This window comes from Salvia splendens, chromosome 11 (assembly GCF_004379255.2).
Source record: "Salvia splendens isolate huo1 chromosome 11, SspV2, whole genome shotgun sequence".
NCBI classification, from domain to species: Eukaryota; Viridiplantae; Streptophyta; class Magnoliopsida; order Lamiales; family Lamiaceae; genus Salvia; species Salvia splendens.
The window spans coordinates 21,947,342-22,019,430 of record NC_056042.1 but is presented as its reverse complement, the minus strand read 5'-3'; the positions used below and the strand labels follow the sequence as shown (position 1 = coordinate 22,019,430).

At 39.7% G+C, this 72,089-nt stretch overlaps 3 protein-coding genes and 1 long non-coding RNA gene across 16 annotated transcripts; all 4 read left to right on the top strand.

Moving 5' to 3' along the window:
- Positions 1-38,475: 38,475 nt before the first annotated feature.
- On the top strand, positions 38,476-47,407 carry LOC121755614. Its single transcript, XR_006040836.1, has 2 exons — positions 38,476-39,196; positions 46,356-47,407. It is a non-coding gene; the product is annotated as an uncharacterized LOC121755614 (long non-coding RNA).
- A 10,575-nt stretch (positions 47,408-57,982) lies between these two features.
- On the top strand, positions 57,983-62,768 carry LOC121754195 (transcription factor MYB56-like). 11 transcript variants are annotated; one of them, XM_042149562.1, is made up of 6 exons: positions 57,983-58,376; positions 58,673-58,768; positions 58,853-59,649; positions 60,068-60,217; positions 60,542-61,916; positions 62,017-62,768. In XM_042149562.1, exons 5-6 carry the CDS (start codon positions 61,757-61,759, stop codon positions 62,571-62,573), a joined length of 717 nt encoding a protein of 238 aa, XP_042005496.1. In that variant the 5' UTR covers positions 57,983-58,376; positions 58,673-58,768; positions 58,853-59,649; positions 60,068-60,217; positions 60,542-61,756; the 3' UTR covers positions 62,574-62,768. The 11 variants fall into 11 exon arrangements, with proteins under 11 accessions (XP_042005496.1, XP_042005493.1, XP_042005492.1 ...); XM_042149559.1 differs by having other exon boundaries at positions 59,786-60,217; XM_042149558.1 differs by having other exon boundaries at positions 58,853-59,919.
- A 1,473-nt stretch (positions 62,769-64,241) lies between these two features.
- LOC121755902 lies at positions 64,242-69,419 on the top strand. 3 transcript variants are annotated; one of them, XM_042151346.1, is made up of 7 exons: positions 64,242-64,371; positions 64,968-65,305; positions 66,527-67,178; positions 67,272-67,471; positions 67,559-67,803; positions 67,904-68,039; positions 68,128-68,360. In XM_042151346.1, exons 2-7 carry the CDS (start codon positions 65,037-65,039, stop codon positions 68,225-68,227), a joined length of 1,602 nt encoding a protein of 533 aa, XP_042007280.1. In that variant the 5' UTR covers positions 64,242-64,371; positions 64,968-65,036; the 3' UTR covers positions 68,228-68,360. The 3 variants fall into 3 exon arrangements, with proteins under 3 accessions (XP_042007280.1, XP_042007277.1, XP_042007279.1); XM_042151343.1 differs by having other exon boundaries at positions 67,904-69,419; XM_042151345.1 differs by lacking the exon at positions 64,242-64,371 and having other exon boundaries at positions 65,201-65,305; positions 66,511-67,178; positions 67,904-69,419.
- A 127-nt stretch (positions 69,420-69,546) lies between these two features.
- LOC121755903 (photosystem I reaction center subunit N, chloroplastic-like) lies at positions 69,547-70,390 on the top strand. Its single transcript, XM_042151347.1, has 3 exons — positions 69,547-69,679; positions 69,832-69,957; positions 70,045-70,390. Exons 1-3 carry the CDS (start codon positions 69,659-69,661, stop codon positions 70,132-70,134), a joined length of 237 nt encoding a protein of 78 aa, XP_042007281.1. The 5' UTR covers positions 69,547-69,658; the 3' UTR covers positions 70,135-70,390.
- Positions 70,391-72,089: the final 1,699 nt, after the last annotated feature.

The window sequence follows — 72,089 nt, the reverse complement described above, 5'->3', positions numbered from 1 at the left end:
ACTTTGCAAGTTCATATTCTCCTCCATTATTGGATCTTAGACACTTCACCTTCAGCCTGGTTTCAGTTTCAACAAGGGCTTTCCACTTCCTAAAAGCGTCAAACGCATCGGATTTACTCTTCAGAAAATAAACCCATAGCTTTCGAGTAGAGTCGTCGATGAAAGTCATATAATATTCAGAGCCTCCTAGGGACTTCACAGGTTCTGGTCCCCATAGATCCGTGTAGACCATCTCCAATTTCTGTGTCTTCAATTTTCTGCCTCCTCTTGAGAAACTCACCCTTCTCTGTTTCCCAAACACGCAATCCTCGCACAGGCCAACTTCAACAGTTTTCAGGCCAGACAGTAAACCTCTTGAGCACATTATCTTCATCCCTTTCTCGCTCATGTGGCCAAGACGACAGTGCCACAAATCTGCATTATTTACCTCAATTGCAATATCAATGCAATCTTTGGAGTTAGTTGTGGTATACAACGTACCCTCCTTCTTACCTCGAGCTACTATCATAGCTCCCTTGGTAATCTTTCAATTTTTGCAGCCAAACGTCACGGTGTACCCTTCTGCATCAAGCTGCCCAATCGAAATCAAACTTCTCTGCAATCCAGGAATGTGTCTGACTCCATTCAGTTTTATCACGGATCCATTGGACGTCACTACCTTCACGTTTCCCTTTCCTACAATATCTAAGGGCTCATCATCAGCCAGATGTACCTTCCCAAAATCGCCAGAAACGTAGTCTTCCATTATCTCCACATTGCTGCAGGAGTGGAACGACGCTCCAGAATCCAATACCCACGATTCCATCGGACTACTGACACTCAAGACCAACGCCTCGCCATCGTCATCAGACATGGTAGCGTTTGCTGTCTTCTTGTTCTTCTGATCCTTATTCTTATACTTCTTCGGTGCCTCACACTGATTTCTAAAATGCTCAAACTCATAACAATTCCAGCATTTAACTTTATCCAAATCCTTCTTGGATTGGCTCCTTCCTCTGGAATTTGATCTTCCACGATTTTGCTTTCCCTTCGATCTGCCTCTCTATTCTGTATTCAGTGCTGATCCCGAAGTAGAAGATTCTGATTCTCTTCGGCAAACTTCCTCACCAATCATCAGATCTCTTACTCTGTCAACTGTTAGGTTTGTCTCTGTAGCAGTAACTGCTGTCACTGTGCCAGCCCAACTCTCAGGCAGAGATGATAGAAAAATCATGGCACGAATTTCATCATCGAATTTTATATCAACCGAGTTCAGTTGCGAAGTAATCATGTTGAACTCGTTGAGATGTTGTTGCACCAGCTTTCCCTCTTGCATTCTAAAATTAAACAATCGTCTAATCAGATGTACCTTGTTTGCCGTTGATGGTTTATGATACATGTCATCCAAGATCTTCATCATCTCCTTTGTCGACTTTGCTGTAGTCGTGTGATAAGCCACATCCTTGGACAACGATAGCCTAATCGCGCTCATCGCTTTTCTATCCAGCAGCTCCCACTCCTCCTGTTCCATCTTTTCGGGTTTGGTTTTTAAAGGCTTCCAGAGATCTTTACCGTACAGGTAATCCTCAATCTGCATCTTCCAAAATCCGAAATCAGATATGTCGAACTTCTCTACAGCAATTTTCTCGTCGATCCCCATCGTGATTTCTGCCTCTTAAACCCTAGGCTCTTGATACCAGTTGTTGGGAAATAAACACAGGCAATCACGAATATGAAAGAGAATGAACACAAGAAATTGTTTACCCAGTTCGATACAATGTGTATCTACGTCTGGGGGCGATGCCAAGCTAGGGATTTCACTATATAATTTCAGAATAAGCATAATTTAACAATGAGGGAGCACCTCTATTTATAAGCAACTAGAGAGCCCTAATTCTAGTCAAACTAGGAAACATATATCACAAGGAAAAAATACTTCAAGGAAACAAATCCTAAACATGGTAGGAGATAAATTAGGCTCCATAATTAACAAGCCTAACTCTCTCCAGTAGACAGGTAAAAAGGGTTGAATGGGCACTTATGGGAAGTCTGCTTGATCAAGCGACAAAGACTTAATCAAGTGACACCCTAAGAGAGCCGGTCAACTTCTTAAGTAGCTAGTGTAAATAGTTTTTATCATGTTAATTTATTTTCTTAGTTAAAAATTAAAAGCCGGAAGTAAGGAAAGAAACTGATCAAGCGAAACTGTTGGAGTTTTTCATAAAAAATTATTGTCTACTTGATCAGTACAATTCGAATTTAATTAGTGGTACAGTGATTGAGTTGATCAGGGCAGGTGATGAAAGGGAATGCGCAGTCACTTAAGAGGTGCCAGGAAGCGCCAACTGCTGCATTGAAAGGACGAAACATAAGCTTTACCAGCTAGCACTCTGAAAAGGCGCACCCGTACGTGAAGAGTTGCAAAGATCTGAACAGCCAAAAGGATCTCAACAGTAGAAGATCCCAACAGCCGCGATTTCATTATAAAAAACTGATTTCAGATTCGTATATCACTTTTACCCAAGCCGCCTACATATAATTCCTTTTGCTCTCATCAAGAATTCTCCCCAATTTTAAAATCCCTTTTTCAAGAACATCATCTTCTCTACCAAGACCTACCCACATTACCAGTGACAAAGTTGCTTAAACAACTCTCGACTTCATCCTCCTCTTCCAGTACCCGTGCTGATAGTGATAACCAAAAAACCTCATCATAAGCCCATATAGAAAACCCTAGCCCACCTACATCAACCACCGCTCCACCCCAAACAAGCGCCGCCACTCCATTACCCGAGGTGGACGAAGAAGCTCAATGGCGCTTGACAAGAATCCTCCAGAGTTTTCCCTTCGACGTGGATGTTGTGACGGTTTACGCAGCTGTAAAAGCCCAAATGGGAGTGATCCTGTCAAAGGACAAGGTCGTTGCCTCCATATCCCGAAACCCTACATCTACCACCCAAACACAAGCCCCACTTCGCACCACAGAACCTACACCCGTCGCTCCCTTAGTACAATACAGTGAGGATGACTCTGAGGAAGAGGGAGCGCAACCCGCCGCCATCCCGACCAGAGAAGCAGAATCCGTACCGCCACCACATGCAGAGGGCACAACTACTCCCGACACTCCGATACCACCAAGTGGCGGAGGCTCTAACCCCCTACCCTCCTAGGACCGACACAACCAATCGAGGTTGTGAATGTTGACGACGATTCTACGGAGGACCTTCCGTCTCCTCCCAACGAAATACTGCAACAAAGAGAGGCGGAATGGAACTTCATTGCACATGCAGAGGATGAGTCGGTCCCGGATAGAGAGGATGAGCCCCTGCGCCGCCGGACGCACAGAATAGAGGTCATCCGGGTGGTGGCGGAGGTGGGGGCTATGGTGGCCAGCACGCAAGGGGCGAAGCAAGTGGAGAGACCTCACGTAGTGAGGTCAATTTTGGATGAACCAGATGCACCGGGAAACCAAGGAGCCGTTGGGGCGATAAACCAAGGGGCCAGTGAGGCCGTTGAAAAGCCAGGGGCTGTCAAGGACAGCCGTCAGAGGACTGAACGTAAAAGAAAGAGGAAGGGAAAGGAAAGTGTTCCTCCTCCTCCGAAGAAAATCCGCCCCGCATCCCGGGGCATCATTATTACTGATGCAGAACAACCAACCCCTCCACAAAAAGGAATTGAGGGCAGCGACACAGAGGGAAGAGAACTCCGGTGGGCCCGTACATCCCGCAGGCGACAAGGAAGACCTGCAACACCCCCTGCTGCCGAATATGGCAAACAAACTGTGGTGTTGACCACGGACCTCCTCCGGCAGATGCTTGTATTTGAAAACCCCAAGTGGAACGAGGAGGTCCACCATAGGGTGACGGCTACAAAGCAGATGAAGGCAGGCAGGAGACTCCACCAGCCAGCCCTGGAGACGATCCGGGTTGAGGATAGATTTACCCAGTACATTACTAGGATTAGTTTTGACTGGCTGCTGGTGATCGAGGATACCTTCGTGCCCACAGCCTGGCCAAAGAATTCTTCACTTCCTTCCGGTTTACCGGAAGTACTAATTTGGAGGCTAGAAGTGTCTCCTTCCGGGTGTTCGGGCATAAACAAAAGATGAGCCTGAACGAGTTCTCAGTGAGGATGGGACTCCATACCGAGGCCCAGGTAGCCAATGGAGAGTGGTTCGCGTGCGACATTGGCCTTCCTCAGAGGAGGCCAGATTTTGATCAGCAGGTACCCTGGCAAAGCCTGTGCAATGGACGTGCCTCCGAGTTTAAAGCTTCTGAGTCCAGAGGGGACCATATTGCTGATCCGGCCCTCCGCCTTGCCCAAGCCTACCTAGCCTGCAATCTCCTTGGCCAGGCCAATACATTGGCAATCCTTACTCTGGTCGAGCTCTACTTTATGTGATGCATGAAGGAGCAAAGAAGGGTGCACCTGGGCTATTGGATTGCCTACTCGATAAGTCAGATTGCCAGTCACCCTGCCCGCCGCCTCAACGTCTGCCACCTTCTCGGAGCATATCTAAGGCGAAATTGGACCCTGGAATTCCAGGAGGGTGTGGAGCTTCCCAATCGCTGCCTAAAACCTGAATTGTTTAACATTGATTTCTTTGTAAGAATTCAGGTGCTTGAACGACTGCGCGACGGGAGACTTCGCTTCATCTCGAAGGCTCGGAAGGAGAAGCAGGCAGAGCAACAAGAGATCAGGCAGGCGGAGACAGAGGAGGCCGGACGCGAGAACAGGAGGATAACGACGGACCAACCGGCAAGCCCCGACAGACAACCACGGCAGAGGTTGGAGCTAACAACCATAGTAGAACCAGAGGCGGCTGCACGCGCTATCAACGAATGGAGGCTCCGCGTGGAGCAGTTGCTAACGTAGCTGGTGGTGAATTCGAATGCCCAGCTGGTCGCTCAATCCAGGGTCTTGCAAGCTATTCAGCAATTGACCCTCGCTATGCAACCACCCCCCTCTACAAGCTCTCCTCCACTTCGACACCCGATGTCCTCCAGGCCACCTTCAGCGTCTCCGAGTCAACCCCCCAGGAAACTTTGAAGTACCCCCCATATCTCCGCTCGTTTTAAGTTTACAAACAATTTTTAGTTTTATTTGTTGGTCTGTATATACTCATGCTCTGTTGTTCTCTTACACTTAGCCCAATGTCTGGTCTAAGTGTGAGAAGTATGCATGATATTTTTGCTATCTCTGTTTGCCTGCGTTTACCTATTTAAGTTCTGTTTTTCTGTTTTGATTAGCAAGTTTTTGATTGCTAGCAGTGCCTCACACTTAGCCCAGTGTCTGGTCTAAGTGTGAAAAGTTTTTCTTGTTTTCATCGTGTCGTTGCCTGTGCCTAACCCCTTCTTTCCACTGCATCCAGTCCCTCGAGGACGAGTTCATATGTAGTGGGGAGGGGGACGGGTTAGTTACAGTAAAATCATACATGCTAAAATTTTTCTCAAAAATAACAAATTCCAGGTAGTAATAAAATATGCAATATGCATGAAATTGGATAAATGGAAGACTTGATTACTTTTTGGAAGAGTTAGAAAAAGGATTCAGTATGCTCACACGTAAAACTTGATTGCAAAAACTTCACCAATTTGAACGACGCAAGTATGATGGAAACGCTCAATTTCTAAACCAACTATCGCCATCTGCTCTGTGGGGACAATAATCCTAAGAAACTACGAGATTCAGAAGTTCACACAGAATTTATGAGATAGCTTGATCTTGTTAGTAGCACATAAGCATTGTTATGGGAGTGTGTTGTAGAAATAAGACTCTGTAATGCTAAAGAGGTGGTCTTGCTTAGGCAACATTAGGCGGCCATGCGACTCTGTGGTCTCTGGACTATTCGTCGGTGTTGTGACCAGTAAAAATGTAAGATATTAATGCGTATTAACTTCCTCTGGAGGGTACAAAATTTTAATTTTACAGTTGTAAGATTTTGAAAAGTTTTATGTTTAATCTAATCAAACATCTTACATAAGATTATGACAAATAGTAAATACTCTGTTTTGCAGTGCAAATCAAATCGTCAAGATGTCATTCAATCCTCTATCTGCAATTCTAAAAGAAAATAAACTCGAAGGCCAAAATTACATAGAATGGAAATAAAATTTGGACATCGTTCTTACAGCTGAAGAGTACAGCTTTGTACTCACAACCCCGCGACCTCCAGTGCCACCAGCTAACGCTGCGGCAGGAGTCAGAGATGCACACAGACGTTGGCATAAGGCGAATGAGATGGCTAAGTGCTACATGTTGGCATCTCTGTCATCAGTACTCAAGCATCAGCATTCTGCCATGGATACTGCCGTCGAGATTATGAAGAATCTGAAGAATCTTATTGGTACTCAGAATCGAACGGCTAAGTCTCAAGCCTTTCGGAGTATCATGTCGAAGACTATGAAGGAGGGCTCGTCTGTGAGGGATTATGTCCTCGAGATGATGAGCCACCTCAACCAGATTGAGGTCTTAGGAGGGACGATCGATCCCGAGTCTCAAGTGACCATTATCCTTCTAGTCTTCCCCCTAGCTTCCAGCAGTTCAAGCTCAACTTCGAGATGAACAAAAGGAACTACACCTTGGCGGAACTGTTGACTGAACTTCAGTCGGCGAAGGATCTTATGATCCAGGCTAAGGCGGCCATGATGATTTCGGCGCCTCGTTCCTCTGGCTCCAAGCCTAGCGCAGGAAAAAGGCAGGCACCGAACTCAGGACCGACCAAGATAGCTAAGGGAAAGAAGAAGAAGAAGAGGACAAACAAGAAGCCCACGGGGAAGTGTTTCAAGTGCGGAGAGAAGGGGCATTGGAAGCCAGATTGTCCTAAATGGGGCAAGGCTACAGGTATGCATCAAGCTCTAGTAGTCGAGTCTTGTTTGACTTCGACATCAACTTGCACTTGGGTTATTGACACTGGAGCTACTGATCATATTTGTTTTGATCCTGACTTAATGCAGGTGACAAGACGGTTACATGATCGAGAGATTGAAGTCCAGCAGGGCGTGTGGCGGCCGTTGCAGTGGGAGACATTTATTTGCATTTTAGTAGTGATAGATTTTTTATTTTGAAGAACGTTTTGTTGATACCTTCTTTTAGAAGAAATTTAATTTCAGTTTCTAAATTGGTTTTTGATGGATATTCGATTTCTTTTAATGGCGATTGTGTTATTAAGAAAGATGGTTCTTATATCTGTCGTGGTATCATGGAAAACGATCTGTACACAATCACATCTACACAGTTTAACAATCGCAAATTAGAACTCAATACAACATCGAAAATTTCAAAGAAACGACAGGAACCTTCAAGTTCAATGAACGAAACGTACTTATGGCACCTTAGACTTGGTCATGCCAATGAAAGGAGGATCCATTCTCTTGTTCAACAAGATCTTATTAAAGATCTAGAGGAGGAACCTTTTCATAAGTGTGAGTCGTGCTTAGAAGGCAAGATGACCAAGAGGCCTTTTCAGGCTAAGGGCAATAGGGCCAAGGAAGTACTTGAGCTCGTTCATTCCGATGTATGTGGACCAATGTCTACTGAGGTAAGAGGTGGTTTTCGATACTTCATCACATTTATTGATGACTTCTCGAAAATTGGATACGTCAATTTGATGCGCCACAAGTCAGAGTCTTTTGATAAGTTCAAGGACTTTAAGACTCTTGTGGAGAAGTATCATGGTAAGAGTATCAAAAGCCGACGATCTGATCGTGGAGGCGAGTACCTCAGTGCTGAGTTTTTGGACTACTTGTCGGAGTTGGGAATTGAATCCCAACTGACTGCGCCGGGCACGCCCCAGCTGAACGGTGTGGCTGAAAGAAGGAATAGGACCTTGTTGAACATGGTCCGGTCGATGATTAGTTATGCACGGTTACCTACTTCTTTTTGGGGACATGCCTTGCTTTCTGCAAGTCACATTTTAGACAATTTACCGTCAAAATCCGTACCTACTACTCCTTATGAGTTGTGGACTGGGCGTAAGCCCAATCTAACACATCTCAATATTTGGGGTTGTCCGGCTCATGTATTGGAAAATGATCCAACTAAGCTAGGATCAAGGACAGAGGTATGTTTGTTTATAGGGTACCCTAGAGGAACGAAAACATATGAATTATTTAGTCTCCAAGATAAGAAAGTCATTGTGAGTACTCACGCGACATTCTTAGAGGAAGACTATGTAATGAATCAAAAACCCAGCAGTGAAGTGGCTCTTGATGAGCTAATTTCTGTCACAAGTTCCATTAACCAAGAACAAGTACCAAGTGTACAAATAATTCCAGAAACTTCAACTTCTACTCCAAGTATTGTAGTGTCGCGCCGCAGTGGGAGGGTCTCTTACGAGCCCGATAGATACGTTGGTTTGGGGGAATCTATCGATCACTCCACGGGCAGCAATGTACTGGATCCCTGGAACTTTGCGAATGGGTGAAAGCAATGGATTTGGAACTACAATCTATGATAGACAAAGACGTCTACGATTTATCCGTCCTACCCGAAGGTTGTACTGCCATTGGGAGCAAGTGGATATATAAACGTAAACTTGGACCCGATGGACGAGTTAAAGTCTTCAATGCAAGACTAGTGGCCAAGGTGTATACCCAAAAGGAAGGTGTCGAATATGACGAGACTTTCTACCCAGTGGCCATGCTCAAATCGATCCGGATACTGTTGTCTATAGCAGCTTATATGGATTGGGATGTATGGCAGATGGACGTTAAGACTGCATTTCTAAACGGCGGTCTTTAGGAGACCATCTACATGGAACAACCCGAGGAATATGCCATAAAGGGCAAAGAACACATGGTTTGGAAGCTTAAGAAGGCCATTTATGGCCTTAAGCAAGCATCTAGATTGTGGAACCAGTGTTTCGATCAAATTGTTCGCATGTTTGGATTCGAAAAATGCCCAAATAAAAGTTGCGTGTATAAGAACGTTGAAAAGGGAAATGTTGTGTTCTTATCTCAAGAATCTTACATCGACACAGTACATAGCCATTTTAGCATGCAGGACGCCAAGAAAGGTTTCTTACCTTTCAGACATGGCATCCATCTATCTCAAGAGATGTGCCCCAAAACGCCGTCTGAGATACAAGTTATGAGAATGATTCCATATGCTTCGGCAATTGGAAGTCTCATGTATGCTATGCTTTGTACAAAATATCAGTCGAATACAGGCCAAGGACATTGGACTGTCGTAAAGAACATACTCAAGTACCTTAAACGGACTAAGGACTATGTTCTAGTTTACAATGCAGCCGAGCTCTGTCCTTTGGGATTTACTGACTCAGACTTTCAGGCTGATCAGGACTCGAGAAAATCTACTTCAGGATATGTGTTTACCTTAGGAGATGGAGTCGTAATTGGAAAGAGCGTGAAGCAGAAATGCATCGCGGACTCGATCATGGAAGCCGAGGATGTAGCTGCTTCGGAGGCTGCAAAAGAGGCAGTCTGCCCAAGAGCATCACTGTTTATTGTGACAACTCTGGTGCCGTGGCAAACTCGAAAGAACCAAGAGCTCACAAAGCGAGCAAACACATAGAACAGAAGTATCATATCATTAGAGATATAGTGCAGAGAGGAGATATACAAGTGGTCAAGATTGCGTCAGAGAACAACCTGGCAGATCCTTTTACAAAGGCATTGGCGGTGAAACCGTTCGAATACCACATTGAAGGGATGGGGGTTCGACTCATTCAAGACCTCAACTCGCTTTCAGTATAAGTGGGAGAAATACATGACGTGTGAACTAAATACTACTTTTTGTATACTCGAAAGCTGTTTTGAGTATAAGTGGGAGATTGTTAGAGTTTGTATACTAGAAATCACCTTTCGAGTGATTAAATACTCTAAAACTCTATAAGCTATTTTCCAATAAATAAAAAAAGATTATTTTTGTCACAATGTTGTTATGTTTTACATTTAATGGTTGTTTATTACATATTTAAATGTATAAGAACGTAACAAAGTCTAAGTCTTTGATTAGTAGACCGGTTGTGGGCGTCGTCCAATTTAAGGTAACACGGTCAATTCTGAACAAAGAAAAAGCATAATTTCACAACCCAGATAGGCCTAGACTACCTATCGTGAAAGGTTGCAATGTCAGTCCGATTATTTCTAAGCCTTATTGAAATAAGATGACGTTGGTGTGGTATAGCACAGAATGGATCTAACAACAAGACTTGTCTTTATGCTATCTACTGAAAGACGAGGTCTTGATAATTAATTTCTTAATCAATGTACGTTAGCATTGAGCATACGATATTGAGTATCTACTACTTTGACTTACCAAAGGTGCGGGTTTTTCGTCACCCAACAATCCAGGTATATTGGGTAGTGGTGATCATTATCTAGCGGTGCTAGGATTGCTATTACGTTGAATCGTGCGCGAGGAGAGTCTCGTTTGATAACATCCACAAGAGGAGGTCGAAACAAGGTTTTATTACTCGGAACCTAGCTAGTTGGAGTTTAATTACTCTATGAATAATAAATAAGAGTTTCTTGCTGAAACCACTCTTGGAGATTAAAATATGTTAATTAATTAAGTCCATAGCAGACATTAATTAATTAATGGATGTTTCCATCTTAAGCACGGGAAATATATTACTTACTTAAAAAGGAAACCCGGAATACTCGTAATTTTGGATTTGGAGAGGCAGTGCAATATTACTTCTGTAGTGGTTGCTTGTAATATTCCAATATAAGCTTATATTAAATTGTGGGTTCAATTTAATTAGTAAAAAGCTAATTGGGTGAGGCCTGATCTAAATTCTTCCTTAGATCCCTGAATGGGCCCAATATGTGACTTAATATAAATAGGAGAATAAAGAAAAAAAACAATAATTATTATTGCTAGAAATTTTCGTCCCCCCCTCTAGAGAGAGAGAGTTCGAAAATTGCTTCCTCCGTCAGCAGAGTTCTGCCTTCGTTATTCAAGTCCTAGAACGTTGGTGAGATTTGCCCACACAAATATCAGTGTATAGTCCGGGACACCAGTTAGAAGATCCGAGGTCGAGTACTAAAGATCTTCATGTGGAGACGGAGCAAGCCATCATCGATTCTTGATTGAATCAACGAGGTAAATTAGCTAATTCCGTAGTAAGCATGTTTTAGGGATTTTATATGCTAAAGCATGTTTTAATTCAAGTTATGAGCATGATACATGTGATAATTATGCAAATATAATTTGTCTAAATAATCTGCTAAATAGATCAAATTTATGTGATCGGATTTTACGCACGCTTCCGCTGCCAACCCCTTCAAAGCCATCATCACAGTAACACTCTGGGGTGTTATTTGCAAAGGCCCGAGCTTACTAAAAATATTCACATTGGGCTGCAGTCCATTTTTTCTGTACTTTAGCCATATCTGATCACATTGTGCCGTTGATATGGTGTTCTCACACGGTCACCTTTTCTGCCCATCATGTCAGAGGTATCCTTGTGCCGGGAAGGTGGCCACCTTCCAGAGTCACCTTCTTTGTCGTTCACGGTCAGAGGTATCCCGTGTACACTAGTCCGAGCGGGGACACCACCCTCACTGGGACCCGAATTCGACTTATATATCATCATTCATAATTCACTTGTCCTTAGCCAAACAGATAGGCATCATACAAAAATATTTATGGCAAGACAACATCTTTAAAAATCACGAACAATGTGTCCGTGTTTTCATAAAATACGATTTGTATTTTTAGTATAGGAAAGCTCACCTTGATCGCTTAGTTTCTTTAACTTGAATCTTTCGTTCCGACTTTACTTGTGAACGTACCCTTTTGAAAATAACACAATAAGAAAATACTAATTTAGTTTTTCTTTAAATCTAATTAATTTAGAGAGAAAATCTCAAGCCTAGTCCCTACTACTACTATTATTATTATTATTATTATTATTATTATTATTATTATTATTATTATTATTATTATTATTAGGCTCATACTAATTGAAATTCAAATTTGGGCCCTTCTCAAATTATTTCAGCCTACTGTAATTTCCACAACCTAGCCCACTATTCCTTCACCAAAATAAATAAAAGAACCTACCTCTAGTTAATTTAAAGGCCCAACAACTAATTAGAAAAAGATATCAGCCCATTTCACTAACTAAATTAGTCCATATACTCCCCCTTCTACCACACGCATCATCTACTCTCTCACCTAATCACTATTCACCTTCTCCCTCAATTGCACACAAAACTTCCCCCAAATCAGAACTTCTGCCGCCTCACCCAGCTTCACACCTCGCGACGTCGATCAGCTATCCCTCCGGCGCTACCATCGCACCGCCGTCGGCTTGTTTTCCTCCACGTCGTCTCTCTCCCTCCCTCTCTCTCTCCTCTCCCTTTTTTCTCCCCTTCTCATCTCCCTCTCTCCCCACTACGCTGCCGCCGCTGCCACTAATCCGTCGTCGCGGATCCCCTGCTGTCGGCTCCTCCCTCCATCATCTTCTCCCCTCCATTCCTCTCCTTTAATCTTTATTCATAAAGATTATATTTTATTTTTATCATATTCCCCCTTTGTTATATTTTCTAAAGATTAAATCCTGGATTTAAAAGTTTGGTGTTTTTAATTGTAGATTCGTCAAGGCTGCGATTTTAGTGATGGATTTGGGTAGAGGATACGTACGTAATGTTTCAATATGTGGGAAAAGTGAGATGTGGGTACTCACCTTTGTGTGATTGTGAAAAAGACTTGTTGGATTTGTCTTCTTTATGATATGCAAAAGTCTCGATGGATTGCTTCCTTCCCCTGCTCCGATTTTGTTGGTAGGATGTGGTGGAATTAAATGTTGTTGGGATTGCTTCCTTCCCCTGCTCCGATTTTTGTTGGTAGGATGTGGTGGAAGATTTGTATATGTATATATATAAAACAAGGATACAAGGATGCAAGTGGAGATACCTTTCAAAATCTTCTGTCAGAGAATAATCATTCCTTCTGCTATGCAATTACTACAGGCATTAAATGCTACGGATTCACTTATTCTTTCATAATTTGCCTCCCTTTTTTTTCTCCTTTTTTTAATATAGATATTTATATTTTTATATTATTTAATTAAATGCTTAGTTAAGTAATTATTTGAGTATTTATTTACTTCCCTATCGTCAAACAAACAAACAACAATCTAACATAGCTCGGATTTAATTGCATAAAAGTTACTTATATAGATAATCAGGCTAATAATATTGTTTCTAATAATATCGTCTTAGCGGGTCGTTACATACTATCCCTCTTAAAAGAAATTTCATCCCGAAATTTAGGAAGTATTTAGACAAAAAGATCGGGATATTTATCATTCATTTTCTTCCTCTAGCTCTCATGTTGCCTCTTCTTGTCCGTGGTTTTTGCACAAAATCTTTAGTGTAGTAATCGACTTGTCCCGAAGCTGCTGCACCTTTCGGTCTAGTATTTCTACCGGCTTTTCTTCGTAACTCAGGTTAGGCTCTAGGGTGATTTCTTCGTGGCGAATCACATGTTTAGGGTCGAACACGTACCTTCGAAGTTGGGAGACGTGGAATACGTTGTGTACGTTCCCAGAGTTGGGTGGTAATGCCAAGCGATATGCTACTCGGCCCACTTCCTCTAGAATTTCATAGGGTCCAATAAATCGTGGTTTTAGCTTACCTTTGAGTCTAAATCTGGTTATTCCTTTGGAAGGGGATACTTTCAATAAGACCTTCTCTCCGATGTTAAATTTCAATCCGGTTCGACGTTCATCGGCGTAAGACTTTTGCCGGTCTTGCGCTTCCTTGATCCGACTCCGGATTTGTCTCACGAAGTCGTATTGTGTTGTATCGCAGTTGACATCAATATCACTTTTGGCATTGTTACTCTAATTCCAAAGTTCTATCGCAAATCTTTGCTTGTTCTTTCCTCGCTTCTATGTCATTTCCCGTTTGTTCTCGGTTGTCAAACCTTCTTTCATGTCATCTTGGCGTTAGGTTGAAAATAATTAGGGTACTCACACTTTTATTTCTTAGTCATCATTGTAGTATAGATCTTAATTAGTTCACTTTTAAACTCAACTTAGTCTTAATCGTATCGATTGATCACCTAATTGTATACATAGAGATCTTGCGCACTATGAAGGGACTAATAGGGTGGAAATAAAAATTTGAATGAATATCGCCATCGCTCTTTTTTCCAAATTTTAATGTATAAGTACGTAACGTTCGATCACCTTGTAGCTCATCGCATGCAGTGTTTAGTCATAGCATAAATATAACGACTTGTCGTTCTAGTCTTGACACTTTTGGTCGGCGCATTATTTTTATGGATGTCCACTTCAGATTATTTACTTCTTGTCTTTTTTTTTGGTGTTTTCTGCAGTGGTCAATGCCTTGCCTCTCATAAGGGTCTCACGCGAGGAAATATAGAGTTGATCTAACCGTTTTAACTTTGATAGGAACTGAATTTGGGATTCCAAGAGAAATATTCGAATCGTTCTTGCTTTGTGTAGGCTCCAACGTAGCCATGAAAATAAAATGATTATAATTATTTCAATGACGTGAGTGTTTGGTTCACCACAAACTTTCACCAGTAGCTTGCAACAAAGGTTTTCATGAAGTACAAAGAATAGGCTCAATTGGGCTCATTATGTTCACTCCTAGAAAAGAAAAGATACAACTTCAAAGGGCTTGAGCTATACCCATAGAGCTTGGAAATTTTATTGTGGAAAGAGCTTGCCAGATCGAATAAATTGCGAAAGTGAGGGTATGATGAATAGAATGTAGAGGTCAACAATAGGTTGCCAATAATATAATAAAAATGAACAGTGAAGTAAAAAAAGTTTCAAGTATCTCCAGATGATAACAGGAAGACCTGAGATGGTTGGTTACAAATGGATTTGAAAAGAATAGGAAAAATAAACAATTGCAATTTGCTCAACAACACTGTGATAGAAGATCATATCAACGAATTTTTTAGAGTTTATAAGCAGTTCAGTGAAATTAACTAATATTAGGGCAACAAGAGGAACTAGCCAAGGGAGAAGCAATATGCCAGCTTTAAATATGGAGCTCCAGAAAAGCTCAAATCAAGAGACTTTGAATTCAGAAGATGAGAGTACTCATACAAAACAAAGAGCTTGTCAATATGTCTGAAAACACAAATGGTCAAATTAAAAGGTTTAAGGTCTCACCAGATGGCTGCTCCAATATAGTAAGACTGAAAATGATTGGTCCCAAGTGGATTTGAGAAAGAAGAATAACAAGGAACTACCCTTTTGGGTCAACAACATCGTGATATTATATCACGTTAATGAATTCACAAAGTTTATAACCAAATCACGAAATTAACTAGTAGAGGACAACCAGAGCAAACAAGTTTGGGAAGAGAGCAAATTACTTTAGACTTGGAGTTGCTAAAGAGCTCAAAGCAAGATGGAATAATTATAGTGGGATTAAGAAGAGATGACTATCCTTTATAAATTAATGAGTGTCTGCAAGCACATCTGAAAACACTAAAGGTCTACTAATGATCTTTGAAGAATATTATCATTGAAGAGGCAATAGTTTAGGGAAACATGTTCATTCTGAAGGATATAAATAAAGCAGCTCCTAGTATAGGAGTTTGGTGTCAAGAATTCAGAGAGTGATAGTATTGCTTTTATACAGAACGAGTAACGAAGGACCGTAGTCACTGGAAGTTATCAGAAAATATGAGGGAGTAAGCTCAAAATTGAAAGTGATTCACAACCTTGACATAGAAGAGGGAAAATGATGGCATATTACCTTGCAAAATGAGTCATTTAAGTTCTTAATTCAACAAAAGTATTTTGATCAAGGGGGATGCGAGAAAATGGAATTCATGGGAATCCAAGTAAGCGTTGCTGATGAATCTTCTTGGTTAACTACAATGGTGATACTCCCTTGTTTAATTCTTCATTGAGAATGGTAACTGAGTTATGAGAAACTTTGGTCACAAGCTATTTTCACTTTACGATCACGTCAGATGACCATATGTGGGGATTACGACACTTTGATACTCTTGGTTCGTCATAACGCTCATCCTCGTAACACGTCGTTTCTGCTTACTTATATTGTATAGCTAGGTTCTTTGTTTACATTGTAATCATATTCTCTTGCTATGTATGTGTACATCGCTTAGTTAGATCAAAGGTATGATCCTTTGAAGTGATTGGATTGTCAAGAAAGACAATGGCTAACCCAGATTATTCATGTCGTTGGGACATAGAAAATGGCATCTAACCCCTTCCATCTCTCTAGAAACATCGTTTTGTTCTATGTTCGATTGTTTTTCTCGTGACGAAGTTTCTTTCTTATCGCGTCCTTTTCTTTTCGTCGCTCGGGAAAGCGAGAAATGTTCATACTGTACTTCTAAGTTCGAGTTCATATTGTGTTCTAGAAGGAATGCATAACTAAGTATTCTAAGTCTTGGAAATTTTGATTTCCCCATTCTAGCAACATGATTCAATGACTACTCAAAAAGAGGTATCATTTCACAAACTCAAAAAGAGACATCATTTCAACAATTGGTACCAGACTCATATACTTTATACTTTCATATTTCAGTATCTTTTTCCATTCAGGAAAGTTACTTGTCTTTAGCCAAGAAAAGACATACTAACTCTTTCTTTAAGCACGCTACCAAATCTAGAAATATCAACTCTTTTTTTAAACTTAGCGTTTTTATCTGTTGACTCAAATTAACTGCATGAGTTATTTCTCCATTTCAAACTTTCAAACATCTTGACTTTCTTTTGAAAAAGAACAAGTTACCTTTTTCCTCATTGAGCGCGATTGGTGGGAGTGCTAAGAACATTTTCATCGATTAGACAGTCTAGTGGAACAAGGCTAGACCAAGGATTTTCAAAGAAGACTCTCAGGTTCAGAGCGAGAAAGAATGCTCTGATACCACTCTGTCACGACCGCACTTGCTAAGGATAGCATAGTCGGGGAAACGTGACTAGGGGCTGGGGTATAAGAAGCGGGAAAAGAATTTAAGGGAAAATAAAATCAAGCATTGGTTGCGAGACATGACTAATCAAGTGCTGATACATAGAAGAAAAGATACTCGATCATGAAAACTCGTTAATTGTTTGTAAAAATTTCAAAATATCAGAGTTTTGAACAAAATAGACTTGAGTCTTTTATGATGCACAATGGAAGAAAATGAACGCGGTTCCATGTACGAAGACATGAACCTCCGAGAGTCAAAATCTGACTGAATTAAATGTCTTGTCTCAATAGAACTTCCTCCACCACTTCGCTACTCAACCTGCACATTTAGAAATATATGCAGGGCTGAGTACAAAAGTACTCAGTGAACACATTCCCGAAAAATACAAATATACATTTGAAAATGTTGTCAAGCCATCATCACAGTAACACTTAAGGGTGTTATTTGAAAAGGCTCGAGATTACTAAAAATATTCACATTGGGCTGCAGCCCCTTTTTCCTGTACTTTAGCCATATCTGATCACATTGTGCCGTTGAGATGCTATTCTCACACGGTCACCATCTCTGCCCATCATGTCAGAGATATCCTTGTGCCGGGAAGGTGGCCACCTTCTACAGTCACCTTCTCTGCCATTCACGGTCAGAGGTATCCCGTGTACACTAGTCCGAGCGGGGACACCACCCTCACTGGGACCCGAATTCGACTTATATATCATCATTCATAATTCACTTGGCCTTAGCCAAACAGATAGGCATCATACAAAAACATTTATGGCAAGACAGCATCTTTAAAAATCACGAACAATGTGTCCGTGTTTTCATAGAATACGATTTGTATTTTTAGTATAGGAAAGCTCATCTTGATCGCTTAGTTTCCTTAACTTGAATCTTTGGTTCCGACTTTACTTGTGAACGTACCCTTTTGAAAATAACACAATAGGAAAATAATAATTTAGTTTTTTTTAAATCTAATTAATTTAGAGAGAAAATCTCAAGCCTAGTCCCTACAATTATTATTATTATTATTATTATTATTATTATTATTATTATTATTAGGCTCATACTATTTGAAATTCAAATTTGGGCCCTTCTCAAATTATTTTAATGTACTGTAATTTTCACAACCTTGCCCACTCTTCCTTCACCAAAATAAATAAAAGAACCTACCTCTAGTTAATTTATAGGCCCAACAACTAATTAGAAAAAGAGATCAGCCCATTTCACTAACTAAATTAGTCCATATACTCCCCCTTCCACCACACGTATCATCTACTCTCTCTCACCTAATCACTATTCACCTTCTCCCTCAATTGCACACAAAACTTCCCCCATATTAGAACTTCCGCCGCCTCACCCAGCTTCACACCTCGCGACGTCGACCAGCTACCCCTCCGGCGCTACCATCGCACCGCCGTCTGCGTGTTTTCCTCCACGTCGTCTCTCTCCCTCCCTCTCTCTCTCCTCTCCCTCTTTTCTCCCCTTCTCATCTCTCTCTCTCCACTGCGATGCCGCCGCTGCCACGAATCCGCCGTCGCGGATCCCCCGCCGTCGGCTCCTCCATCCATCATCTTCTCCCCTCCATTCCTCTCTTTTAATCTTTATTCATAAAGATTATATTTTATTTGTATCATATTCCCCCTTTGTTATATTTTCTAAAGATTAAATCCTGGATTTAAAAGTTTGGTGTTTTTAATTGTAGATTCGTCAAGGCTGCGATTTTAGTGATGGATTTGGGTAGAGGATACGTCCATAATGTTTCAATATGTGGGAAAAGTGAGATGTGGGTACTCACCTTTGTGTGATTGTGAAAAAGACTTGTTGGATTTGTCTTCTTTATGATATGCAAAAGTCTCGATGGATTGCTTCCTTCCCCTGCTCCGATTTTGTTGGTAGGATGTGGTGGAATTAAATGTTGTTGGGATTGCTTCCTTCCCCTGCTCCGATTTTTGTTGGTAGGATGTGGTGGAAGATTTGTATATGTGTATATATAAAACATGGATACAAGGATGCAAGTGGAGATATCTTTTAAAATCTTCTGTCAGAGAATAATCATTCCTTCTGCTATGCAATTACTACAGGCATTGAATGCTACGGATTCACTTATCCTTTCAGGATTTGCCTACCTTTTTTTCTTTTTTTAATATAGATATTTACATTTTTGTATTATTTTATTAAATACTTATTTAAGTAATTATTTGAGTATTTATTTACTTTCCTATCATCATACAAACAACAACAATCTAACGTAGCTCGGATTTAATCGCATAAAAGTTACTTATATAGATAATCAGGCTAATAATATTGTTTCTAATAATATCGTCTCAGCGGGTCGTTACACTATCTAACCTTAGTTTGATTTCATCAACATCCGGAATACTTAGTTCGAAGCATTCTCCTCTTGTCAAGCCCATTTCGCGAAGTTGAGAAAAATCCAAATCGTGCAAACAACCATAGTATATGTCTAAAATTTTATAAACACCAAGCAACTTCTACTTTGGATCCAAGCATTTTGCAATCAAAAACACATTTGGAATACGGGCAAAATATTTTAACCATTTTTCAACCATATAAAACAAAATAGCCCTCAACTCAATGAATTGTGTATTTTTCACACATGTCTTAAAACCAATTGCCACACGCATGCAATGCTCCAAACGCGCACAGAAGTAGGATAATAAACACCAGATAACTCAACAGTGGCATTTTTGAAAGCGCAGAATAATCGAAACAAATCCATGTTGTGGTCCCAAAAGCGGGTATCAAAAGAAAATCAGAAGGAACATGAGGGCAAGTTCTAAAAAAATCACATAAATATTCAATGTGGTTCAAAGTCGACTCCAACATATCATACGTCGAGTTCCAACGAGTTGAAATATCCAAATGAAAGTTGGTGTACCTGCATTGCTTGCTATGACAATATCTCTTCCAACCTCTACCAATAGGAGCTTTGTTATGAATCAACTTAACAGCAGTTCCACAAATCGATCGCATCTTGAACACACAAATTCAAAATATGGGCAATATATCACACATGAAAATATTTGCCATCAATAACAGGAGAACATGCACTGATTAGTTCATCTATACTAGCAGTGTTAGCGCTAGCATTGTCAAAACCAATGGAAAAAATTTTATTGATCAATTGAAATTCATTCAAAACTTGAATGATCAATTGAGCAATTGCTTGTGCAGTGTGTGGTGCGGGAAATTCTCGAAATACAATCAAACATTTGTTTAAAGTCCAACTGTGATCAACGAAATGCACAGTGATGTCCATATACGAATTTTTGCAAAAACAATCAGTCCACACATCAGAGCAAATAGAAACTTTATGCCCTAAGTTAACAATAAACTTACCTAATTGCATTGTCTAACAACGACTCGAGTCATAGAATTTCGACTCAATTTTCTTGCAGCGGCATTATAAACTTGTCGCATACTCAACTCAAAAGCATCGTTATCAAAAGCATTGAATGGAAATTGTTTCATAATGGCAAATCTAGACATCACATTAAGAGCATTTTTATGATCATATTTCAAAAGAGTATTGCTACAAATACCTGATGTTTGGGATGAACCCGTCCCACTCCCGGTCTCGACTCCATGTTGAAAGTTGAGTTGAGTTTGGGTTGGAGCAATACCAAACTTGACCGGATGCGCTTTCTCCATGTGACGGGTAAATGTACCGTATCCTCCACCCTTTCGGAATGTGTATACGTTTTCGCAATAGTTGCAATACACATTATAAGTGTCAGGATCGTTACTATCTTGTACCTTCTTGAAATGTTTCACCATGATGTTTGAGGTTAAAGACCTTTCAATTGGTCTAGGAGGTTGAGGAGGGTGTCCACGACCACGACTACGGCCACGGCGACTCCTTGGTGGTGGTGGGGTGGCATTTCTTGAACCTCTTCCGCCTCTACCTCCTCCTCGTCATCATCATCATCGTCGTCTTCATCAAGATTCACAGGGGTTGGAATTTGTTGAGAATATGCACTGCAACCGGGAGCACCACTACCGGTACCAACATAAGCATCGCCTTGGGATTGAGAGCGAGAGAGAGCAATAACATGTGCCATATCTTGCTCTTCTCGAGTCTACAAAATAATATTTGTATTGTAAACATCAAATAAAATTATGAACAATAATGTAATGTAATTCAAAATTAATTATATTAGTAGATAATACTCCCTCCGTCCCGGACTGCTCGCACATTTACTTTTCGGCACGGAGATTAAGGAATGAGTGTATAGCAAAGTCAACAATTGCGGCTGTAGGTGATATTTTTTACTAAAATGGAAAGAGTGCAAATAACTTGGGACGCCCAGAAAGGAAATAAGTGCAAGTAGTCCGGGACGGAGGGAGTAAATATTAACCTGCCACGCATCCATGTTCATTTGAGAAATCTTATCAATAACGGATCTCCGAGATGTCCTCTTGGACTTTCCCTTTCCCTTATCAACACGACCTTCTCGGGATGAAGACATCTTGATAGTAACAAACCGTCTGCCAAAAGCTGAGCCATGTTGCCTCATGTCCCGTGCTGCCACCGAACCGGCGGTTAACCGCCGATTTTCATTGTTAACCGCCGATTTTCATGGTTAACCACCGATTTCTGATCTAAAAACTGCCGGAACCGGCATGTTTTAACGCATGAAAAGCTGCCCCGTCGGCCCCCTCCCTGACGCCTTGGTTTCGGCACCCGAACCGGCGGTTCGGTGATAGTTCCAGTTCAAAAAAACTTGAACCTGAACCGGACCGAGGTTCGAATTGCGACGGTTCCGGTTCGAGGAAATCGCCACGGTTCTGGTTCGCCGGTTAACCGCCGAAACCGGAACCAGTGGGTATCTCCATCCCCATGAACCGCTGCCGCCTCGAGATCGGCCGTCAACCCCAGCTGACCCCTCAACTTCTGCATGTGGGCAAAGTACAACCCCTTGGTGATCTGGTCAGTCGAGCTCTCGTAATTTCCAGCGACCTCGATCAGCTACCTCATCTTCTAGATCTCCACGTTCTCTGAGAGCACCTCAAGCGGGGCAGACATTCCTGAGCGGGATTCACACGTTGAAGCACCGGCGAAGGAGGCTCTAGCGTCTCTGATAGTGGATTGTTGGCCTTGGGGGATGTCAGCGACGGGAGAATGTGGCGGGCGGCTTCTCGACCTCTTCGTTGAGCTCGATAGAATGTGAGTCATTGCTGTTGATGTAGTTCCCGACTAGGCCTAGTCTCGTCCGCTTCGGCGCAGACCCACCCTTTCACTCGCAGATAGCCTTGAATTTCAGAGACTCCTGGAGAACGAGATATACTTCCTAGTAGGTGAATCTGGGTTACCCTCCCACTCAATGCATCTCATACGACAGAGTCCTGATGCCCGCGAACTCTTGATCCTCACCCATTTTTTGCAGATCTGGTCCCCATTCCGATCTGCGGATGCGTCTTTCAGCTTGAGGTTCTAGGACGCGGGCCCAGAAGCCGCTTTTTGTCTAATCTGTTCCAACTGCCGCATCCTCCGTGACGGCGTACCACACATTTGCCACATCAATGGACTCAGCTTTCGAGTAGTACACTCCTCCACTGCAGCCTCTTCGGCCCCTCACTGGCGCCGACGACGGGAGCGGTACCTGTGGCTCCCACCGCCCCGGACTCAAGCCTATCTGCTCGAAGGTAAAAGTATCAAAATCACCTTGAGATTAGGTGGGTAAGAGGTGGGAGTAATGGTATCCATGCGCAGATTGTTGACCGCGTCCATGTAGAGCTGGTACTCCCCATACGACGATTGGGGACGACCCACAGTCCTCTGATAGGAGGACTGACCCCGCATCTGGTGTGGAGGGCCACCCCACATCTGCAATGCGTGGGGAGGGCCACCCAACGTCTGGGATGGAGGGGGCCCGGGAGGGGCAGTCCACATCTGGGATGGAGGGGGAGGGTGACTATACTAATAACTTGTTAGGTTTAGTATACTGAAAAGCATATTTCGAGCGTGTTCGCATGAATAGAATCTTGCTTGTGTACGGAAAAACTCTACAATTCACTTTTGACCTGATTCAGTATTATTCGAGCATTTTGCACGAATAGAATCAGTATATTATTACATTGTGTTTGCTTGTGCGTTTATAAGATGTTTTATAAACATTTAAATGCATAAGAAGTAAATGAAGCCTAAGTCTTTTGCTTAGTAGACTGGTTGTGGGCGTCGTCCACTTTAAGGTAACTACAGTCGGTTCACTGCAATGCTTTGCAAAAGAAAACGAAGAATTTCACAACCTAGATAGGCTTTGGCTACCTATCGTGAAAGGTTGCAATGTCAGTCCGATTATTTCTAAGCCTTATTAAAATAAGATGACGTTGGTGTGGTATAGCACTGAATGGATCTAACAGTAAGACGTGTCTTTATGCTATATATTGAAAGATGAGGTCTTGATAAATATCTATTTCTTAATCAATGTACGTTAGCATTGAGCATACGATATTGAGTATCTACTACTTTGACTTACCAAATGTGCAGGTTTTTCGTCACCCAACGATCCAGGTATATTGGGTAGTGGTGATCATTATCTAGCGGTGCTAGGATTGCTATTATGTTGAATCGTGCGCGAGGTGAGTCTCGTTTGATAATGTCCTCAAGAGGAGCTTGAACAAGGTTTTATTATTCGGAAACTGACCAGTTGGAGTTTTATTACTCTATGAATAATAAATAATTGTTTCTTGCTAAGTCCACTCTTGGAATTAATAAGATGTTAATTAATTATGTCCATAGCAGACTTTAATTAATTAATGGACATTTATATTTTAACCACCGAAAATTAATAATAAATAAAATGGAAACCCGGAATACTTATAATTTTGGATTTGGATGGGGAGTTCAATATTACGTCTGTAGTGGCTGCTCGTAATATTCCAATATAAGCTTGTATTAAATTGTGGTTTCAATTTAATTAGTAAAAGGCTAATTGGGGGAGCCCATATCCAAAAACCTTCCATAGATCCCTGACTGGGCCCAATATGAACTATTATAAATAGGAGAATAAAAGAGACAGAAACACAATTTTATTTGATGAAAAATTTCGTCCCTCACATATACAGTGTAGGGGTCGAAACTTTCTCAGCTCTCCTCCGTGAGCTTTTCAGCCCCTCCTCCGTGAGAAAGTATGTCTTCTTTATTCGAGTCCTAGTGTTTTGATAAGATCAGCCCACCCTGATGTCGGAATACAGTTCGGGACACCAGTCAGAAGATCCGTGGTCTAGTATTATCGTGGACAAGGCGCGAGCGATCGACGATTCTTTGGAGAATCAAATCGGTAACTCTAAACCATAGAATTCATGTTTAGGATTTATATTCTATGAGCATTAATTATTTGCGTTCTAGCATGCAATTCTGTGTTAACATGTGAATTGATTAATCTCATAATCTGTCAAATAGATCATACGTCTGATTTATTTGTTTTGTACAAGTCTTCCGCTGTGCAAGGGGCTCCAAACCCCAACATAACTCCCATAGCTAGTGTTTGCCTCTGCGTCGACAACAGGGGTGCTGCTGTCGGTACTCGCGGCACCACTACTGTAGTACCCATTGTTCGGATAGTCGGATTCTCCAGTGCATGGGGAATCATCCTCGTGGCTTTGTATTTTGAGTAAATAAATCTAGATAGATGAAAATATGGTTGTGGAAGTCTAGTGTGGACGTGGATGTGGATGTGTGAAGTAAAAAATGAAAGGAATATGTTGTACTTATTTATATAAATAAATTAAGAAAATAAAAAATAATTAAAAATCTGTCGGCGCCGCCGCGGTGGTCAGTGGCGTGCAATAGGTCTCCTGGCCAACAATAGCCGCGGCTGTCTCCTGGCCAACAATAGCCGCAACGGCTGCAATGCGCCACGCTGCGGCCGCCTTGGCAGCGTTATTGTGGACACTCTAAGCTCCACGTTAGAAAAGTGAAATGAGACTTGTAATCGTTTAAGAACAAAAACCATTATTGTAGGCGAAAGAGATAGTACTATTTATACTCCATGCGTCCCACAATAATCATCAATCTTTTCCATTTCGGTCCATTCCACAATAATTGCCACACTTTATTTTACCATAAATGGTAAGTAGGTCCTGCATTCCACTAACTCACTTCACTCACATTTTATTATAAAACAATATTAAAAAGTGAGTCTCACATTCGACTAGCTTTTCCAATCACTTTTCTTTACATTTCTTAAAACACGCACCCACAATCAATTTGAGTAACAATTATTGTGAGCAGAGTAATGGAGAAAGGTAAAGTAGGTGGTTTAATATTTATATTAATTTATTTTATCCTATGGATTTAAATAGATTAATTCTATTAAGACAAATCTTAGATGGATTAAAATAAGCATTAATCCAAGTTATCCTTATCTTTTGGATTTATATCCTAGATAGATTAGGATAAAGATGATATATAAGAAAATCCTTATTTAATTGGATTTAGATAAACTTATTTATCTAAGAAATCCTAAGTAATGTTTGATATATTCTAGATGTCTATTCTAAAAGGAAATAAGATTTGTATAAATCTTGGTTGATTGGATTTATCGTATGGATTATGATGGAATCGTTTCTATCTATTAATATCCTAGAACGATTTAAATAATGATAATCATATATCAACGTTATCTTGAATTGAAGGATTTGATTTTATCGGAATAAAATCTAGAATAATCCTAAATGGATTTAGATAGTTAACACTATCTTGATAAATCCTAAATGAATTTGGATAATTATTATCCAAGATAAATCTTAAATAATTTCCGTTAATTATCCAGCGTGTTTAAATGTCATGCATTAAATGGAATTATCTGTTTATTTGGTGTTTATCTATTTTAAGTGGATTATCTATCTTATCTGCTTATGTGATAATTATGCAAAAACCATATAAAATATCTAAGCGATAATTACAACAAGTGCGTTGTATATAGTCTCCATCAATTGGTCTGCAATTTATGAAGCTTTTTTCTAATATTATCGCCACCTGCTCTGTGGGGACAATAATCCTAAGAAATAGCGAGTTTATGAGGGTGGACTTCTCGAAAATAAATAGTATGAACTAGAATGTGGTTTCTAATATTATCACCACCTGCTCTGTGGGGACAATAATCCTAAGAAACTGCGAGATTCAGAAGTTCACACAAGATTTATGAGATAGCTTGATCTTGTTAGCAGCACATGAGCATTGTTACGGGAGTGTGTTGTAGAAATGAGACTCTGTAATGCTAAATTCGGTGGTCTTGCTTAGGCAACATTAGGCGGCCATGCCACTCTGTGGTCTCTGGACTATTCGTCGGTGTTGTGACCAGTAAAATTGTAAGATTATAATGCGTATTGACTTCCTCTGGAGGATACAAAATTTTAATTTTACAGTTGCAAGATACATAATTGTTTTGTGGTTATTTGCGATTATGTATTGAGCATAAGTATGTGATAATAAGTTTATTTGCCAAATCTTCATTATGTCATTCATATTTTGTCTGTTATCCTTAAAGAAATGAACTCGAATGCCAAAATTATGTAGACTGGAAATTAAAATGGATAAGATTCTCATCGCTAAAACTTGGAGTTTATACTCAATGATTCATGTCCTCCATTTCCTCGACATAATTCCACGAAGATTGTTCGAGAATGCTTTTTGCATGTACTTGACAAGTTCTTTAAGGAATAAGGTCAAGCTATTTTCTATTAAGTAGCACGACAAGTCTTGGTTAGTGACAATGAAAGATGGATATCAATAGAATCTGTCAAGATGATTCGATTGGAATATCCTAAAGGGACAGAATATTTTGAGGAATCTTTTGATCACTCAAATAGTTTCTGACTCAAGTCATCGCCTGGAGTAATAAGAAATTACTAAAAGAAGGTTTAACCGAAAAGTAGAAAACCTTCAGAATATTAGTCGTTATATTACTGTTAGAGGAAAGTAACATGATAGATGACGAATTCGTAAAGGCTGCATTTTTCCTAAGTCCTAGTTCATTTGAACAAAAGACTAGATATGGAAATGGGAGAGCCTGAATTGTCATCAAAGTTTGTTTAAAGCGAGTGAAGATGCTTTGTAAGATGGATTGACATCTTTTAAAGAAGGACAATGACTTACATGACAATGCAACTTCTAAGTAAGAGATCTTAATCCAGTTAGGTTTTTGTTGCACTGAGAGCTATCAATGCTCAATTATTGTTTTATGGTTGATGCATCATAGTATTGAAACAATATAGATGCAACAAGATTGGGTATTAAACAACACATCAACTTCTTAAACCATGAATGATAAAGTATTTATGGCTCTTAGTCTTAAGGCTAAGAAAATACTTAGTTATTGTTCAAACTGATCTAGACTATCAAGATTTTAATAATTTGTTAAATAGCTTGAAAGTCGATAATGTCTATTCGATGCACTATGAGTTAGAATCATTAGATTCAGAATACTTATAGAAGTGCAACGTAGAAAGACTAGCAAGTCTCAATGGTTTACACCAATAAGGAGACGAGCAAAGCGTTATGATCAGTAGTGTGAGTCTAATCTCCATTAACGAATCCAAGCATTCTTTCAAAGAATGGGATAGTTATGTTAGAAGGAATCGAAGTCTTTCTAAGACAAGTTTGATCAAGTGATGAGTTGTACTCATGAAAATCTTATCATTGATGGGATAAGCGTTAGATATAACGAGATACACCTTAAAGAAACTACCATCATCAGTACCTTCTACAAAACACGATTTGTGGACTAGAGCGACTCTAGTCTAGCACATCTCAAGGTGTAATGTTGTTCCAACGCATGTTGGAAAGGTATCCAAGTAATTGGAGTTGAGTACTGAGGTATGTTTTAAGGTTGTCCCAAATGATGTAAGATTATAAGTTCTGTAATCTTCAAAGATATAATTCTTGTATGAAGATCAAGAAAGGAACTAAAAGCCTAACAGCGTGATAACTCTCAGGACAGAGAGATATCAAATTTTCTACGTTACCAAGGACTCATACCATTAGAAATTTTGCACTAATAAAATCAAATTCAGAACCTAAGATTGTAAGAACCATGTCGTAGTGGGAGCGTTCCTAAGGAACATAACAAGTTCATGGGTCTAAGAGTGTCGTAAGACTCAGTCTTAGATTAACTTGAACATAATCCCTTTAACTACAATGTGGAGTTGGTTCATTTGGATATTCGTCCTTGAAAAGGTAATAGATTCCAAACTACAATCTTAGATAGACAACATGTTTTACAAAACTTGCAATACTACCTACAGGTTGTGTCAGTCAGTGGGAGCTAGTACATTTGCAAGTGTAAATATGGATCTCAAATGGCTAGACAATGACAATGGGCTATGCCCAAAGAGAAATATCATCTCCTCGCTGTCGTTGTGCCAAGATTTGTTCGATCCTACTGTCTATCAGCACTTACATAATTAGAATGTATGTATTATGATTGTCAAGACAGCTTTCTATTAATATAAGTCTTGATGAAATCATCTACATGGAACATCCTAATGGGGTATGTAATAAAGGGCAAGAAACACATGATTGGAAGCTAATGAAAACCTTTGTGGTCTTAGGTATGCATCTAAATCAGAGTATGTGTTTTAGCGAGATTGTCAAATGTTTGGAATTTGACATGTGCCCTTAAGCGTGTTGTGAGCACAAGGAAGTTGAAAGTGCATTGAATATGGTACTATTGGTACTCTACGATGATGAAATCTATAAAAGTTGCAAACAACTAAGATTGACATCTAGCGTAGGAAACTGGTTGTCTACCCAGTTTAAGATAAAGGATTTAAGAGAAACTAATTACATTATAAGCATCTAATTCTTTAAGATTGCTAGAAAGAATGTTGAGATTCTCTTAGGAATCCTATATCTATACATTGCTTGGAACATTTTAGCATTGGAAAATCCATGCAAAGGTTTTTACCTTTCAAGATGGAATTGTCTTGTCTCTAGTCAAGTGTCGTTTGACGCTTAGTGAGAACCAGAATTATGAGACTAGTTTTGGAGATAGATGTCTCATGTATGCTATGATGTGTACTAAGCTTGATATTAGTTGTGCTTATGCATAACAAGTGTATATCATATTAACCGTGGCAAAGGACTTTGATTGAGGTAATGAATATACCATAGTACTTGAGAAACACTAATCGCTATATTCTAGTTTACCAGTCATTGATGTAATATCCTTGGGGTTACAGTGACTAAGTCTTATGACTAATTAGTGATCGAGTAAGTCATCCTCATCATATGTGTTTACCTTAGGAGTATACTCCTAGTAGCTTTGATCGTAAGTTTGAGTATGCCTATGAGTATTTTTACTCTAGCAAAGGCTAACTCAAGAGGAACACGAGATCATAAGCTAAGCAATCACATAGAGAGATGAAATTAATTAAAGATCAAGTACGCAGCAAAGACATAGTGGTGAAAAAGATATTATCAGAGAACAACCAAGCAGATTTTTCACGGAAATTACCTTTGTGGCAACATGTTTCAAACATGGTGTGAAATGAATGGTAGTTCGATATATCTAGCTCCAAGACCTGCTTTGTGTATAAGTGGGAGAGTTTTTGGCAGTGGGTAAACTCGAAAGCATGTTTTGAGTATAAGTGGGAGATTGTTAGGTTTAGTATACTGAAAAGCATGTTTCGAGCGTGTTCACACGAATAGAATCTTGCGTGTGTACGGAAAAACTCTACAATTCACTTTTGACCCGATTCAGTATTATTCGAGCATTTCGCACGAAAAGAATCAGTATATTATGACATTGTGTTTGCTTGTGTGTTTATAAGATGTTTTATAAACATTTAAATGCATAAGAAATAAACGAAGCCTAAGTCTTTTGCTTAATAGACTGGTTGTGGCGTCGTCCACTTTAAGGTAACTACAGTCGGTTCTATGCAATGCTTTGCAAAAGAAAAAGAAGAATTTCACAACCTAGATAGGCTTTGGCTACCTATCGTGAAAGGTTGCAATGTCAGTCCGATTATTTCTAAGCCTTATTGAAATAAGATGACGTTGGTGGGGTATAGCACTGAATGGATCTAACAGCAAGACGTGTCTTTATGCTATATACTAAAAGACGAGGTCTTGATAAATATCTATTTCTTAATCAATGTACGTTAGCATTGAGCATACGATATTGAGTATCTACTACTTTGACTTACCAAATGTGCGGGTTTTCGTCACCCAACGATCCAAGTATATTGGGTAGTGGTGATCATTATCTAGCGGTGCTAGGATTGCTATTATGTTGAATCGTGCGCGAGGTGAGTCTCGTTTGATAATGTCCTCAAGAGGAGCTTGAACAAGGTTTCATTATTCAGAAACTGGCCAGTTGGAGTTTTATTACTCTATGAATAATAAATAAGTGTTTCTTGCTAAGTCCACTCTTGGAGTTAATAAGATGTTAATTAATTAAGTCCCTAGCAGACTTTAATTAATTAATGGACATTTATATCTTAAGCGCGGAAAATTAATAATAAACAAAATAGAAACCCGAAATACTTATAATTTCGGATTTGGATGGGGAGTTCAATATTACGTCTGCAGTGGCTGCTCGTAATATTCCAATATAAGCTTGTATTAAATTGTGGGTTCAATTTAATTAGTAAAAAGCTAATTGGGGGAGCCCATATCCAAAAACCTTCCATAGATCCCTGACTGGGCCCAGTATGAACTATTATAAATAGGTGAATAAAAGAGAAAGAAACACAATTTTATTTGATGAAAAAATTCGTCCCTCACATATACAGTGTAGGGGACGAAATTTTCTCATCTCTCCTCCGTGAGCTTTTCAGCTCCTCCTCCCTGAGAAAGTTCTGTGTTCTTTATTCGAGTCCTAGTGTTTCGATAAGATCAGCCCACCCTGCTGTCGGAATACAGTTCGGGACACCAGTCAGAAGATCCGTGGTCTAGTATTGAAGATCATCGTGGACAAGGCGCGAGCGATCGACGATTTTTTGGAGAATCAAATCAGTAACTCTAAACCGTAGAATTCATGTTTAGGATTTATATTCTATGAGCATTAATTATTTGCGTTCTAGCATGCAATTTTGTGTTAACATGTGAATTGATTAATCACATAATCTGTCAAATGGATCCTACGTCTGATTTATTTGTTTTGTACAAGTCTTCCGCTGTGCAAGGAGCTCCAAACCCCAACATAACTCCCATAGCTAGTGTTTGCCTCCGCGTTGACAGCAGGGGTGCTGCTGTCGGTACTCGCGGCACCGCTACTGTAGCACCCGCTGTTCGGATAGCCGGATTCTCCAGTGCATGGGAAATCATCCTCGTGGCTTTGCATTTTGAGTAAATAAATCTAGATAGATGAAAATATGGTTGTGGAAGTGTAGTGTGGATGTGGATGTGTGAAGTAAAAAATGAAAGGAATATGTTGTACTTATTTATATAAATAAATTAAGAAAATAAAAAATAATTAAAAATCTGTCGGCGCCGCCACGATGGTCAGTGGCGTGCAATAGGTCTCCTGGCCAACAATAGCAGCAACGGCTGCACTGCGCCACGCTGCGGCCGCCTTGACGGCGTTATTGTGGACACTCTAAGCTCCACGTTAGAAAAGTGAAATGAGACTTGTAATCGTTTAAGAACAAAAACCATTACTGTAGGTGAAAGAGATAGTACTATTTATACTCCATGCGTCCCACAATAATCATCAATCTTTTCCATTTCGGTCCATTCCACAATAATTGCCACACTTTATTTTTACCATAAATGGTAAGTAGGTCCCGCATTCCACTAACTCACTTCACTCACATTTTATTATAAAACAATATTAAAAAGTGAGTCTCACATTCGACTAGCTTTTCCAATCACTTTTCTTTACTTTTCTTAAAACACGCACCCACAATCAATTTGAGTAACAATTATTGTGAGCAGAGTAATGGAGAAAGGTAAAGCAGGTGGTTTAATCCAACCACCGCCTGCCGTCCGAACTGACGTAGAGCATCCACAGCGGAGAGCACAATGATGTCCGTCCGTCCGTGCCAGCGGCACGACACCGCTGTCCGCCGCTGCTCGATGCATCGAGCACGCCCGTGCCAGCGAGCAGCCGACGTGGCACGTTCTGATTGGCTAACGGCATTTCCGTTGGAAATTCAATTTTTTTCAAAAATTGAAAATAATACCAAAAATAAAATATATGTTCATAATCCCAAAAAAATGGCTGTTTTTTTACCGTTTGTATGTATTTTTTATATTTTTTTTGTCCCCAAAATCATCTATAAATACACACATTCATCATCCATTTCTCATTCATATTTTTTAATACAACTTATCTACACCTTCATCTCTCACTCAAACCCTCAAATGGATTTCACCCATCTCATTGCGGAAGTGGAGCGCGAAGAACAAGAATATTATGAATAACATCGTGCCTCCTATGAAGCCCATGTCGCAGCGAATACCCCGCCCCTCCTCCTCAACCAACTAGATCAACTCGCCGCTACATCCATCGTGACCGGGAGGGAGCCAACGAAAGGCTTGTTGCCGACTATTTTTCCGACCAGCCGCGGTTTCCGGAAGATTACTTTCGGTGCCGTTTTCGCATGTTAAAACGCTTGTTTATGCGTATTGTCAACACATTGTCCGCCCGTGTTGAATACTTTCGAACAAGTACAGACTCAGCCGGTCGGCAAAGTCTCTCGGCGTTGCAGAAGTGTACGTGTGCCATCCGCCAACTTGCTACTGGGCAAACGACTGACCTCTTCGACGAGTATTTGCATGTCGGTGAGTCCACTGGAATCCTTTGCCTTCAAAATTTTTACCTTTCGGGGATGAATTCCATCGGGCACCCACCACCGATGATTGCCAACGGTTGCTTCGTCTTCACGAAACAGTCCATGGTTTTCCTGGTATGCTTGGCAGCATTGACTGCATGCATTGGAGGTGGAAAAATTGCCCGACTGCCACAAAGGCGGCGGCCCAACACTTATCCTTGAAGCGATCGCCGACTACCGCCTATGGATTTGGCATGCATATTTCGGCGTTGCCGAATCCAACAACGACTTGAACGTGCTCTATTCTTCACCACTCTTCAATGATGTGCTGAATGGTGTAGCACCGGCGGTCGACTTCACCGTCAACGGAAATGCATACCACATGGGTTACTATCTCTTCGATGGTATCTACCTAAGGTGGTTGACTTTCGTGAAGACGCTCAGCAACCCGCAAGACCCGAGACGGGTTCTTTTTGCGCAGCGTCAAGAGTCCGCTCGGAAAGACGTCGAAAGAGCTTTTGGGGTCCTTCAAGCCCGATTCAACATTGTGAAGGCCCCATCTCGGCTGTGGTACGTGAAAAATATCGCCGACATCATGTACAAGTGTATTATCTTGCACAACATGATTATAGCCGACGAAGGAACGATGGCGGCTAGCTTTTACGACGATGATGAAGCCGGAAGCTCAACCGCGAGGTCTCCCCCACGCTGAGGTGTGCATACGACGGTGGGTGAGAGGATCGAAACAAGGCACACAATGCGCGATACCCGAACCCACATTGAGCTACAAGAAGACCTAATCAAACACGTTTGGGCGAAATTCGGCCACGAGTAGTGGGTTTTTTTAATTTTATGAATTTAATTATGTAACTTTTAATTTTTAGGATTTTAATTATGTACTTTTTAAATGTTAGGATTTCAATTATGTAATTTTTATTTTTTAGGATTCTAATTATCTAATTTTTAATTTTTTTTGTAATTTGTAATATTATTTCTATTATTTTTAATGCATTTTAATATTGTGGAAATGTTTTTATTTAAATTGAATAATAGAATGGTGGGACCCTTGAACTTGTCCTTGAGGAAGAGCGCGAATGTGGGTGTTGTGCTCTGACCTAAGAGCAGAGAGTAAAAGTGGAAAATGTGGTTTGAGAATTTCTCTCATTAGAATTTTCTCTCTAGCTTGTCTTTAGAAAAAATTCTTGCCCCTCACTCTCTCTAGCTTTTTCTCTATTTCCGTCAGCTTTCTTCCAAATTCGCACCGATTAAACACTTAATCCAACCGAGAGCAACCCTTTGAATATCAAATCAATCGGTGGAATTGTTTTTTAGAGGTGGTGGTGAAGTTATGAAATTCCGGCAGAAGCTCCGGCTGGAAGTTTTCTTGAAGAATAAGCCCTTTCCTCTCCATTGAATCTCCTCCACATCCCTCGATGTACTCCAGATTTGATTTAGATTATATTCAAACGGTGGGATTGTGAGTTTGTGGTGGAATCGAGTGAAAACAAAGCCTGAGGTTATACTTTCTGGAATCTGTCTTACCGTCCAACAGACTGAACTGAGAGAGACTCTTCCAGTAGCTGTCCTTGGCGGTGAAAAAGGGAGTAAACCAGTAACTATCCGGCCGTTTGACAGCTAATACTCCGGTGGCTGTTTAAGGCTTCTGGCGACAAGGCGGTGGGGCAACGCCCCGTCCTCCGCGTCAAGCGGCGGCGACCTTCCACAACCATCGATTCCCTCCGGGGAGGGCTGCGCGGTTGTCGGAATTAACTTGCGATAAGTATTCCTTACTCAATCCTTTAGCTTAAAGTGTGTTAACCCTACGAGTAATTGCGTCGAATAGGTTACTGTTACATGGAATCCTTGGTGTTTTTACAAGTGGTCTTACGTGATTATCGTTGAATCTAAAGTGCATCTAAGTAGATTGAGTGGGAGTTAATTTTCTGTTCTATTGAAGTGATAATCCAATCTGATTAGCTGTGTTCATATCAATTATCAAATTTGCGATAATTGTTATCTTGGAGTTAATCCTTTTACGATCTGGTGTCTACCAATTATGCCTCTGTTTCCAACGTGAATCTGCTGTGTTATCTTGAGAATTACCCATCGCAATCCCTTTTAGGGATTAGCAAGTTTGTTTGCAGATTGAAAAAAGGAAAAAGGCAGTGAGAAGCAGTTTCCGGCGAATTTGTCCACCGTCGCCGGCGCCGGCCTTTGCGCAGTCATCTTCTCAGGCGCCAACTTCCGGTGACCTTTCATCTTTCTGCCAATTAGAATTTGAAATTCAAATTGGGCGGTTACATCCTTGGAAGTTGGAAGAGGCATCATTTGGGTTGGGTGGCTGATACTTGGGAAATCGGTCAAGGAATAAAGGCTAGGCGGTGGGAAGCTTCGAAAATTGTATTAGCCGTTATCCTTGGCGGCTGAATCCTTGGAAGTTGGGAAAGAAACTAATTTCGAGGACAGCTGCCTATGAATTTGGTGGTGAGGATTTAGGGCACCCGCAACGCTGTGCCGTTGCGGTTCCTATGCCGTTCCGGCGGAACGGTTCCGCGGCGGCACGCGTTGCGGGGTGCGTTCCGTCGCCGTTCCGTGCCGTCGCCATTCCTATGCCGTGCCGCGTTCCGTTCCGGAGGAACGCGGAACGGAACGTTCCGCCACGCGCCGAGGCGACGTGGCGGCCTCCCATTCGACGCGTGAAGCCCACTCGCTGCCCCGCGAGTGGGCTTCGTCTGGTGACGCAATAATTCATTTTTTTTTAAAATTCGAATTTAATAATAATTTTTTTTTTTTGCAACGGTAATGAGACCATTTTTTTTATATCCGTTTTTTATTTTTTTTAATTTTTATTTTATTTATTTACTCTATAAATACTCCTATTTCATACTCATTTCAATCACAAACACACATCTATTCCTCTCTATTTCCACCCCAATTTTCATCTCAAATCAACTCTATTTTCCTTCTCACAAATTTAATCAAACTAATGGATCCTTATGAACAAATGCGTCAAATATTGGAACAATCACTTGAAGAAGATCGACGACGGGAGGCGGAAGAAGCCGCGCCGCCCTAACGACGCTCCCGTACGTACATCCATCGTAACCGGGAGGAAGCCGCCGCAAGGTTAGTACGCGACTACTTCTGCGATAACCCGGTTTGGGGAGATACGTACTTCCGTCGCCGTTTCCGCATGGGGAAACCTCTATTTCTCCACGTCGTGAATACTTTGGCAGCCCGGGAAGAGTTCTTCCAGGAAGGGTTCGACGTGGTCGGCCGTCCCAGCCACACGACGCTGCAGAAATGTACTGCAGCAATCCGCCAGCTTGCGATGGGACAAACGGCCGACATGTTCGACGAATACCTCCACATCGGAGACAGCACTGGGCGAATGTGCTTGCTCAAATTCTGCAAAGGCGTTCGGGCAGCCTTCAGCGACGAATTTCTCCGGAGGCCAAGCACGGCCGATTGTCAGTTCCTGCTCGACCTTCACGAAACAGTGCACGGATTCCCCGGGATGCTCGGCAGCGTCGATTGCATGCACTGGCAATGGAAGAATTGCCCGGTGGCGTGGAAGGGGTCCTACACGAGCGGCCACAAAGGCACCCACCCAACTGTTATACTCGAGGCCGTTGCCAACTACCGACTTTGGATCTGGCACGCGTACTTCGGGGCCCCCGGATCGAACAACGACGTAAACGTGCTCCACCAGTCCGACCTCTTGACCGAAGTTTTGGATGGTAAAGCGCCGGCCATCAACTTCGTCGCCAACAACCGGCTTTATAAAATGGGGTACTATCTCGCCGATGGCATCTACCCGAAGTGGCCTACCTTCGTGAAGACGTGCAGTGGGTCTGCGAACCCAAAGCAGCCTCTTTTTGCGCAGAAGCAGGAGGCTGCTCGCAAGGATGTGGAGAGGGCGTTCGGGGGCCAAGCGCGCTTCAACATCATCAAAGCCCCGGCTCGTACGTGGTTCATGGAAAACATGGTCGACATCATGTATACGTGCATAATCTTGCACAACATGATTGTCCAAGACGAAGGACCCGAGGCGGGAAATTGGTTCGACGACGAATCCCCCGGAAGCTCAACCGCAAGTAGTCCGCCTCGAAGTGGAGCGCATCCGTCTATACAAGAACGGTTATCTATTCGTGCAAGGACACGCGACTCTAGTGCCCACACCCAACTCCAACAGGATCTAATTGAGCACATTTGGGCAAATTTTGGCGGATAAAATTATTAAAATTGTGTACTTTTTATTTTTTTAAGTTTAAGTTGTAATTTTTTTTAATGTTGTGTGTTTTTTAATAAAGTGTGTTTGTTTTTTAATAAAGTGTGTTTATTTAAATTGAATTGGGTTGGAAATAAAAAAAATGAAATTGAATGAATAGTAATTTAAGGAACGGTTAAGGAACGCAGGGTTGCAGGTTCCGTTCCTTAGTTAAGGAATGGAGTAAAAAAGTACAGTGGGACGCTCAAATAGTGGTTTAAGGAACGGTATAGGAACGGTATAGGAACAGCGTTGTGGATGGCCTTAGACCTTAATCCAAGGCGGTGGGGTGCATTGGAACAAGCAGGAGCATTTAATTTAGATCCTAAAAAAATAAAAAACACACAATTAAAATCCTAAAAAATAAAAGTACACAATTTTAATAATTTCATCCGCCAAAATTTGCTCAAATGTGCTTAATTAGATCCTGTTGGAGTTGGGTGTGGGCACTAGAGTCGCGTGTCCTTGCACGAATAGATAATCGTTCTTGTATAGACGGATGCGATCCACTTCGAGGCGGACTGGTGGAGCACGTTTACGTCGTTGTTCGACCCGGGGACCCCGAAGTACGCGTGCCAGATCCAAAGGCGGTTGTCGGCAACGGCCTCAAGTATAACGGTTGGGTGGGTGCCTTTGTGGCCGCTCGTGTAGGACCCCTTCCACGCCACCGGACAATTCTTCCATTGCCAGTGCATGCAATCGACGCTGCCGAGCATCCCGGGGAATCCGTGCACTGTTTCGTGCTTGGCCTCCGAAGAAATTCGTCGGTGAAGGCTGCCCGGATGCCTTTGCAGAATTTGAGCAAGCACATTCGCCCAGTGCTGTCTCCGATGTGGAGGTATTCGTCAACATGTCGGCCGTTTGTCCAGTGGCAAGCTGGCGGATTGCTGCAGTACATTTCTGCAGCGTCGTGTGGCTGGGACGGCCGACCGCGTCGTACCCTTCCTGGAAGAACTCTTCCCGGGCTGCCAAAGTATTCGCGATGTGGAGAAATAAAGGTTTCCCCATGCGGAAACGGCGACGGAAGTACGTATCTCCCCAAACCGGGTTATCGCAGAAGTAGTCGCTTACTAACCTTGCAGCGGCTCCCTCCCGGTTACGATGGATGTACGTACGGGAGCGTCCTTGGAGGCATCGCGGCTTCCTCCGCCTCCCGTCGTCGATCTTCTTCATGTGATTGTTGCAATATTTGACGCATTTGTTCAAAAGGATCCATTAGTTTGATTAAATTTGGGAGAAGGAAACGAGAGTTGATTTGAGATGAAAATTGGGGTGGAAATAGAGAGGAATAGATGTGTGTTTGTGATTGAAATGAGTATGAAATAGGAGTATTTATAAAGTAAATAAATAATAAAAAATATATAAAACGGATATAAAAAACGGTCACATTACCGTTGCAAAAAAAATTTATTAAATTCGTATTTTTAAAAAAAAAATTGAATTATTGCGTCACCGGGACGAAGCCCACTCGCGGGGCAGCGAGTGGGCTTCACGCGTCGAATGGGAGGCCGCCACGTCGCCTAGGCGCGTGGCGGAACGTTTCGTTCCGCGTTCCTCCGGAACGGAACGCGGCACGGCATAGGAACGGGGGCGGCACGGAATGGCGACGGAACGTAGGCTGCAACGCGTGCCGCCGCGGAACCGTTCCGCCGGAATGGCATAGGAACCGCAACGGCACAGCGTTGCGGGTGCCCTTAGGAATTGGAGGAGTCCTTGCCTAATGACTCATCACCCACTCCTAGGCATTTCTCTCGGGAAGGGGACTGCGTACACGCGGACGCCTACTCAGCAGCAACATCAATGGTGACTCAGCATCCACGTAAGAACTTAGTCAGCATCCACGTCGATCGTGACTCAGCATCCACGTCGATCGTGACTCAGCATCCACATCAGCCTGACTCATCCTCCACGTTGGACGTAACTCAGCAGCCACTTCAGCTCCACGTTGGACGTGACTCAGCAGCCACATTGACGGAATCATCATCCACATAGGACGTGATTCGGCCGCCACATCAGCTTTTTCTCGGCCATGTGCCGCGCTCATCTCGCCGAGACACTGGCACCAGACAAGCTTCCACCCTCGGCTGACTCTCTTCGGTCAGGCTCGCAACGTCGGTGCACCGAGACCCGTCGACTTACACTTTGCCATTTTGGAGGAGATCAAGAGCATTTTCGGCTTCCCGTTGGGTTCCCTGTCGGTGAAGTACTTGGGAGTGCCCCTCGCGTCGAGCAAGCTCAACATCATGCATTACTCACCACTGATCGAGACGATCGCTTCCCTCACCAAAAAATGAACAGGTAAGAATCTTTCTTATGCCGGTAAAACTGAACTTGTGCGCTCGGTTGTGCAGGGAGACAAGTGCTACTGGCTACAAGTCATTCCCCTGCTGGCAAACTTGAGGTACCGGATCATCTCTATCTGCCGTGAGTTCCTTTGGGGTACGAAATACCCCCCTGTGGCTTGGAAGGATCTCTGCCTACCAAAGGATGAAGGGGGACTCGGCTTTCGGGACCTCGGGGCGTGGAACAAGGCTCTACTTGCGCGGAACTTGTGGAACATTCACTTGAAGGACTCCCTGTGGATCAAATAGATCCATAGATAGTTTCTCAAGAACAGGACGTTGTGGGAATGGACGGCTAGATTGCGAGACTCACCACTTTTCAAGAGGCTGGTTGAAATCAGAGACGAATTGCTTGCCGACCGGCCGAGAAGAGAAGTGGAGAAGCTGCTGGGACAATGGTACGGGAGCAAGGGAGCGGTCGAGGCATACGAGTGGTTCATGCCAAAAGGAGAACGACGACTGTGGCACAGATTCATGTGGAAGGAGTTTGTCCCGCCAAAGTACTCCTTCACTACTTGGCAAGCTCTCAAAGGACGACTTCCAACGAGGGACAGACTGGACTACAAGAACATCGATCAACGCTGCCCCTTGTGCATGGCGCACACGGAGTTGGTGGACCACCTCTTCTTCAAATGCCACGAGACATGGGCAGTTTGGAAGGAGATCAAATCTTGGCTGGGATTGCTGAGGAACATCACCACGATGCCGAGCGCCATCAAGTGGATGATCAAGGAAAGAAGTGGCGCGGCAATCATCCGCAAGGCTAGAAGGCTAGCCCTCATCGCAATGGTCAGCCTAATGCGGCAAGGGAGTTTAGCGTTGCTCTCAGCCACGGGGGTACTGTTTTTCCTCCTAGAGACTTTTTCCCATCGGGTTTTATTTCTAGGAGGTTTTAACGAGGCCCCACCCTTACCTCCATTGGGGTAACGTGGACGGTAGCAATGAGTACTAGCACACCTTGACGGAAAGAAGAACCGAAGCAAATCAAATGGATCCCATCTTGAAGACCTTAACCAATGTCAAGTCTCAATTTTGTTGATGTACTGATATTATATGTTGCTTTTCGGTTTGAGACACCTACTCTTAGGGCTCCGTTTCCCTAGAGTTTACTTCCCCTCCCCACTGGCCTACATAGCTTCGGCTCTTAGGGATGTATCCCTCGGGTATGCCTGTGTTTTGCTTGTAATTTACTTTTTGCCTTTATATTCCATTCATTGATTCATCAAAAAAAGGAGTAAAAGTGGGTACGGGCCCACATCCGTGCTCTATCCGTGCTCGTTGGCAAGAGCACAGATGTGGATGCTCTTAGCTCTACCATTTTGTTTCCGATCTTTCACTCTTGGCCGACGGCCCTCCCTAAACTAATTATCCTCAACAGAGCTAAATACAAACGACGAATACTCCAAATTGTCGTATACATACGTATACACGGACTTGAGCTTTCTTCTTCTTCATCTCCGATCGAACTTATTCCCACTATAAATTCAACCAATTACCAATCATTCGATACATATGTGAACATATTTCTATACTCAATCCAGTTCTGGTTTAATTAATTCCAATCCGGAGACAAAAAAAAATGTCCGCTTGGTGGAATAAGAAAGGGTGGAGCAAAGTTTCGGATAATTCGGCCAAGAAGAGAGGGAAAATTATTGACAACCATAAAGTCAACTGCTTCGACGAAGCTCACACGAGAAATTCGCCTACAATTAGTCAAGATTTTGGTGCAGAATTGTGGCTGCCGGAGCTAAGAACGGCCACCGGAATTGCACCTACACAGATAGAACTAGGCGAGAGAGAAGAGAGATTGAGAGAAGAAAAGTTTTGCATTAATGATTGAAAAATGAATACAAATGAGGGAGAGATCAGCTTATATAGCTGTGTGTGTAACTAACAACGGTTAACAACTCTAACCGCTTCTAACTAACTCTCATTTCAGCTCTAACTAACTCTCATTTCAACTCTCAACAACACACTCGTGTGCATGCGTTCATGCACACGTCAGCTTTATTTAAATTCTATATATCATGTGTCAAACGTCCCCCCTCAAGTAACCTTGCCCTCAAGGTTGGAATTGAGGAAATCTCTCTTGAATATCGTGTAAGAACTCCCATGTTGCATCTTCAGGGAAAGAGTTGGTCCAATGTATCAAGACTTGAGTTGCTAGTTGATTCCCACGTTTCACCAAGCGGCGGTCTAGAATCTGAACTGGTTCCAAAAAAGTCGAGTTGCCGATGACTGGGAGGGTGCCATGGAGCTGAGAGATTGGCCCTACCTTCTTCTTCAATTGGGATACATGAAAAACCGGGTGTATTTTTGTGTCAGCAGGCAAGGCAAGGTTGTATGCCACTTCTCCAAACTTGTCTACAATCTTGAAGGGTCCAAAGAAGCGGGGACTGAGTTTATGGAATTGTCTATCACGGAGGGTGTTCTGACGATAAGGTTGGAGCTTCAAGTAAACCCAATCACCTATAGCAAAACGTCGGTCAGAGCGATGCTTGTCGTGTTATTGTTTCATGCAGCGTTGAGCGCGGCCCAAGTGGAATTTCAACACATCCATCATAGCTTCTCTAGCTAAAAGGCTCTCATTTACATCATGCCCGGTTGAATCACCCTTGAAGTAAGGAATATGAAGTGGAGGGGGATAACCGTATAAGGCTTCAAAGGGAGTGGTCTCAATGGCTGTGTGAAAGGAGGTGTTGTACCAAAATTCTGCAAGACTCAGCCATTTGCTCCAATTGGTGGGTTGATCTCCACACATACATCGAAGGTAAGTCTCCAAACACCGGTTTACAACCTCAGTTTGGCCGTCGGATTGAGGGTGATAAGCCGTCGACATATGGAGCTCTACACCCTGTAATTTGAAGAAGTCCGACCAGAATTGGCTGATGAAACCTTATCTCTATCACTGATGAGAATAGTAGGAAGACCATGGAGTTTAAACATGTGATCAAGGAAGGCCTGAGCAACTGAGAGACCCGAATATGGATGAGTTAGAGGCATAAAATGAGCATATTTAGTCAGTCTATCCACCACCACTAGTATAGTTGATTTCCCTTGAGATAGAGGGAGACCTTCAATGAAATCAAGACTGACGTGGGACCAGACAGCTTTAGGGATAGGCAGTGGTTGTAGAAATCCTTGTGAAGCACTATTATCATACTTGAAACGTTGGCACGTATCACGTTCTCTTATATAATATCTGATTTGTTTCTCCATATTGGCCCAATAGAAAAGAGAAGATAAACGCTTATATGTGGCGAGAACCCCTGAATGGCCTCCAGAACTTGAATAATGGAATAGCTGGATGATTTTTAAGCGTAGAGTCTCATCATTGCCCACCACCAGGCGCCCTTTTATTCTCAACTAATTCCCTAACCAAGAAAATTTAGATGTAGAGGTGGGATTCTGTTTGAGCTCCTTAATGATTTGTTGTAGCACTGGATCAGTTTCCCACAAAGCTTGAATCAGGGGATAGATATCAGTAGCAACTGTAGTGATGGTCATACATAGCACTTCAGAAGAGTGCACTCTGGATAAGGCATCAGCTACTAAATTTTCCACACCATTCTTATAAGTAATTTCAAAGTCAAAGGCCATTAGTTTGGAAAGCCAATTAAGTTGGCCTGGGGTAGTAAGCTTCTGCTTCATCAAATGGCTCAAATAGTGCATGTTGCTCAAATAGTGGCTCCATCCTTAGAGATTATATGCCCCAAGTATTCTATCCGCGGCTTAGCAAATTCACATTTGCTAGCTTTAGCAAACAAAGAATTCTCATGTAGTTTCTGAAAAACCAATTGGAGATGAACCAAATGAGATTCTAAATCCTTTCTATATACTAGGATATCATCAAAGAAGACCAGTACACATTTCCTTAAGAATGGTCTAAAGATGTCATTCATCAAGCTCTGAAATGTAGCCGGAGCATTTGTGAGATCAAAGGGCATGACAACAAATTCATAGTGGCCATCGTGAGTCTTGAATGCAGTTTTAGGGATGTCTTGAGCCTCCATTCGGATCTGATGATAACCAACTCTCAAATCAATTTTAGAGAAAATTGTAGCACCTCTAAGTTCCTCTAGTAGTTCATCAATAAGGGGAATGAGATACTTATCCTTAATAGTGAGTTTATTGAGCCTCCTATAATCCACACACATTCTCCAAGTTCCATCATTTTTCTTTACAAGCACTACTGGCGAAGAGAAGGGACTTGAACTAGGTTGAATGAAGCCCTGCTGTAATAGATCAGCCACTTGTTTTTCAATAATGTTCTTCTGTAAAGCAGAGTGTCATAGGGTCTGGAATTAACTGGAGAAGCATCCGGTATGAGAGATATTTTGTGGTTGTGAGACCTCAGTGGGGGCAATGTGGTTGGCTCTGGAAATACAGATTGATGCTCATCCAACGAATAGAGTGAGGAAGTTGCTGCTGTTTCTCAGTATTTTGTACAACAAAAAGCTCAGAATGACCTTCACCATTCATCTGAATGCAGCATAGTTGGACTCATTCGCTATGACTTAGAATTTTATTAATTTCTCTTTCTGATGCAGCCTGTACCAGATGTTCATTATGCCCCCCCTAGCACATGCCTTCTGCCATTCAAGGTAAAATCCATAGTCAAGTTTTTGAAATTCCATTGGATATCACCAGGAGTCTCTAACCACTGAATTCCCAACACCATGTCACAACTGCCCAAAGGTAAGAGGAGCACATCAGTGACAAATGTGGTGTCTCTCAATGACCACTTCAGTCCCTTACACATTGACTTGCATTCCAATCTATTTCCATCAGCAACATCCACTGTATATATACAGGGTTCACCCCAGTGAGTGACAACCCTAACTTCTTAGCCGCTTGCAGATCAAGAAAGTTATGAGTACTACCAGAATCAATAAGAATATGAAGAGCTTTTCTTCCAATTCTGCCAGTAACTCTCATAGTTCTAAAGCCTCTGGCAGAGGAACCATTAATAGCATGGATAGAGATTAAAGGATTCTCATGTTCACCTAATTCTTCAATGAATGTATCAGATTCACTTTCAATAGCATGCACACCATCATCTATCTCAAGCAAATAAAGCTGTTTCCTAGCACATCGATGACCTCTTTCAAACTTCTCATCACGACCAAAACACACACCCCTAGCTCTCTTATCAGCCATTTCTTCCTCAGTAAGAAGTCTTTTAGATTTAAAGGCAGGTGTGATAGGAGTAGGGAGTAATGGAGCAGAGTTGTGTGTTTGTGAAGATCTAGCATCAAGAGTGTTGAATCGTCTACTAGTCTGATTAATTCCCTCTTTAACAGGTGTAGACATATCTTGCAAACGAGCTAAAGCATAAGCATGCACAAGAGTCCGAGGCATAAACATTCTCACAGCTTTTTGCACATAAGGTCTGAAGCCATTGATGAAGTGACTCACAGCATAAGATTCAAAGATAGACACACGACCTAAGAGTAGTTCAAAGCGGTCATGATATTCAGAGAAAGGACCTATTTGTTTCAATGCGAGTAACTCTGTCATTGGATCGCCAAGGAGTTGATCTCCAAATCTTCCTTCAAGTGCTTGCAGAAATAGCGGCCAAGGTGTAGCCATAGCGCGATCCTGATACTTCGACCAATTCTGGAACCACTGCAGTGCGCGGCCTTCAAAATTGATCACAACTAAACGAACTTTAGACTCCTCTGGAGTTAGATCGACTGTGAAGAAATGATCGCATCTAAGGATCCAGCCGGCCAGATCCTCGCCGGAGAAGATAGGGAAGCTGACCTTCGATTGGCGAGTAGCGAAGTATGGTTGACGTTGAAGGCCATTCCCTGCGAATTGATTTTGAGGAATACCTCCGGCGAATTGAGGTCCAGTAGCAGCAGTAGGATTCGGCACAAATCGATTGAGAATCTCAGTATGTTGAAGTTGAAGAGCGAGGATAGCTTCGAGTAATTCCTTCATAGCTGTATCACGCGCGCAATCAGCGTTATCGCGAAGTAAGTCAAGTTCCTCCCGTTTACAATCAGATACTTTTGCGGAGAAATCAGCCAAGGCGGCCGATAGCATTTCCTCTAAGCGACGCATGTCGCCAGAGCGAGTTTCCACCATCACAGGCGAAGGATCGTTACGACTGATACCACTTGGTGCAGAATTGGGGTTGCCGGAGCTAAGAACGGCCACCGGAATCGCACCTACACAGATAGAACTAGGCGAGAGAGAAGGGAGATTGAGAGAAGAAGTTTTGCATTAATGATTGAATGAATGAATACAAATGAGGGAGAGATCAGCTTATATAGCTGAGTGTGTAACTAACAACGGTTAACAACTCTAACCGCTTCTAACTAACTCTCATTTCAGCTCTAACTAACTCTCATTTCAACTCTCAACAACACACTCGTGTGCATGCGTTCATGCACACGTCAGCTTTATTTAAATTCTATATATCATGTATCAGATTTTTCCGCCGGAGATTCATCGGCCTTCTCTGGCTTCGATTCTTTCGATAAAGGCCAGCCGCAGCCGTTGCCTAGGCCGTTGATTGATCAGGTCCACGGAGGCGGCTCTGGATCTCGATCCGGATCGGGTTCGGTTTCGAGCGTCAGCTCATCTGGCTCGTCCGATGATCACGCTCAAATTGCCTCTGATCACGCTTCTTTTAGGTGATTTTTTGGGGGACTTTGTTTTTGGTTAATGGTTGTTGATAAATAGTTGAATTTGATGAATTAGTTATCTGATTTTGTCATAAAACTGGAAATTTGATTACTTTTCTTTATCTTATATTTGTTTTTGAGTTAGTTAACTAGGCTAAGCGATCAATCTAATTTCTTGCGTATCAGCAATAATTTTTTCTGAGAATGCTAATTCCTCATTTTATGCCTTTTTTCTCTTGCAATGATTGTATCTCAAACTTATCTCTTTTCGAACTTGTGCATATATATCTCTAGCCAAAGTTTAGAAGATGAAGTACAACACTGTAAATTAAATTCAACGCAAATGCAATTCAAAGGAAAGCGGTGGATTAGTGTTATTTGGTTCTCTGGCATTCAATGTGAAGGCAACATAAACTTGTAATAAATTGTTTACACTGTGCTTCTTTAAATTGTGGATGACATATTTCAATCCTTTGATAGAGGGCATGGGGAGAACAGATTGAGTCCTTTACTAAGGAGCCCAGGTCGAGGCTCCAGGTGCAGTACAACACCCGTATAACCTCTTCATACTCATCTTAGTGGAATGAGTTTGGACTCTCCCGGTGGGAAACTGGAGGAAGGGAAGAGTGAGTTTCATAAACTGCCCCTTCCACCTGGCTCTCCATCTAGCCCTTCTGCATTACCAACTCCAAGAAGTCCTGGCACTACTGAAAGCTCAAGTAATAATGCTTCCAAATGGAGAAAAGGAAAACTTTTAGGAAATTATGGGAAATTATGGAATGATTTTAAGGAAAGTAGCTTTTTATTAAACACTGTTTTTCACTAGAATCTACCGCAATATCATCTATTATAACTTCATTTTCATGTAGATTGATACATTACATGCCTTTGGAAAGGGTATTCATCAGGACCCTTAACTCCAGCGGGTCGTCTGCTGCGTGTATCTTTTTATATTATATGACTCCATTTAGACTATAGGGGCTGAACTTAGGACAAAATTGGTTATATTCTCTTGTGCAGTCTACTTGGTTTAATCTTCTACAGATTCTTTACATAATAAGAGAATCTAATGTTTTTATGGCAGTGAGAATGGGCAAATGTGTGCCATAAAAGAAGTCAGACTTGTTTCAGATGATCAGTCATCAAAAGAAAGTCTCAAGCAACTGAATCAGGTCCTTCTGAGTACTTTCTGTCTTGATATACATTATCAACTACTCGAAGAATAACATTCTTCCTTAATGCATATGGCTTTATCTGTTCATATCCATATCTTCCTTGCACATTTTTTATATATTTTCAGGAAATAACCTTGCTAAGTCAGCTTTCACATCCAAATATTGTTCAATACTATGGAAGTGATATGATACAATTTAGTTCTGTTTATTATTGTAGTGCATCTCTTTGATCTATTTGTTGAAAGCCCAGCTTGGACGAATACATTATAATAGCCAAGACGGGTACTCAGACAGTTGATCAAATTGGTAATGCGGTACATATGAAAAAAAATACCAAGAACTCCCCATTATCCAGAACATTGTTTCTTATTTGAGTCCCGTAGTGCTAGAACCGTAAGAAGAGAACTAGAGATGCTATAACCGTAAGAAGAGAACCAGAGATCTCTAAGACTGGACCAAGCTTCTCTTTAGTACAAAGAATAATACCGTTAATAACGGTAAGAGTTTCTGCTCCAAGAACAACTTAGGATACTTGATAGGCTTCTGCTAAAGCCTCTTTGAGCTGTCAGAATCTTTAACAACATATCTATGTCAGTATAAATGAGTGTTGGCATCCACTGTAGTTTAGCCAAACAGTAGAAGATTCCAATCTCCTGATAATTTCTGAAGTTGGCACATAGTCAATTCATTTGTCTTGTACCCTAATAGGCATCCAAATACGTGGCTTCTCTCTCTAAAGTAAGTTGTATTGCTATGATTGACCTGTATGCTTTACCTTCCATAAATAAAGTCACAAGACTCACAACTCACCATGAAGTCACAACTCGCAATAAAAAAGTCATAAACGTTATCTCAACATACTGGCTCAAAAGTTGGTTATGCATGTGGCAAACAACATCGTCTCCCCTTGTTTAGACTCCCTTAACTGAAACCAGAATTTAATCTCTTTTTAAGAATGACCAAACTATGTCTCGCAAATAAAGAAGCAGATGACCTGATTTCATTTGGACCAGAACTTATTACATGTCAAACAGATCTCAACAGTCAAAACATGGTTTCTATGTAGATTCCGCTCAAACTCTCCTCAAGAAAACTTCAATGCGGAGAAATATTTCGTTTCCAAACCACCTCCTTCACATCCTTATTGTTGAAAGGCGTCTGATGAACTTGCGACACAGAATATAAAAAATAAACCAAATATCTAGTCCTTAATGAATGAATACATAGACAGTAGTATGTGTGGGGTGGAAACCCGAATGTTGTGTACCGGGTCGGTGGGTAGTTTTCAGAGCTACCAAACGCTGCAAAACATTTGTGTACAGTGGTGTTTCAATGCATTTCTAGCCTACCATCCGCACCCTTATTGTGAGACAGACTGAAATTGCAAAAGGTGACTCTTATTGTGGGACGGAGGGAGTATAAAATAGTTAAAGTGGAGATAATGTAAATAAGAGAAAGAATAATGTAGAGAAGAGATATTTAAGTGTTTGAAAATAAAATGAAATAAAGAAGGCCATCAAACTGCCTAATTTTAGGATCAAATCGCTAATCATAAGGTCAATATTTGGGTTGTGTTTTGCATTAAGATTAACTCTTGTTTTTGATCAAAATCTTTCTACAATATTCATACGTATTTCATATCAAATCTCATTTTGTATCAATTGTCTCATTCTCGAAATGGCCTTGTGCCACAAGGTTGGGGTAACTTGAAAACACGATACATTGTTGGAGAAGGGTCATATTCATGCTTGTGAACGGAGTCGGGTCACAGATAAAAGTATGGCATAAAACATGAAGGAGAAGATTAAGTTTGTTGGATCTTTTATTGACTGCTGAGTGAAAGGGTTTATGTGTAAGCTTGGAAGTGGTAATCCACCTGCCAAGTTTGTAAAACTAAGAGCCATCAAAATATTGAACATCAAGTAGTGCATGCGTAGACTTCAATAAGGAAACCGTTGATGTGGAATGGAAGGTAGCTTCTGCCGAGACCAACTTATGCTGCAACAGAGGGATGGACAGGGCAGAAGTAGCGGAATATCATGGCTTCGAGGCATCGGGGGCGTTGTCTGAAGCACGAGAGTCAGTAGAGGTTTGGATGGAACAAAGGTTTGCACGTCTGCTGTATTGGTGTTGGATGGCGTGTAAGTATTCTCAGCACGCAGGAAGTATGTAGGGAACGATGGTAAATCACCAAAATGTTCAATAACTCGTGAACAAATCCGTCCTACGATAAAGAGGGGCAGTGAGATTGCTTCCAAGGCTTGGTCGGTTCGTCGATGGCGAGCATAGCGACGTCAACATGGCTGGTTGGTGGGGTCTTTGTCACGAGAAAGTATTGGTCAGCTCGTGCAAGAGCATCAGATTCATCAAACTTTGGAAACGTCATTAACGGTGACTCACAAGAAGCTCGAAACTCCAACAAGAAATCCTCAAACTATGAATTCATCAAAGCCTCAAGTCGATCTGGCCTCTTTTGGAACTGTGACTTCATCTCTGATATAGCCTTCTCCAATCCATCCACCTGCGCAAGTGTGGCATCTGTTCGAGAATTGACCATCGTTCACCGCACCAAATTAGTATAGAGTGAAAGGCAAAACCATCAAATGTGTTCGATAATATGGATACATAAGAAATATATTAAACCATGAATATTGATTCTAAAATTTGGAAATAAATATGAAACTGAAATTGATACATAGAAAAATGGGACGAACCCTAACCAAGAAATGAACAATATCCTATCCTCATGGCACTTGCCTTCATAAACTAGTTGATCTATTGGATACATCTTCAATTGTTTGAGAAGTACTCATTCCGTCCTAAAAAAATAGACAAACTTGTAAATGATGCGGATTTAACGTGCAATTGATAAAGTAAGAAAGAGATAAGAAAACATGAGAGAGAAAGGGAAAAAGTAGGGGAATGAGTTTTAGTTGATTGTGGAGTCCACATTACAAATGATGTGTAGAATTATTATTTGCTGTAAACTTTCTATATTTTTGGGTACAACCCAAAATGATAAAACTAGTCTATTTTTGTTAGAACGAATGGGATATTATAGAGACAGAGAAGATTCATAATCTTACTTGAAAAATAAAACAAAAACTACTTATCTAAATCAAAACTACTCTCTGCATCCCAAGGAAAATGATCTCTCCTTGGGTTGTAAGTTTTATGTCTCACATATGTTACATGTGATAGAATCCTAAATAGAATTAGATTTTTAATATAGTACATTAACTTGGTATAAGACACATTTTCCCTAATTAATTAACTATCAATTGAATATATTGATTTAAATGGACGTTTCCTAATTAGTCATTAATTATTGACTAATATATAGGTTTCCTATTAGTGCACAGATTATGCCTAATAATGCAACACGGATTCATTTATTAAAGTTTCATCTAGTCCGCCCATCCACCTAATCTAATGGTTGATATTAAGTAGGAACTTAACACTAAGGAAGCAATAGTACCTTAATGCTCTCATATATATATATATATATATAGAGAGTCCCATTATTCACAAATCCACTCTTAAAGACCGAACCACCAAACCATACCAAATTAGGGTTTTTTGATCTACTTTTTTATGGATGAGAGACACAAATTTATCAATTATTTTCGCCTTCATCACGAGCCCATTTTAATTCATCCGAAGGTAAATAAGTCATACTAACATGTTACGAAGTTTTTACTTCATTCCAGTAGGTTTTTACTTCATTCCAGTAGGTTTTTACTTCATTCCAGTAGGATTATTACTTCATTCCAATACGTAAATGCGGTTTCGCCGTCGCGTGCCGTTCTTTCTCTCTACAATATCTATCACCACCGCCACAACGCTGATATGTTGTAATAAACACATGGAATGATGTGATAAATTATTGGAATGAAGTATGTCTAGAAGCATTTGAAGTCCTACTGGAATGAAGTAAAAACCTTATCCAATGAAGTAATAACGTTTCTGAATGAAGTAATAAACACACTTGAATAAATTGTATTTTTTAATGTAAATAAAGTAAAAACGCAGGTCAATGAATTCAAATGAAACATATGTTGAATCATTTCAAAACCTACTGGAAGAATGTAAAAACATGTTGTAGTTTCAAGGTATTACGTACGGAATGAAGTAATAAACCTATACAATGAAGTAAAATGGGCTTGTAATGAAGACCGAAAAATTTACACAGCAGCACATATCATAAAAAAAACTAGATCTAATGGCCCAGATTTGGTCTCTAGTTCGGTCTTTAAAATTGGTTCGACATTGATCACAACTCTCTCTATATATATATATATATATATAAGGGAGCGTTATTCTCCTATTCATCCCTTAGATCCTTTATTCTTCTTAATATGGGCCGTTAGATCTCATTCATCAACGGTCCAGATGATCTGCATTATTACACTATAATGATGCATTATTAGTCGGTGTGCATTATTCAACTGAAAATCTGCATTATTACACTATAATGGTGCATTATTAGTCGGTGTGCATTATTCAACTGAAAATCTGCATTATTAAATGACACGTGGCACCAATCTAACCGTCAGATGACAAAATTGTGGGGCTGAGATTAAAAAGAACAAAGAACAAATTACAAAAAGTAAATGAATACATCCCTATATATATATATATATAATTATGCACGCATCATATGCTATATTGATTTTGAGGACTTTATGTTTAATCAAAATCTTGTTTTCATAGTTTTAATCATGGATATTTTTAATTGATGAATTGTCAATTCATATTTTTATGTTTCCTATCGAGAATTAATGGTTTCCATGTTTGAAATATATTGTTTCCAAATTGATTCTATTTATGTATATGGAATTGATTTGGGTATTTTGACTGTGTTGACTGTGTATATTTTGTATGTAAATTGAGTTTGGATATATATATTGGTGAATTGAGATTTCAATTAAATGTTTTATGATTATGAATCTACCGAGAAGGTGGAATGAATGATTACATAATTCAATTCATGTTTTAATATGTACCTTGTTGATTATATTATGTTTACAAAGTGAGGTAAAATAATAAAAGTTTATAATCAAATTAATTGAAAATCTGTTTAAGCAATTAGTCACTAGACATTCTTGATTATATTATGTTTATTTTGCAATCACCAAAGTGGGGTAAAATAAGAAGAGTTTATAATCAAAGTAACATGAAAATCTGTTTATGCAATTAATCATCATGCTTGTTGTGGCTATTCATTATCTACATAGTTTGTTTGTCATAAAAAGTCTAGATTCCCAAAGGAAATAGTCTTTTTGCGATATAACCAACACTAATGGAGTTAATAATATAAATTGGCGTCGATTACCCAAAGGTAACGCTAGTTTATTATTACTCAATTATTGAACTAAGATATGAATATTAAAAGCATGATGTTTATTAGTGGATGAAGACTATCCAAAGGAGTTTTCATTATTACCTTATGATATGGATTTTCAAATTAATGTTCGTGTTATTATTCAAAGTTTTTATATGTGAGCATTCATCTTTTAAGTGCTCGTATAATGTAAAACATCTTTTTTCTACTAGTATGTTTACCTCAAACATTCTCTAACTTAATGGAACTAACTTCTTTGAATGGAAAGAGAAACTTAAATTCACTCTTGGAGTAATGGACTTTGACCTAACACTTTTGAATGATAAGCCAATGATCTTATGATCAAAGTAGTTTAGCTGATTGCTCATAATGCTTGGGAAAAATCTAACAGGACTAAGTTTACAGTTCATCAAAATATTCGTTGCACATAAAGTCTCTCAACGACTGATATTGCAAAAGAATGTTTGCAGAATGTTGACGATCGCTTCACAACTGCATATAACTCTCTTGCGGAAAAACTTATGAAGGATCTCATAAGCATGCAATATGATGGTTCTCGGACTATGTACGAGGATGTGATGGACATAAATAACATCTCTTCTAAGCCGGAAAAGTTAGGATTACAGGTGGAAGATGATTTCCCTGTCTAAGTCAACCTAACTTCCTTACCTCCTCAATATGGACCATTCCAAATTGATTCACTATAAAAGATAAGTGGACTCTTAATGAATTGGGGAACGTGTTGGTCTAGGATGAGCAAAAGTTGAAGAACCATGGAATGAGTGCATCTCAAGCTCGCATTTGCAACTGAAGGAGCGTCTAAAGGATAATATTCATTCGAATTTATCATTCTTATGGCATAAAGGAACTGGATCATATTTCCAGTGAAAGTATTAAGAGGCTTATAAAGGATAATATTCATTCGAATTTAAACTTTACAAGCTTTACCGTTTGTGTGGATTGTATTAAAGGTAAACAAACAAAACACAGTAAGAAAAATGCCACAAGAAGCACTGAGCTGCTTCAAATTATACAAATATTTTGTGGACCTTTTGATGTCCTGACTTTTGGTGGAGAAAAATATTTTATCACCTTTATTGATGATTTTTTCGCGTTATGAATTTATTTATTGCAAGAAAAATCTCAGGCAGCAGAGATGGTGAAAATTATTCGATCTGATAGAGATGGTGAATTTTACTGTCGTACCACTAAAATAAGTCAATTACATGGACCTTTTGCCAAATACTTAGAAGTTAATAAACTATGCCAAGTACACCTCAGCAGAATGATGTTGCTGAGAACGAAGCCGAACTCTCATGGAAATGGTTAAAAGTATGATAATTCTACCTTACCATATCGTTGTGAATTTATGCACTTAGAATCGCTATTTATGTATTAAATTGGGTTTCTAGTAAGGTTGTACCAAAGACTCTCTTATGAACTTTGGACAGGTAGAAAACCTAGTTTACAACACTTTCATGTTTGGGGCAGTCCAGCTGAAACTATAGTATACTCTTCGCAAGAAAAGAAATTGAATTTTAGACAGTTAATGGTTATTTTATACCAGAAAAATCCAAAGGGTATAGGTTTTATTGTCCTAATGATAGCATGAGAATTATGGAAACTGGAAATAAATGATTCTTTGAGAATGGTGAGACTAGTGGGAGTTCTGACACTCGTAATGCAGTCATTAATGAAATAAGGGTGTAACCTTCTTCCCTCATTTCCTCAATAATTAAGTGTACCAAATATTGTTGAACAACCTAACAATATTTGAATGACCAACCATTTAATGATGATGATGCCAAAGTCATTGAACATATGTGTGGAAGAAGCATCTACAGAAGTGTCATTAAGGCGTTTTCAACGAAAACGAAGGTTGGCCATTTCTGATGACTATGTGGTATATCTTCAAGAATCTAAATGTGATACAGGCATACATAACGATCCAGTTTCATTTTCACTAGCCATTAAGCGTGATAATTCTAATAAATGGATTGATGCCATGATAGAAGAGTTAAAATCTATGGATTATAATAAAGTTCGGGACCTTGTCGAATTACCTGATAGACACAAATGTAATAGGTGTAAATGGGTCTTCAAGATCAAATTCGACATGAGTGGTTTAATCGAACGATTTAAAGCCAGACTTGTTTCCAAAGGTTATACTCAGAAAGATAACATTAATTATAAATAGACTTTCTCTAATGTATCAAATGACTCACGTAGAATTATTTTGGCCCCCATTTTTGGCTTTTCTAATGACGATTTGTAAGAAGAAGTCTACATTAAACAACCTGAAGACTTCATTAAGAAATGGAATGAAAATTTAGTCTGCAAACTTAAGAAATCAATTTATGGACTGAAACAGGCTTCTCAACAATGGTATTTAAATTCCATGACACTATTAGTGCTTTTGGTCTTAATGAAAACACTGTTGATCGGTGCATATACCTCAATTAGTGGGAGCAAGTTCATATTTTTGGTTTTGTTTGTTGATGATATATTGCTTGCTAGTAGTGACATTGTATTACTACATGACACTAAAATTATCTCTCTAAAAATTCAAACATAAAAGATATGTGTGAGACATCCTACGTCATAGGGATAGAAATATCTCATGACCAATCATGTGGACTTTAGGATTGTCTCAGAAAAACCAAATTTAGAGAGATATAGGATGAGTGCATGTTCTCCAAATGTTGTTCCTATTCATAAAGGTGACAAATTTAGTTTGAATCTATGTCCAAAATCGAATAAGAATGTAAAGAGATGGAAAATATTTTTATGCATCTATCGTGGGAAGTTTCATGTATGCTCAAGTTTTTACTAGACCAGACATCAACTTTGCGCTCGAAATGCTAGGTTGTTACCAAAGTAACCCTGACATTGAACACTGGAGAGCTGCAAAAATGATAATGAGATATGTAAAGGGGACAAAAGATTTTATGCTCACATTATGGAAATCTGATCAATTAGAAGTGATTGGATATTCCGATTCAGATTATGCTTGATGTGTTGACTTTAGAAATCAAGTTTTGGTTACATTTTTCTTATGGTTGGATGAGCCATATCATGGAAAAGTGTAAAGCAAAGTTCTAATTCAACATCCACCATTAATGCTGAATTTATGACTTGCTTTGAAGCATTAATGATTACAAAATTCCATTTTGAGGCAATATCCAAGCCTTTGAAATTGTATTGTGATAATAGTGCAATCGTATCTTTCTCTAAAAATGACAAGTATTCAAAGGAGCTAACACATAGAATTAAAGTTTCTTGTCATGAAAGATGAAGTTTGGGAACAAAAAATATCTATAGAATGTATGAGCACATAGCTTATGGTTGGATGATCCAATCTTTATGTTTCCATGTTGGTTCAGACACTTATGTTATACTCCCTCCGTCCCCAAAGAATATGCACTTCGAGGTCGGCACGGATTTTAATGTAAAATTGGTAAAGTAAGAGAGGTAGAGAGAAAAAGTAATTAAAATATTGTTAGTGGAAAATGGGTCCCACCTCATTAGAGAGAAATGACTTTTCAAAATTAGAAAGTGTATATTTTTGTGGGACGGAGTGAGTAGATATTTTGAATTCAATAAAGTTGTTTCTACTTTTCCCGCATTTACTTATTATTTGATATGCATATGTACGTTTTTAGTATTAATGCAGGAGGTCTTGAAATAAGACAATTACAGACGTTGTGTCACTAATAGATTATTTTAGTGCGGTTATTGGTGATGTGTTACATGGAAGGAACTATATCGACTGAATGATATACGCCCGCTATAACCCACATCAGTAGTCTCACTAATATAATACTTATGTTTACCAATGATGAAAGTATTTATAAAGTCCAATATTATGCGCGTCTTATGTTTATTATGTCTATTTTAGTATGGCTCTGTCACGTGTGACAAGTGGGAGAATCGAAGACTTTGTGTCCCACATGTTCGCCAAGTGAGAGAATGTAAGTTTTATGTCTCACATATGTGACATGTGATAGAATCCTAAATAGAATTGGATTTTTAATATAGTAAATTAACTTGGTATAAGACACATTTTCCTTAATTAACTATCAATTGAATATATTGATTTAAATAGTCGTTTCCTAATTAGTCATTAACTATTGACTAATATATAGGTTTCCTATTAGTGTATTGCTAAAAAGGAAAATGAGAATATATTAACATAATTATAGTATATGTATGCGTATTTGATTGAGTCATTAAGTGAAAGGATTATTTGATTCCTTTGATTATTAAGGAAAGAAACGTGCATACATATATTTATGATTTGATTAGAATTGATTGTGATCAATTAATAGTATCAATTCATATTCTTGATGAATAAGAAACATCCATATTAATTATTTTAATAGCTCTTTTGATGGAAATGGCTTTAAAGTTTGATAATTAGGGTTTGTTCTCTCTCTACCTACAAATAAAGTGTGGTGATTTCATCAAATCACACACATTACAGAGAACACATAAACGAGGGAAAGAGAGAGAAACAAATCGACTTGGAGTTGGAGTTGGGATACTACACCAGAAAAGGTTCAAGGAATTCGTCTCCTCCTTCCTCAATCGCTTCCGCTATGGATCACCAAGGTATATTTCGATCCTATTATGTTTATGGTTTTACGTAAAATACATGTTGTTCGAATATCTTGCTTTAGTTATATTCAATTATATTTTTTTGAATATATGATGATAAATAATTTCCAATATGGGTGACACGAGAATTTATGCCGTTTTACTTTGTGTGTTAGATACAGAGAATAAAGTAAGACAGAAGGAATAAAATTGGATCATCATTCGTGAGACAAACTAAAAAGGAAATTAAGTTTTCACGAGAACGGAGATAATACTAAAGATAAACCTCTAGAAAAATAAAAATAAAAATAAAATAATAAATATACTAAGATAATCAGATGAATACGACCTGTATCATCGAACTCGAGTATTTTTGTTCACCCATAAATTTTATACACTTTTTTATTTAAAATTTTGAATTACTATATACTTTTGAAGTATAAATAACTGAAAATTTAAATACACACTCGGACAAAATGTAGCCCTCTCTGTTGGAACATTTTAATATGGTCCAACATAATAGTCTAAAGATTATATAATATTTATGATTATTTATTGATTGACCCGATTACGTGATCTACTAAGGTTATATAATTTATAGGGTCAATCGATTATCTATAAAAGTATGAGGACTGTTGTGCAGATACTACTTTGGATAACTTTAATTTTGTTATGGGTGAAATTAAAGTTATAATAAAGTTAGAGACTTATTCTCTAAATACATGGTTATGGTCCCCAAGTGCAACCTATAAATAGGTTAACAGATTTTCATTCCTGTTAATCTGACGTATTTTCAAGACTTACAGATTACAGAGAATCTGTGAGAAGAGCGTTGTCACTAGGAAGAAGATTAATTTCCATACTTTAGAATCATCAACAACATCATGAATCCATTCCATACTTTAGAATCATCAACAAATCATGAATCCAAATCCATGTACGCTTCCGCTTTAAGTTTATCAATCTTATTCAACATGTATGATTATTTGTGTGATGAATTATGTGAATCATTAATTTGATTTCAACACTCTCTCCATCGCCACCGTCTCTCCGGCATCTCCCAGCCATCGACTCCACCTTCCCCTGCTATATTCCATCTTCTTCCATTTCTATCCCTCTGCTTTATCACGTACTCCTATTGAACTTTGATTTCAAGGTTTGGAGCTCTTAACACCCAAATTCATTTTCGATTAACCGTCTAATCGATTGAGTAATCCGTTTGTTTGGGCTAATTTTCACGCTCCTCACCACAACTATTATCCGCCTATTATTTCTAGAAATTGAATTTTCTGATCTTCCTTGGTATTGAGGTCGGACAGTCTTTGGTGATTGAGGATCCAGATGGTGATTTTGTTGTCACTGCATTTGATGCCAATTATTGACCGGGTCTGTATTGCTCTTTTTCTTATATGTTTGCATTTCTTGTGTTCAGAATTTTCCATATTTGTATACAAACTTCAGATTTTGGTAAACTGACTTAATGAAAAGTAGTGAGTAAAATGATAGACATATGATGATCACTGTAGCCAAATCTCTATACAGAAGGTATGTATAATTGGATAGAGAATTTTTCAAGTTTAAGATTACAATTCTTGTATAAGCCCCCTATCCCTTTGAAATACTTAATTCAGTAGGTATACTGACTTCTCTTTTATGTGTGAATATAAACATTTGCAAACCAGGTTATTAACTGTATATGGAAAACCCCCCAGATGCCAATGTGGTGTATTTGGCATGAGGTCAAGAAGAAATACTTGTCAAGGTGTCGCAAACATTTGGTGAGAAGATATATGTGGATAAAGCCAAAATCTTTGCTTAAACTTATAGCCCCTGAGATAATATCAGAAGATCCATCTTTGCAGTTCCTACTATTTGATGGCTTCCCCAAACTATTTGAAAGAGCTGGAGCGAAGATTGCTGAGGCTTGTGCCAGTTTTCAGCACGGACATCTTATTATATGTACTTCTTCACATGGTATGCTTGTAATGAGGATTTTTGGAAGATGTAAAAGCAAAGAGTCGATCAAGTTGTCAAAGATATATGTGGAATTTGGTACATCTGTTACTGAATACACTCATCCAGAGAAGAATTGGATTGGGCCTTGCGACTTCTTGAACCTAAATGGGTAGTGGCATCAACGTCTAGTAGCAGGGCTATGGAGCTGGATTATGTTAAGAAGCACTGCTTTAAAATCGACAAGCATTTGATGACTCTCTGAACTCTGTGCATATTTCTTGATATTAAAACTGTAGAGTCATTATTAGTTCAAGATGAATCAAATAAAATTTAGGCTGCCCGCATGTGCAGGACGAAATTTCCAGTTGCTATGCAGAAGCACAATCTTGATCTTTTGTCATCCACCTTCCAGCAGAAACGGTTGAATCGATCTCTCCAAGCACAAGGCTAATGGTCACATTATTTAGACAAGCGACGATTGGTCTCCCCTATTCGGCATTCCTACATGAATGTAAAGATGCAGCAGCCATTTGTAAAATCCGAAGATCAATTGGTAACAATTAAACAAGTTAGTTTTCTGGAACAAATTGCAAGGGGCCCTACCAGTACTTATGATAAGGAGATTTTCACCATTATTTCAATGGTGAAAGAATGGATGGAGTGAAGCTGGTAGCCTGGTACTGAACTAAAGAATGTTCACTAAGTGAGTCCTCTCTTTTTATGCTCCAATAATTATGAATTTCAGTGAGAGTGCTGATTATTTCGCCTGCACACTCGCAAATTGACCAGTTACTTGGTTTATGTTTATTAAACCAAGTATCTTTCTGATGACACCCCAGGATTGACAATTACATATATAGATATGTATCTTATTCCTGTCCACAGTACAAAAATTTCCCGGATGGAACAATCAGGCTCTCTAATCCTTTTTCCTTTATATTTTCCTTTCCGCGAGATCTGCGAAAGTGTACTGGTAAGAATGAAATTGACAGGAAAATAAGGGAGTGACATATACCTCACAACTGAGTTACATTCATCAAGTTTTAGTACTGACCATTTACTTATTTGCAGAAGTTCTTTCTGTTTATTAATGAATTTCAATATGGAAAATGATGTTACAGGTCAAGTATCTAAAGGAACAGCTATGGTACTTGTGGAGCAATTAAAACATTTTTTTATCAAATAAGTTCCTTTCAAGAACATGTCTGCAACCTCCAAGTGGTTGAAAGGATGCACAGGGCTGCAGATATTGTTTGCTAACGGGAACACCTGTAAGTTACTGGAACATTAGTAAATAAGTTACACCTGTAGGTGTTGAAAATAAAATATAAAATTAAAAATAAAAATAGAAGTAAAGAAAGAAAAAGTAAAAGAAGTTTCAGATTTAAACTCCAGTTTATGACCATAGCTTGTATCAAATTTCTGCATATGGTTATTTATTTATGGAGTTTGTTGCTAGTGTATTATCAGGAAACTTAGTAGTAGGATGTTTAGTTCATTGAATACATAATGATATGTAAAGTAGGTTACTAAAAAGATGGTGGCAATTTAAATGGTAAAGGCAATGAATGATTTAATGCATCACATTGTTTCAGGATTTCTCTTAAAAGATGGTGGCAGTTCTCATTTTACTTTAAATGGCTTGCAACCAAAATTTCTTCATGCTCGTGTCTATAGATCCATGAGAAGGCTGTAAGGTACTGGAAAGAAAATAAAAAGAAGTTTCAAGCTTTAAAGTCTAGTTTATGACCGTAGCTTGTGTCAAAATTCTTCATATAGTTATTTATTTATGGAGCTTGTTGCTAGCATATTCTCAGAAAACTCAAACAGTAGAATGTTTAGGCACTTCTCACAATTTAAACAATCTTAAGGCAATGAATGATGTAATATATCACATTGTTTCAGGATTTCTCTTAGAAGTTGGTCGCATTTTTCATCTTACTTTAAATTTCTTGCAATAATGGATGACCAAATTTTCTTCATGCTCCTGTCTATCATTCCGTGAGAAGGCTGTGATAAGTGTTACTACCTCTTTTAAAAAATAGGCAGTTCGCATTTACTTGCCAGATTGTGCAGTATTAACTCTCCTGGGTTGTTTAATATATTGTTGCGAAACGGACAAGCAATCCAAGCCTGCAATTTAAAGTGTTCATCTGACCAACTTTTTATCTCTGATATTTGCTTTTTTTGTTGGTGCAGCAATAAATAACATTTTGAAACTGATATGCACCAACAAGGAGGTTTGCTTGCACAGTGTTTTTAAAATCTCACAGCTTATGTTCCTTTTATTTCATTGTGTTCAGTTATCCCGTGAGATAATAGAATCGAGGGTGCTTCAATGTGTTTATGGTTCACATAGATTTATTCCTTTTAATGATTTTTGAAATAAATAAAGCTATACAGTATTAAAGTAGCATTAAAGTTTGCAACCAATGCATTTCTTCGCATTATATATCGGAGATGATTCCTTTGGCGTGTCTAGAGATAACATTAGTGAGCTCTTTAAGTACAGAAAGTCAGAAACTCATTAATTGTCTTGACGCACAGAGTTGAGTCATTTACGATGATAGATTACTCGAGCGTCCATTACAAGCGTTGACAATGAGACCTGATTCAATGCATTTCTCTTACCTTTTTCCCCTATATGTAATTCGTCCAAAGTGACAAAATCAGTTTCAGAACTTTACTTCTCTCCAGCTATGAATCGATGCATTTCTCTTACCTTTTTCCCCTATAAATTATGATTTGAACTTCACTTCAGACGCCACAGACATAACTAATCATCTTGTAAGAGGCTCTATTTTTCTGCAATGGCAACCTTGAGAACCAGTCGCGGAGCAAGCTTGAGCAGAAAGACTTGCAGAAGATGGCACTGGACACAGGAGGAAGACGACCTCTTAACTTCCCTTGTCCAGATGCATGGTCCGGGGAAGTGGGATCAAATTGCAACTCATATCCCAGGGAGATCAGGTATTAGTTCCCTTGTGTGTGAAACTTTATCATAGACCTTTCTGTATTATGCATGTCAGTCTCTTTCACTTTCCTAATGGTAAATATGGTTTCTTCATAGGGAAGAGCTGTAGGATAAGGTGGCTCAACCAATTACACCCAGGGGTTGATAAGAAACCGTTCAGCGTAGAAGAGAAGCAAAGGCTGCTTGTGCTTCACAGACAATTAGGAAACAAGTGGGCTGTCATTGCCCATTACTTCCCTGGTCGAACAGATAACCAAGTGAAGAACCAGTACCATATACTGGCAGGGACTCGGAAATCTGCTCCTTTCCCTCCCAGAAATGATCCCCATGTCCCTCTGGACAATGAATCTAGAGGTTTGTTTCAAAACCTGAGCATTTCAATGGTTGGTTCTCATTTTTCTGGTGTTTCCAGCCTAGGAACAAACTATCATGGATCGGCTCCCATGGTGGGTGTGATGCCTGGCTTGATTAGCAGCTCCTCGTCTGTGTATGGCATGGGTGGATATCTTACCCAGGTTGGGACGGCCATCCCGAGTAGCCTTGGTCCTCGCCCAAGCTATGGCAATTCCATGATCTCTGATGCAAATTCTGCAAGTGTTGGAGGTTATGAATTCATGGACTTTTTCAGGGTTGGAATTGGTAGTTCAGATTAAAGAGTGGTTGCTTATGTTGTTATGCTTTTCTCACCTTGCTCTCTTATTTCATCTATTCTGGAGCGTGTTTGTTTTCGTATGTTGAGTTTGGAGACTACTGTTTGGTGATTTTGATAGAGTGGAGACAAGGATTTTTCATGGTTGTTGGTTTCATTCTTGATATCCGACTTATAAAATTATATTATTGGATCAAAACTCAAACAAATATAGTTGTTGTCATCAAACAAATAATAGAATGCAGTTTGGATCATTAAATGTGTATAATTTAAAATTGCCATTAAGTTTTTTTTATTCATATCTGCTAGAGCTGTTAAAATGTCAGCACAATTCTAGATCATTGAGCTAAGAAAGAATGTTATCTTGCTCAAAATATATGTCAAACCTTAAAAATGAAAAACAAAGTAGCCGATTCGAAATTTCGAACCCTAAGGCTGACATTGGGATCGAGCACCGCGGAGATCAAAGCTTTAACATTTTAGCCGAAGATAAAATGCGAAGCAAAGTTTAGTACTTCGTTCATCCGTCCAAAGATAGTTGAGTAATTTCTTTTTTTTACTCGTTTTGCAAAATCGATACTCCCCTCGTCTGTGAAATGTTGTCTAGTTTTGCCATTTTAATCCGTCCGTGAAAAGTTATCCACTTTGCTTTTTTTCTATTTTTGGTAAATGGACCCCACTTTCCACCAACTCTTTACACGCACATTCTATTATACTCCCTCCGTCCACGAAAAATAGGAAAAAATAAGAGAGAAGTAGTGTTAGTAAGAGATAAAACAAGAGATAGGGGTTTTAATGTGGAATTGGTAAAAAAGAGATAAGGGAAAAAAGTAAGAGAGAAGTAGTGTTAGTGGAATGTGGGGTCCATACAATGTTTTAAAAACCGGACCGGCAAGCGAACCGGCGAAACTACTGGTTCACGGTTCAGCTGGTCGGACCGGTTCAACCACTGGTCGAACTGTTTTACTGTATCATATATAATTAAATATATACAAATTTGTAATCATGTACACGTGTATTATCTTGCACAACATTGTGAAGGCGTCGTCTCGGCTGTGGTACGTGAAAAATGTCGTCGACATCATGTACACGTGTATTATCTTGCACAACATGATTATAGCCGACGAAGGACCGAGGGCGGCTAGCTTTTACGACGAGGATAAGTTGGAAGCTCAACCGCGAGGTCTCCCCCACGCTGAGGTGTGCATACGACGGCGGGTGAGAGGTTCGAAATAAGGCACACAATGTGTGATACCTGAACCCACGTTGAGCTACAAGAAGACCTAATCAAACAGATTTGAGCGAAATTCGGCCACGAGTAGTGGGTTTTTTTAAATTTTATGAATTTAATTATGTAATTTTTAATTTTTGGGATTTTAATTATGTACTTTTTAAATTTTAGGATTTTAATTATGTAATTTTTATTTTTTAGGATTCTAATTATGTAATTTTTAATATTTTTGTAATTTGTAATATTATTTCGGTTATTTTTAATAAATTTTAATATTGTGAAAATGTTTTTATTTAAATTGAATAATAGAATGGTGGGACTCTTGATCTAGAGCAGGGATGTGGGTGTTGTGTTCTTGGTTTAGGGCAAAGAGTAAAAGTGGGTCCGGACCCATATCCGTACTCGTTGGTAAGAGCGCGGACATGAATGCTCTAAGAAGAAAGAGAATCTTGCTTCAGCAAGAAAGATCCTTGTTTCTCAACCCCTAAACGCTAAACCCCTTCAAATTTTCAGCCTCTCTCTCATACACACACAAAAGTATGAGTGTTATTAGCATGGAGATGGAGGAGCTGTAAGTTACCTTTTTCCTAACACAACTCCTGGTTATGATTTTTAGGAGTGTCTCTATACCTCTGCAGAAATTTGTAATTCTAATTATCGTTGCAGCGTGCTTGCCCTGATTTAGGTCATTTTTATATATAAATCATATGTCGTGCCTAAAAATTTGTATACATACACGTATAAAATAATATAGACTTGAATATACAAATTCGTAGACTTCAACTTCCAACTTCATCTACCAATGTCTAAATTCTATGGTGAGAATATCCCCGATCGACATCAATCTGAATCCATCACATGTCCAATCTATCTTGTCTCTTGTTGAAATTATTTTGATTTGTTGTGCTGAATCGTGAAAAATGTATCCGTATGATTTCCATTTACCTATTACTGGCGATTTTGGTTGTTTACACTCTTGAATTATTGCTGTTTCGTTAATTTGTTTAATTATACGATATTCATTTCAGCTAAATGAATTTACCACTCTGCTAATTTCATGAACTAGATAGTGATTGTTTTTCTGAATGATGCAAGTAAGAAATACAATTAATTGTTTATAGACTGTGTATATTCTGTTCTCTTTAATTAATTTGTTATTTGTTGTAGTTATGCAAAGTGAATGCTGCCCATTGGTTAGTCACAGATTTTGAAAGTTGAAGGGTTAAACTGAAGAAGATGGATGTAATTGAATCCATTGATAATCTCCAAGTGCAAGATCCCCCTGGAGAAGATTTCAGTTCATCCGATCTAGATTGGGTTAAACTTAGAAGTGCAGAGCGATGTGATGATGTTGCTCTTATACCTTATGATCGGGTTGATGCCTTCATCATTGGAGAATGTTCTAATGTTGAGTGCCCAACCAGGTTCCACATCGAGAGGGGTCGAAAACGATCCAAAGGAAGCTTAAAGGAATACAAGAATGATGAGTATTTGGAGTATAGGCTGTAAGTAGTCAATTTGCTTTTCCTTATGTTCGCATTTCCTCGATTAGTCATAAATTGGTTTCATGACTCTGATCTAAGCATTAAATTATCTCAACCATTTGGGATTACGGGTTGATGCTTTATATAAAATTGCTGTATTTTGTCAACATTTAGGATGTTTTCATTTGAAATGGCTTTATTGGGCTGGCATAAAATGGATGTGTACGTGTGCCTTGGCAAGGGTAATAGCTTCACACAGAACAAAATATTCTTGCTTTTCGTCTATGTAGACTCGACTTTGCTTAAGCGTCCAAAACACAGATTCCCTCCCTCACACTTTCTTTTTTCCACTTGGTTCTCACTCATGGCTTGTTTTTTGATACATTCATTGGATCCAGAAGCTAGCAATCAGCTCTACTCCTACATGACATGAATGAAGTATTGAACAAACTAGGTCATAACATATATACTAATAACAGAAAGGAAACTAGAAGATTTATTTATACATCTATTAACTTAGTTGTTTGGTTCTGCTTGGACTTAACTTGGTTCATATGTGACTGACCAAACAATTAAGATTGCACCATTTTTTGCACTAATATAGTTTTCTGAATACATAAAATACTAAAGTCTACTATTGACCACTAATCCAATTCAATTCCTGCAACTGCAGTATGGTAAACAATGAAGACCTGTGTAAGATAGAAGTGCTATTACTAGATTTTAACATATATATCCTGATGTGGTTGGACAATGGAATAGAAATGACACACACACTTCATTCTTAGTTCTTGCATAGTTAGGCAAACATATAGTATGTTGGAGAAGGTAGATAAGAAGATATGCTTATCTCTGATCATGTTTGTAGTTGTTTGCTTTGAATGAATCCACTTTGGCCCCTATACGATACTATATGTTAAAAATACATTTAACAACATGGAGTAGATTTTACATACAACTAAGTAGAGAGGAAAATGATACTGTATACTATTTCAGAATTGCTTGGAAACAGTCACTTTAGGTTTTCATCCATTTAGTCGGAATATGTTAATCTTTATTATTTAACTTTAATGGTTTAAACCTTTTACAAAACCCTGTATTCCTTATGAAAAAAAGTAAATCAATCATTTTGTTGAACTCCCTTTATGCAAGCGAATAAATTTACCATTGCTGTAGCCTGTATGCCTGTATTCAGTTTCCGAGTCATCTTCCAACGCTGTTGTTAGTTGTTTTTGTTTGAAGGTATTGGTGTTCTTTTGGCCCTGAAAATTATGGAGAAGCTGGAGGTACGTTGCCAAGCAGAAGATATCGTTTAAACACTCGAAATCGTGCAGCCAGGCCTCAATCTATGCGGGGGTGTACATGTAATTTTGTTGTGAAGCGTCTGTATGCCCGTCCATCTCTTGTGCTTCTTATATATAATGAGAGGCGTCATGTTAATAAAGCAGGTTTTATCTGCCATGGTCCCCTAGATAAGGATGCAATAGGCCCTGGTGCTAAGAAGATTCCGTATGTTTGTAGTGAGATTCAACAGCAAACTATGTCGATGATTTATCTTGGTATACCAGAGGAAAATGTGTTGGAGAAACATATTGAGGGGATTCAACGCTATTGTGGTTCTGATCCAAAAGTGAAAACCCTTGCTTCACAATATGTGCAGAAACTTGGGATGATTATTAAGCGTTCCACTCATGAATTGGATCTAGACGATGAAGCCAGCATTCGTTTGTGGGCTGAACGAAACAAGAAATCCATTTTCTTTTACCGAGATACATCAGAAAATGAACCTTTAATTTTGGGAATACAGACTGAATGGCAGCTGCAACAAATGATTCGCTTTGGCCATCGCAATATCATAGCAGCTGATTCAACATTTGGAATTAAGAGACTAAAGGTAAAACAAATAAAAGTATTAGTGTTTCTTCAGTGCTGCATAATTTTAAAATATAATTCATGGCTCTCAAATTACGTGTTACTCTAATTGCAGTACCCATTGTGCACCCTTCTTGTTTTTGACTCAAGAGAATGTGCACTCCCAGTTGCTTGGATCATTACTCGCAGTATTGATAAGCCAGATGTTTCTATATGGATGAAATCACTACTCGATCGCGTTCACTCAGTAAATTCTGGATGGAAAGCCGGTGGATTTTTAATTGACGATGCTGCTGCCCAGATTGAGCCCATAAGGCAAAATGCTTAGCTTGTGTTTCTTTTCCTCAAACTTTCTTTATTTGGTAAATACAGCTTATTGATTTGGCTATCTCATATTTTCAGGGAGACATTTTCTTGCCCTGTACTTTTTTCCCTGTGGCGCGTTCGTAGGTCATGGCTGAGACATATAGTTAAGAAATGTACTAACATTGAGGTCCAGAGGGAGATCTTTAAACGTCTGGGCCAAATAGTGTACGGCATCTGGGGAGGAATGGATCTCGCTATTGCTTTAGAAGAACTTTTGCTGGATTTTGTTGATCAAACTTCCTTCATGCAATATTTCAGAGATTCTTGGCTCCCAAAGATTGGTCAGATGACTCTGTTCTGTAATACATACGCGTTTGTTTGTCTTAACTGTTATCATTTGCATATGTTTGCTTGATTTCTCATGAATCTTTAATGCTGCAGAAATGTGGCTCAAATTAATGAAGACTCTTCCACTAGCAAGTCAGGAAGCATCTGGTGCAATTGAAGCATATCACATCAAGCTGAAAACTAAACTATATGATGATTCGAATCTTGGTTCCCTCCAGAGGGTTGATTGGTTAGTTCATAAGTTGACTACTGAGTTGCACTCTAGCTACTGGCTTGACCATTATGCAGATGAAAGTGATTTGTTTCCAAATGTGAAGGAGGATTACATTGCTTCAACGTCATGGTCTCGAGCTCTCCAAATCCCCGACGCTTCTGTTTCCTTCGATGAAAAGGACCAACATTTTGCTAAAGTTCTGAGTCAGAAGGACAGCAGCCTAAGTAAACTAGTTTGGAATCCTGGTTCTGAATTTGCTCATTGCGATTGTGAATGGTCGTTGCAAGGAAACCTATGCAAGCATGTGATTAAGGTCAATATGATTTGTGGTACTATGCCACTCTTCCAATCCTCCTTATCGTTTCAGTCACTAAAAACTATCATAATGGACCTCTGGAAGAAGCCAACCGATGATTCTGTATCACTAGACCTGTCAACTGCCTGGACATTTCAAATTCTTGACCAAGTCCAGAAGCTCATGGAGTTTAATGGTTCCAATAGTATAGGTCTTGCTGTAAACAATATGCCGTTAAAGTGGACTGCTAAACGAGTCAGAACATCACCCCTCAGGCAGTCACAGCCCTCATTGTTGCCAGGAACTGCCAAAAATTCTTCTACTAATGAGAGTGGGAAGAGGAAGAGATTGTATCACCTAAAATGATCATTTTGTAACTATAGGAGTCTGCAGTATCAGGAACCAGCTTATACGTGGTTGATTATTTCACTTTGACATTGATAGGGAGATAGAAATTGCCTCGTGTATTTGATGAGACACTTGATATTTGGTATTCCTTGGAGGCTGGAGGATGATAAGAAATGACAGGAGAAGCACCCATGAGGCAGTGGAGTACACGGCCATGGTTGCCAGAGATAGCGAACTCGGTTGGCCTTGAACTTGCTTTACATGACAGGAACAAATAATTTGCAGATATTGATGCATCCACGATCAATCGCCCAATTTTGTTTTGAGCAGAGGAGATTGGATTCCCATTGCATTCTTAGATTTTGGTTTGCCATGGCATTGCTGGTCAATGTTCTTCCAGCCTTCACCCTCAACAGTAGTATGGAGATGGAACGTTAAAATTCCCAACTTGTACATGGTTTTGTAGGCGACAGAATGCAATTTGGTTTCACTTTTCGGACAGGCTGAAGAAGACGGTTTGATCACCTAAAACCATGCCTCGAATGTGGTGTGTTCGAGTGTGTATATCCACGAACCGCGAGGGACATTTTGTTCTTATTCACTTTCAGGAGCATTAATAGTCTTTATTTGTTCATTCCAGTGAATTCTATTTAGATTTAAGCAAAGCTGTTCGACTCGAGTAGCTTGATCTTTTCATTTTCTTGTATAGTTGTGTTGAATTCTGAATTGGATGGAAAAGCAATACTTTTGCCTATAATTGGCATGATTCCATCACTATGGAATCCAAAAATTGAAATGCCACCACAGAAAAGTGCCAAATTTGCCAATGTGGGAGTGAAGCAATCTCACCTTATCCACACTCCCACCACTACCTTAATCCACATCACTTGATAAACCACAATCAACCTTAATCCACATCACTTGATAAACCACAATCATTTCAAAATCAGTCTAATGGCAGCCATGAATTCCGGCGTTTTAGCTTGCAACTATGCCATCTCCGGCGTTGAAAGTAAGCTCTCTGCCGTCCATGGCCGCACAATCTCAGAGATTTCCCCTCATCAGGGCTCAGCAGGCAGAAGAGCTGCCATTTCGGTCTAAAGATAATCACATTTCATAAATGGTGAGGTAGAGTGACCAAGATTTTTTTGTTGGTGGATGCAGGAATTGAATGACAAGAAGAGGCTGACAACCAGCGGCGCCAACTTCGCACGTGCCTACACCGTTCAGTTTGGCACGTGCAAGTTCCCGGAGAACTTCACCGGATGCCAAGATCTTGCCAACCAGAAGGTTTGCTTTCTCTCTCTCTTGATATATATATATATATATACATGGTATTGTGATGATGCTATACAATGCTTTGTTTGTTTGTTGCAGAAAGTTCCATTCATTAGTGATGATCTGGCCTTGGAGTGCGAAGGGAAAGACAAGTACAAGTGTGGCTCTAATGTGTTTTGGAAATGGTGAAATGTGTATGAGCTGACAACATTTGTGTATCTATTTTGTGCTTCAAAAAATTCATTTTCTGAATGCCCATACTCTTAATATTGTCACAATATTTCCTTTAGTTTGTTCTAATCCAGTGAAAACAACAAAACACAACGCGCATCAAGTGCTAAGAATTCCTTGTAATCCATTAAGCAATACAAATTTCTTGGCTACAAGGAAGAATTGTCTACTTCCTAAAAAATGAAATCTTTACTAATCTAAAGTGTAGTTTGGTGAAAAGACTTTAATGTCCTTTTTGATGGGAAAATAAAAGCTAATTGTGTTTGGGCGAGAAAATGGAATAGAGATTAATGACCACAGTTGTACCACATTTTGCATATATAACCGACAATAATGTCGACTTTGGGAGGTACAAATGACAATCCTTTTTAACAGAAAATCCAATCCTTTATTTTCTTTTTATGTTTTTGAGTCTTCGAAAATATTTTTTCAAAGATTGATTTTGAAGAAATTGATTTACACTACAGAGATGACCAAAGACTGCAAATTATATTATATACTGTACATCAAATTAAAAAGCAAAAACAATAAAATTGTACTCCCTCCATCCCCGATTAATTATCACTCTTTGACCGTGAATATGTTTTAAAAAATGTAAAAAAAAATTGGTTGAAAAGTTAGTAGGATATGAGACCCACTTTTTATATTGATTTATAATAAAATGTGAGTGAAGTTAATTATTAGAATATGAGACCTAATTACCATTTATGGTAAAAAATGAAGTGCGACAATTATTAAAGGACACGCTAAAATGGAAAAGAGAGAGACAATTAATCAATTAGGGGGCGGAGGGAGTATAAAAAAAGTGCAAAAAACTCATACGCCATCTATATTCTGTCTTCTCCGAGAAGATACTACCTTGATCAATGCAATGAGAGACGAATTAAGCATTTTATATAACAAATCTATATAAAGGCTCATTCACACAACAAACTTTCTCTGTTTAAATTCCAACAGAAAAAAGAGTTGCGAAGAATTGCAAGAGAAACGACCTATTTCAGATCTAGAATCCAAAAAACGGCGACGCACTCCCCCGATGCCTGTGCAAATGAGAGAGACGAGCGAGGGAGGACGGTGGAGTAGGCCGGGCAGGGATGGCGGCTGCGGCGTGAAGGAGAAGAGGGGAGGAGAGGGATGCCTTCACATTCGGCGAGGTCGTGCTGGCCGGATAGGGGCAAGGGCGGCGACGGCGTGAAGGAGGAGAGGGAGATTGATCTTAGGGTAAGTTTTGGGCGAGAAGATAGGTTAACCGGTTTGGACCCGGGAAGGTAGGTGGACCCATTGGTCCCCTCCAAGACAACGAAGCGCAGCTCGGTGGTAAGACGCTTCACCTTCGACCGTTAGGCCGGTGATCCGAGTCACTTCTGGGTAGATGGGGAACCATTGTTAATCCACCTTAAAAAAATATAAAAAAAATGAAGAGGGAGAATGATGGGCTACGGTGAAAATGAAAAGGCTGACTTTTTTTTATTGGGCTACATATTTGGCAATTACCAAGAATTTGGACCATTAGTTTAATCAAAAGGAATGGGCTGGGCAATTTAATTAAACGATGGGTCAAATAAATTCTTGAATAATGTATGGACCAGAAGAATTAAAGAGTTGTATGGCCTTAGCAAAATATTTATAACATTTAATTATTATTTCTGTATTACTCATCTATTCACAAAATATTTTAGAACACTAAAATATGGAAAATAAGATATATTATCATTACGAACATTTTTAAGAAATTATGTTAAATGAATTAAATGAAAATAAAATAGATATGATAAATGAATAAATTGTGAGAGATAAAAAGAGTAAAGAAATGAATACAAATTCCAAATATTTCAATAAAAATAAAAACTAATATCATTATATACACTTTAAAAAATGTACTCCTCTCTCTCACTCTAAGTGGATTTGGCACA

What these genes read in the sequence shown, in the direction of transcription:
- LOC121754195 (XM_042149562.1), top strand. Translation starts at nt 61,757, where the DNA reads ATGGCAACCTTGAGAACCAGTCGCGGAGCAAGCTTGAGCAGAAAGACT. An exon ending in TCATATCCCAGGGAGATCAG is followed by an intron (nt 61,917 to 62,016) that starts GTATTAGTTCCC and finishes GTTTCTTCATAG; the next exon opens with GGAAGAGCTGTAGGATAAGG.
- LOC121755902 (XM_042151343.1), top strand. Translation starts at nt 65,037, where the DNA reads ATGGATGTAATTGAATCCATTGATAATCTCCAAGTGCAAGATCCCCCT. An exon ending in GCCCAGATTGAGCCCATAAG is followed by an intron (nt 67,472 to 67,558) that starts GCAAAATGCTTA and finishes TCATATTTTCAG; the next exon opens with GGAGACATTTTCTTGCCCTG. An exon ending in TTCTTGGCTCCCAAAGATTG is followed by an intron (nt 67,804 to 67,903) that starts GTCAGATGACTC and finishes TTAATGCTGCAG; the next exon opens with AAATGTGGCTCAAATTAATG.
- LOC121755903 (XM_042151347.1), top strand. Translation starts at nt 69,659, where the DNA reads ATGCCATCTCCGGCGTTGAAA. An exon ending in TGCCATCTCCGGCGTTGAAA is followed by an intron (nt 69,680 to 69,831) that starts GTAAGCTCTCTG and finishes TGGTGGATGCAG; the next exon opens with GAATTGAATGACAAGAAGAG. An exon ending in AAGATCTTGCCAACCAGAAG is followed by an intron (nt 69,958 to 70,044) that starts GTTTGCTTTCTC and finishes TGTTTGTTGCAG; the next exon opens with AAAGTTCCATTCATTAGTGA.